This window comes from Bufo bufo, chromosome 8 (genome assembly GCF_905171765.1).
Source record: "Bufo bufo chromosome 8, aBufBuf1.1, whole genome shotgun sequence".
Classification (NCBI taxonomy): domain Eukaryota; kingdom Metazoa; phylum Chordata; class Amphibia; order Anura; family Bufonidae; genus Bufo; species Bufo bufo.
This window is the reverse complement of record NC_053396.1, coordinates 150,365,159-150,437,247: the sequence shown is the minus strand read 5'-3', so window position 1 is coordinate 150,437,247 and position 72,089 is coordinate 150,365,159.

Here is a 72,089-nt window from a genome sequence, read left to right as displayed (position 1 = left end):
TATATGAAAGGTCACATGCTTGTTTTTCTAAATCCTTCTCCGTGGAACAAAATCAACCTCAATCGCAAAAACTGACTGTATGGTATATTATAGATGAGATTTCGAGGATGATGTGAATTAGCATGCAATAATGCATTAGTGGATGTTTCCTTTCTGAATAGGTCCGTGGTCACTCTCCCTTCATTAACAACCAGAATTCTGACATCAAGGAAATCCAAACTTGATTTGTCGATCCTATAAGTCAATTTGATATTCAAATTATTCCTGTTCAATAATTCCATCAATTGCGCAAATCCAGCCTCTGAGCTGTGCCACACGATGAAAATGTAATCTGTGTAGCAGGCCCACATCTGGATCCTGCCAATATAGAGGATTGAATCACTAAGGAAGACTTCCCTCTTTCACAGCCCCAGGAACAGATTTGCAAAGGACGGCGCATAGGCCGCCCCCATAACTGTCCCCTGGAGCTGCAGGTAGAAGGCATCCCAGAACAGAAAATAATTGTGGGTGAATACAAGCTCAAGTAATTCTAAAATAAACTCACCCATTGTTTCCTCGATGTCTGACATCATCAGAAAGAATCTCACTGCCTCAATCCCATCTTTGTGTCGAATGATCGTATATAATGATTCCACGTCGCAGGTAGCTATCCACATGTCCGGTTCAAGATGTAAACCATTCAACGAGCGTAGACTATCCGTCATATCCTTAAAAAAAGAAGGCAATTGTTCCATCAGCGGTTTCGATATAAAATCAATCAGCTTGCACGCTGGTTCACATAAATTGCCCACACCAGAAACGATTGGACGCCTTGGCGGGCATGTTGCGTGTTTATGGATTTTTGGAAGCATGTACAGGCTTGCCAACCTTGGGTAATCAAGAATGAGACACTTTGCCTCCTTTTCCATGATGATCCCCTTTTCCCAAACTCTTAACACTAGTAATGGATGAACATTGGCTGGGACGATTCACGAACGCGATTGCGCGAATGCGATCAAATGTTCGCGAACCGCAAGTTCGCGGCAGGTCCCATTCATTTTAATGGCAGGCGAACCTGAAAAACTTTCAGGTCATATTTGCAGCCACCAAATACTTAGTAGAAGTGTACAAATAGTCCCACAACATGGACAGGACGATCAATGACAAAAATTCCAAAAAAAATATGTATCTTAATCAGCTGACAATTTTATGCATCTTAAAGGGAAATTCTCTGAAATGTGCCCTGCTGGAGCCTAGAAGAAGTTTATTTTAGGCCACAGGAGTACAGGCCTTAAAAATTATGCATTAACTTAACAAAAAATAATTTCTTCTTACGAGGTACATTATGCGGCCACTGAATAACAATTTTACTGTAGCCCACTTTTTTTTTTTTTTTTTTCACTTTTTTGGGGGGGCAACTGGTAAATCACACCAGTAGAAATTTTTTTTTTTTTAATGTTGTTTGTCCCTATCTGTAGCTGAGGTAACGCAGCAAAACCGCAAACCAATGCTGCACTACCCAAATGCACAATATAGAAAGTATAAAATTGGTATATAACACCCCTGCTTCAATACATTTTTTGGGGGGCAACTGGTATATCACACCAGTATTAATTCTTTGTTCCAATGTCGTTTGTCCCTATCTGTAGTTGAGGTAACGCAGCAAAACCACAAAACAATGCTGCACTACCCAAATGCACTATATAGAAAGTATATTATTGGTGTAACACACCCCTGCTTCAATCATTTTTTGGGGGGGGCAACTGGTAAATCACACCAGTAGAAATTATTTGTTGCAATGTCGTTTGTCCCTATCTGTAGCTGAGGTAACGCAGCAAAACCGCAAACCAATGCTGCACTACCTAAATGCAGTATATAGAAAGTATATAATTTGTATATAACACCCCTGCTAAAATCATTTTTTTTTGGGGGGGCAACTGGTATATCACACCAGTAGAAATTATTTGTTCCAATAGCGTTTTGCACTCTGTGTGGCTGCAGGATCGCAGCAGAACCGCACACAACTGCTGCACAATACAATTGCACTATAATGTACTTTCTATGTCAGAAAGTATATTATAAGTATATCAAACCCCTCAGTAAGTCACACCTATCGATAGCACACCTATACCAGTCCTTAAAAGGACTTTTGTGGCCCTATTAGCTAGCGTTTGGTGTCCCTAACAGTCTGTCCCTGCTCCACACAGCAACCTCTCCCTACACTTGCAAAACACTGAATGTAAAATGGCGCCCAGATCAGGTTTATTTATAAGGTAGGGGGTACGTCCATGTGCTGAAACATCTCAATTGGCTGTCCTCTACCACCTGATGGATGTGTCATGGGTCAAAGTTCTTTACAATGTAAAAGAATATGGCACAGGCGGACATCGCCACATGTTCGCCCAGTCAGCGAAGCGCGAATGAGCAAAGTTTGCCGCAAAACGACGGCCAGGCGAACCGCAAGGCCATCTTTACTTGTAAGTTTTATTCCATGGTTTCTTTACACAATTGCCTGTTTCACCTTGATGTCTTACTGAGAAAAATATAAATGCATTTGCCCTTGGCTATCAACCAATTGAAAAAAAAAAAAACTCATTGAAAACAGGATGGAAAAAATATGTAATGTAAGAAAAAAAAAAGTTGTACATCCGTTAGAATTATCAAGGCTAATTAGTTAGGAAACTGGAATGAGTTGTGTCGATAACAGATTGCAATGCAGAGCTAGAATTTTATCTGACTCAGAATAAAAAGTTGTTAAATATTACATTTCTGAATATTTCATCAGATTATTTAATTATGAAAAATGTCTCACACACTTGACTTGTAGCAGGAAAATTATTTACATATTACTTTGAGTTTCTTGAACTTCAGGTCTTAACTGTGGACGTGACTCTACAGTTAGCAGCTGTGGTTTTAATTGGATAGAACAGTGTATGCAAACTTTGATATTGTGGATTTTAGCTGTATAAGTCAGTACTATGGCACTCAGACAAATCTATGGGCACATATTGTGCCTATCAAGTGTATTTGGAGACATAATCAGAACCTTCTATTCAGTGATGGCCAGTTCGCAGTGTTCGCCCGCGAATACATGCGGGCTGCCATCTTAACTCACAAGTCCGGCGATGCACAGGTAAGCCCTTACCTGTGCCTGCGCCGCGAGCCGGTCTGAAACAAATGCGGTCACCGGGAGCAGGCAGTTCTGAGAACAGCCGCCGGGGGCCTTCATCGGGCTGTTCTCAGAACTGCCTGCTCCCGGTGACCGCATTTGTTTCAGACCGGCTTGCAGCGCAGGCACAGGTAAGGGCTTAACTGTGCATCGCCGGACTTGTGAGTTAAGATGGCAGCCCGCATGTGTTCATTGGCGAACACTGCGAACTGGCCATCACTGCTTCTATTGCAGGTATCACACATGTATTCAAACCTAAAGATATTGTTTTTAGGGGAGAGCATGGTACCGTACAGAACATTGCATGAGGTACTTATGTTAGGGTCAGCAACCTTCGGCACTTCAGCTGTTGTTAAACTACAATGCCTAGCACCGCTCTGTTTAATTCTATGAGAATTTCATGATCAGCCGAGCGAATGTACATTTTTGGAATTATAGTTGTCCAAATGGTGGAGTGCTGGAGGTTGCTGACCACTGGTCTATGTCATACTGATAAATTGTTCTTTGCACTTTCTTAGTAAGTAATTCCACAGATTGTAGGTTGGTCTGTCCTTATGTAGGATCTTTTTGTCCAGTGAGGGGCATACTGTATATGGCTCCCTACTGAAGGATGGTGGAAGGAATTGGGAGTACAAAATTATATCTTAGAAGCAGTGGTTTTGCTTAACTTATTTGGGGCAACAGCCTTGGTTGTTACCGTCTACCTAGAGGCAACACCTTTGCTGGTCTTAAAGTCTATACTGGTGGTAATAGGCTTACTTTCCTCCCAGTCCCAGTTCATATAAGGTATTGCAGTTGGAAAATATCGCAAAAAATTCCATAAACAATTTCCAATACAAACAGAAATCCAAGTTTCTGTTGACATTGAATGATTCACCAAGACCACAAAATTGTAAATCTATCCACTACACTGACCTCCTGATGAAGCCTTTTCCTGGCGAAACGCACGTCGAGGTGCAGCTCTGGTCAGACACCTGGTGCTCCCACATATTATGGGTAACTTATGCATTCCTTAGTCCATGCTCTGTGCTTTTATTTGGCTGTAACTTCTTGCACATGCCATTGTTGCTCTGTTATAATTTTATCATCTATTGTGACCTAGTTTTCTGCTCTACCATATAGGTAGGCCACGGCCGCCACTCGTTGTGGTGGGCAACCATGATATGTGTGATTAGGTTATTCCTTTTACATCTGTGGTATGCATTCATCTACATGTGACTTTGGGTAATTTTACATCTCACCCACTATAGTGTGGTTTAGCACCTTGTGTGTCTGGCACGTTCCCCTGTCAGTACGGTATATGTGAGGGTGGGGGTTCTACGGCTCACCCCCCCCATTGCCTTGTGCCTTATGTCATTGTATGTTTACTTTATGTCTTAATAAAACTACATATATTTTATATGAGTGTTTTCCTCATTTCTTATGGAGTTATTGGTTTGATTTTTTTGTTTATAATCTATCCACTACAACCTGGAACACAATGGTGTAAGGTGGTAAGGGACTGCGAGACCCTATGTGAACTCGGACTTAATTACTATGGTGGTTTAGAAACATGCAGTATGACACTGTGAAAGAAATTAAGTGGTTAATGAACATGAATTGTGCTAAATTGTCAAGTATTCTCCATTTTCAAGTGTTATGCTTAAATGTCCTGGGCTAATATAACATCTATGAAGAGCATAAATTTTAATTTCAATTAAAAAATATAGTCTGTTTTTCTTTGGATCTGTTTTGTAACATTTATAATTAATTTCATGGAAAAGGTGCAGTGCCAAGCGCAACCAATCATGTGCCACCATACCTCTATAAACAGTGAAGGAGACAATTATTATGTTTATTGTTGGGTCCCCAGGACCCTAAGGATAAATAAGGATAAGCATTCAATGTTTGACTTTTGAAAAACCTCTCTTTAAAGACATTTGAAGTGGCCTTTATTTGAACAATTTCACACTAAGAATAGCAAACATTAACACTAAGAATAGCAGCCATTAACATGACTTAAATAACTAAAATTGATTCTGATGATTTTCATTAAAAGCTTCCATGCTTCTATTTGCAGAGAACATTACATCCAGAATCGCAGTTTTCCATTTGACATCTAATTGCAGGATAAATGGGATACTTTGAAATGAGGAGAAATGGCTGCAATTCTGCACAATTCAATAACCACATTCCCCCTAATAATGGGATGATGAGACTGTGAGAATGTAATGACATCTGTCAGGACCCCTAAAGTGAGGAGTTCAATCAGTGGAGCTGCTGAGATTGTGTAGTACATTGATGAGGCTGAATGATACATTACAATGGTAACAGCTAATCGCTGTTCTCTAGAGGTTGCAACAACATAAGGAAATCTATGTTTCCTCTGGTCATAGTCTTAAAATTACATCACATATATCACAAAATGTCAGTGGAAAACACCTAGGATTAGTTCAATAATTACGGTAACTAGAGGTCTAGTGATATTATTTTATACAGTGCATCAACATTATGGTATCTGTATCATGAGTCAATGTAAGTAGGTTTGTTTATATCACTTAACCCTTTCATGACCAGGGATATTTTGCTTCATGACCGGAGCAAAAATGTATCTTTTAGAATGCTGCATTCTAAGGTTATGTTCATATGGCAAATAAACATTGCATATTCTGTAGTGTAAAATTGGCATTTTATGATACATCTATACATCCATACGCAAATGCTTGATTTGTGTGTTATATGGCATAATCTTTTCTCAGACACTGCGCCTAAAAGAAAAAAAATGTCCTCCCGTACTCTACATTCTAAGCAGCCAATTGTGTTACTATGATTACAAGCACTATAGCAGTTTTCTATCTGCGGACCAGTGTCCTTGAGCAAATTAAATTATTCTTATGGGCTTTCCAAGAATACAGATTCTGTGCATACCCATTTTTAATCATAATCTTTAAGTGTGTTACTGTGTTTTCATGCACAGTACATTGCATCAATAAGGATATTGACTAGTGATGAACAAAGTATTTGAAAATTCGATACGGCTTTGACAAATTTGACAAAAAAATGTTTCTTCATCACGTACATTTCTTTGTAAGTAGTGGGTGCAATGACAGGGAGCAGTGATTGCGCAGCTCTCCGTAATTTTGCCCCCTCAGATGCTGTGTGTTCATAGTTGATTGCGTCATCTTGTTGTGCCTTTTCATAGGTATATGCATTGATATCCAATTACTCTAGTCAAGATGAATGTTCATTGCCTTTAAGAGCCATGCTCGATTATATTTACAATTTGTACGTCTTGAGTAGGCCAAAGTAAGGTCGCACAAAGGTTTCTGTGTAAAAAGGTTTCTACTCTTCAGTGTTATTCTTCTCATTAATGTACCAGTCTGAGAAGAGGCCGCTCCTTGTCTACTTATAAATTTATGACGGGAGATAAAGATAAGCTCTATGCAGTTGGTGATAATTACCTATACAATTAGGAATTTATTAATGAAGCAAAATATATAATATGTATGTATTCATTTAATGAACCTTAGTTAGTCCTTAGCATAGGACAATCAGTAGAACATATAATATACAGGGTGGGCCATTTATATGGATACACCTTAATAAAATGGGAATGGTTGGTGATATGAACTTCCTGTTTGTGGCACATTAGTATATGTAAGGGGGGAAACTTTTCAAGATGGGTGGTGACCATGGCGGCCATTTTAAAGTTGGCCATTTTGAATCCAACTTTTGTTTTTTCAATAGGAAAAGGGTCACGTGACACATCAAACTTATTGGGAATTTCACAAGAAAAACAATGGTGTGCTTGGTTTTAACGTAACTTTATTCTTTCATGAGTTATTTACAAGTTTCTGACCACAAAATGTGTTCAATGTGCTGCCCATTGTGTTGGATTGTCAATGCAACCCTCTTCTCCCACTCTTCACACACTGATAGCAACACCGCAGGAGAAATGCTAGCACAGGCTTCCAGTATCCGTAGTTTCAGGTGCTGCACATCTTGTATCTTCACAGCATAGAGCATTGCCTTCAGATGACCCCAAAGATAAAAGTCTAAGGGGGTCAGATCGGGAGACCTTGGGGGCCATTCAACTGGCCCACGACGACCAATCCACTTTCCAGGAAACTGTTCATCTAGGAATGCTCGGACCTGACATGCATAATGTGGTGGTGCACCATCTTGCTGGAAAAAACTCAGGGAACGTGCCAGCTTCAGTGCATAAAGAGGGAAACACATCATCATGTAGCAATTTCGCATATCCAGTGGCCTTGAGGTTTCCATTGATGAAGAATGGCCCCACTATCTTTGTATCTTCACTATCTGTGAAGATACAAGATGTGCAGCACCTGGAACTACGGATACTGGAAGAATTTCTGCTGCGGTGTTGCTATCAGTGTGTGAAGAGTGGGAGAAGAGGGTTGCATTGACAATCCAACACAATGGGCAGCACATTGAACACATTTTATAAGTGGTCCGAAACTTGTAAATAACTCATATAAGAATAAAGATACGTTAAAACCAAGCACACCATTGTTTTTCTTGTGAAATTCCCAATAAGTTTGATGTGTTACATGACCCTCTTCCTATTGAAAAAACAAAAGTTGGATTCAAAATGGCCAACTTCAAAATGGCCGCCATGGTCACCACCCATCTTGAAAAGTTTCCCCCCTCACATATACTAATGTGCGACAAACAGGAAGTTAATATCACCAACCATTACCATTTTATTAAGGTGTATGCATATGAATGGCCCACCCTGTACATGTTTATCATTAACGTCATCTCACGTCAAAAGAACGTATTTATCTGAGGAAATAGTCGGACTCAGATGTGAATTGTATCGATTAGTTTGTCTACAATTCACCAGGTCATGATTTTAAGAATTTATGACAAATTTTATAAATTTTCTTTTTTTATGGTTAATTTTTTTTATGACCATAATTAATCATTCTTAATTGAATTATTACTCCCCGACAATCTGATATTAATTTTACAGTGTATTTTATTTTTAATTAATAAAATCATACTTACTCTCCATTTGATCATGAAGAGCTGGCCGCCACCATCTTGATTGTAGATCCAGCGAAATTCTTGTGCGGCCTGCGATGATATGATCATGTCAGCCAGCCGTCATACGTCACCACGCACAGTATTTTGCATTGGATCTTCAATCAAGATGGCGGCTGGCTTTTCGGGCTTAACAGATGAAGTAATTACGATTATATTTTTTAGCACCTTATCGATTCGTTACCACGAAGCATGAGAAAATTTGGCTTCATGGCGAATTGACTTTTCTCAGAAATTTGGATCGAATTCCACTACATGAACTTCGATTCTCTCAACCCTAATATAGACCCTAGCGGAGAGTGGTTGAACACAGTTTACACTGTATTGGCTGTCCTTAGTGGATATCAATTTTAGAAACCCATCATATTGTATGTTAGGTAAATAAGTTATTTATGATGTTCCTTAACCGCCTCCGGACCGCCTAACGCAGGGATGCGTCCTGGAGGCGGTCGATTTATTCCTCCTGGACGCACCCGTGCGTCATTTCGCGAGACGCGAGATTTCATGTGAACGCGCGCACACAGGCGCACGCGTTCAAAGGTTCGGAAGGTAAGCGAGTAAATCTGCAGCCTGCCAGCGGCGATCGTTCGCTGGCAGACTGTAGATGCGATTTTTTTAACCCCTAACATGTATATTAGACACTGTTTTGATAACAGTGTCTAATATACCTGCTACCTGGTCCTCTGGTGGTCCCTTTTGCTTGGATCGACCACCATATAGACTCCCTGATCACCCCCCTGTCATTGATCACCCCCCTGTAAGGCTCCAATCAGACGTCCATATGTTTTTTACGGATCCACGGATACATGGATCGGATACGCAAAACACATACGGACGTCTGAATGGAGCCTTACAGAGGGGTGATCAATGACAGGGGGGTGATCACCCCATATAGACTCCCTTATCACCCCCCTGTCATTGATCACCCCCCTGTAAGGCTCCATTCAGAGGTCCATATGTTTTTTACGGATCCACGGATACATGGATCAGATCCGCAAAACACATACGGACGTCTGAATGGAGCCTTACAGAGGGGTGATCAATGGCAGAAGGGTGATCAGGGAGTCTATATGGGGTGATCACCCCCCTGTAAGGCTCCATTCAGACGTCCGTATGTGTTTTACGGATCCACACATCCATGGATCGGATCCGCAAAACACATACGGACGTCTGAATGGAGCCTTACAGGGGGGTGATCAATGACAGGGGGGTGATCACCCCATATAGACTCCCTGATCACCCCCTGTCATTGATCACCCTCCTGTCATTGATCACCCCCCTGTAAGGCTCCATTCAGACGTCCGTATGTGTTTTGCGGATCCGATACATGGATCAGTGGATCCGCAAAACACATACGGACGTCTGAATGGAGCCTTATAGGGGGGTGATCAATGACAGGGGGGTGATCAATGACAGGGGGGTGATCACCCCATATAGACTCCCTGATCATCCCCCTGTCATTGATCACCCCCCTGTAAGGCTCCATTCAGACGTCCGTATGTGTTTTGCGGATCCACGCATCCATGGATCGGATCCGCAAAACACATACGGACGTCTGAATGGAGCCTTACAGGGGGGTGATCAATGACAGGGGGGTGATCACCCCATATAGACTCCCTGATCACCCCCTGTCATTGATCACCCCCCTGTAAGGCTCTATTCAGACGTCCGTATCTGTTTTGCGGATCCACGCATCCATGATTCGGATCCGAAAAACACATACGGACGTCTGAATGGAGCCTTACAGGGTGGTGATCAATGACAGGGTGGTGATCACCCCATATAGACTCCCTGATCACCCCCCTGTCATTGATCACCCACCTGTAAGGCTCCATTCAGACATTTTTTTGGCACAAGTTAGCGGAAATTGATTTATTTATTTTTATTTTTTTGTTAGTTTTTTCTTACAAAGTCTCATATTCCACTAACCTGTGTCAAAAAATAAAATCTCACATGAACTCACCATACCTCTCACGGAATCCAAATGCGTAAAAAATATCTTTGACATTTATATTCCAGACTTCTTCTCACGCTTTAGGGCCCCTAAAATGCCAGGGCAGTATAAATACCCCACATGTGACCCCATTTCGGAAAGAAGACACCCCAAGGTATTCAGTGAGGGGCATATTGAGTCCATGAAAGATAGAATTTTTTGTCCCAAGTTAGCGGAAAGGGAGACATTGTGAGAAAAAATAAAAAAAATTAAAATTTCCGCTAACTTGTGCCCAAAAATTTTTTTGGGGATGAACTCGCCATGCCCCTCATTGAATATCTTGGGGTGTTTTCTTTCCAAAATGGGGTCACATGTGGGGTATTTATACTGCCCTGGAATTTTAGGGGCCCTAAAGCGTGACAAGAAGTCCTGGATCCAAATGTCTAAAAATGCCCTCCTAAAAGGAATTTGGGCCCCTTTGCGCATCTAGGCTGCAAATAAGTGTCACACATGTGGTATCGCCCTACTCAGGAGAAGTTGGGCAATGTGTTTTGGGGTGTCATTTTACATATACCCATGCTGGGTGAGATAAATTTCTTTGTCAAATGTCAACTTTGCATAAAAAAATGGGAAAAGTTGTCTTTTGACGAGATATTTCTCTCACCCAGCATGGGTATGTGTAAAATGACACCCCAAAACACATTGCCCTACTTCTTCTGAGTACGGCGATATCAGATGTGTGACACTTTTTTGCAGCCTAGGTGGGCAAAGGGGCCCACATTCCAAAGAGCACCTTTAGGATTTCACAGGGCATTTTTTACAGATTTGGATTTCAAACTACTTCTCACGCATTAGGGCTCCTAAAATGCCAGGGCAGTATAACTACCCCACAAGTGACCCCATTTTGGAAAGAAGACACCCCAAGGTATTCCGTGAGGGCCATATTGAGTCCATGAAAGATTGAAATTTTTGTCCCAAGTTAGCGGAAAGGGAGACTTTGTGAGAAAAAAAAAAAAAAATCAATTTCCGCTAACTTGTGCCAAAAAAAAAAAAAATGATATGAACTCGCCATGCCCCTCATTGAATACGTTGGGGTGTCTTCTTTCCGAAATGGGGTCACATGTGGGGTATTTATACTGTCCTGGCATTTTAGGGGCCCTAAACCGTGAGAAGAAGTCTGGGATCCAAATGTCTAAAAATGCCCTCCTAAAAGGAATTTGGGCCCCTTTGCGCATCTAGGCTGCAAATAAGTGTCACACATGTGGTATCGCCGTACTCAGGAGAAGTTGGACAATGTGTTTTGGAGTGTCATTTTACATATACCCATGCTGGGTGAGATAAATATCTTGGTCAAATGCCAACTTTGTATAAAAAAATGGGAAAAGTTGTCTTTTGCAGATATTTATCTCACCCAGCATGGGTATATGTAAAAAGACACCCTAAAACACATTGCCCAACTTCTCCTGATACCAGATGTGTGACACTTTTTTGCAGCCTAGGTGGGCAAAGGGGCCCACATTCCAAAGAGCACCTTTCGGATTTCACCGGCCATTTTTTACAGATTTTGATTTCAAACTACTTCTCACGCATTAGGGCCCCTAAAATGCCAGGGCTGTATAACTACCCCACAAGTGACCCCATTTTGGAAAGAAGACACCCCAAGGTATTCCGTGAGTTGCATGGCGAGTTACTAGAATTTTTTATTTTTTGTCACAAGTTAGCGGAAAATGATGATTTTTTTTTTCTTACAAAGTCTCATATTCCACTAACTTGTGACAAAAAATAAAAACTTCCATGAACTCACTATGCCCATCACGAAATACCTTGGGGTGCCTTTTTCCAAAATGGGGTCACTTGTGGGGTAGTTATACTGCCCTGGAATTTTAGGGGCCCAAATGCGTGCAAAGTAGTTTGAAATCAAAATCTGTAAAAAATGGCCGGTGAAATACGAAAGGTGCTCTTTGGAATGTGGGCCCCTTTGCCCACCTAGGCTGCAAAAAAGTGTCACACATGTGGTATCGCCGTACTCAGGAGAAGTTGGGGAATGTGTTTTGGGGTGTCATTTTACATATACCCATGCTGGGTGAGAGAAATATCTTGGCAAAGGACAACTTTTCCCATTTTTTTATACAAAGTTGACATTTGACCAAGATATTTATCTCACCCACCATTTTAGAAAGAAGACACCCCAAGGTATTTCATGATGGGCATAGTGAGTTCATGGAAGTTTTTATTTTTTGTCACAAGTTAGTGGAATGGGAGACTTTGTAAGGGAAAAAAAATATATAAAAAAATTCATCATTTTCCGCTAACTTGTGACAAAAAATAAAAAGTTCTATGAACTCACTATGCCCATCAGCGAATACCTTAGGGTGTCTACTTTCCGAATTGGGGTCATTTGTGGGTTTTTCTACTGTCTGGGCATTGTATAACCCCAGGAAACATGACAGGTGCTCAAAAAGTCAGAGCTGCTTCAAAAAGCAGAAATTCACATTTTTGTACCATAGTTTGTAAACGCTATAACTTTTACCCAAACCATTTTCTTTTTACCCAAACATTTTTTTTTTTATCAAAGACATGTAGAACAATAAATTTAGAGAAAAATTTATATATGGATGTCGTTTTTTTGAAAAATTTTACAACTGAAAGTGAAAAATGACATTTTTTTGCAAAAAAAAATCAGTAAATTTCGATTAATAACAAAAAAAGTTAAAATGTCAGCAGCAATGAAATACCACCAAATGAAAGCTCTATTAGTGAGAAGAAAAGGAGGTAAAATTCATTTAGGTGGTAAGTTGCATGACCGAGCAATAAACGGTGAAAGTAGTGTAGTGTAGAAGTGTAAAAAGTGGCCTGGTCATTAAGGGTGTTTAAGCTAGGGTGGCTGAAGTGGTTAAGAAGAACACATTTGGCAGTTGTTTTTATGTATTTTATCATATTTTCCACTATCGAGCATCAGAGTTAAAGCTGCTAAACAGTTTTATACCTCTGGGATTTCTGCTCTTAAAATATGTTATTTCATTGAACTGTAGTATTTGATTTATTGTCCAACTAAATCTGTGTAATAAATCTCTTATATCTTAATAGACGTGGAAATCCTTAGATTTTATTCTTTTTCTCATTTTTTTTTTGCATTTATTCCTTTCTGATACCTTCAATGCTTTAATGTAATATTCCATAATTTTTATTTTATAATAATTTTATTAATTTTTAGAAATACGTATATACAAAAAGATGAAAAAAGACCCACAAAAGCCATCCCATAAACCCACAAAGAGGAAGACCAACTCTAAGAGACAACAACAAAAAACATTAAAAATACAGACACCATAATTAAACAAAATGTAATAAAACTGCATTGAGATGAGAAATACATTTAAAAATATATGACAGTTATTTCTTAATCTTTTCTTAATCCAAATATCTAATTTTTTATTAAATTTATCTAATTTACTACTTATAATAGTTAGTAGTGAGCTAATCAAAGTATCCAAAGTGGACTTCAATCTGAATTTCAGGGAAAATTAGATTTGCTGTGTAGTTGCATTTCCTTGTACTTTGAATCAATTTCCTCTGAAATAGGGACAAAAACTCACTGAAAAAAGTGGCCTAAACGGGTGAAAATGCTCCAAACCCAGACATTGTAGCATGTCTTTAACCGAGTGAGCAATTCCTCCGCATGCGGTCCGCAGACAACGGCAATCCCCAGCAAAAAATGCGTACAATAGAGTATGCCGGCGCGGACCGCATGCACCACAAGAACATCTTACACAAAATTATACATTGTGCAGATGAAAAAATATACATACACAATTCACTGCAAAAAATGCACCAAAATGATACGCAACTGGCAATACTAGCTAATTCATCAGGCCGATGTTAAAAGCTGAGAACTTTGCCAATATCTTCCAGTCAGGAACATATCGGAGCCCCTCATGCACCACGTCACGGTGTCTCAGCACGCATGGGGTCCTACCACTAACCTGCCCGTGGTGTGTGAACAGGGTCTGAACCGTGCAATTAACTCACAGCCAGGCTCTCACATGCCTCCATAGTGGTATCACAAATGCATTGTGAGGTAAAATAAAGCTGTCAGCCGCACCCACAACAGACCATGTGACACAGAAGCTACCAGGTGCAAAAGAACGTTACCACCACAATAAAGTGGCGCATTCCATACACATAAGGACAAAAACTCACAGAAAAAAGTGGCCTAAACGGGTGAAAATGCTCCAAACCCAGACACTGTGGTGTGTCTATAACTGGGGGACCAATTCCTCCGCATGAGGGGCTCCGATATGTTTCTGACTGCAAGTCCTCTGAAATAGTGGTTAAAAAAAAACCTTCTCACCTCATCCATTTGAGTGCAAATAGACCGTGGTGGCAATCTAGATTAAAAGCTTGTGTGCTGTGACGTATGACATCACTACGCCTGCCAGCGTGATGACATCATCACATGCCACATAAAATTTAGCATGGGATCTTCAATCAAGATCGTCACGATGGCCTCTTCGCGCTCAAATGGATACGGTTAGTATTTTTTTTTTCACAGATTAACCCCTGAAAGCCCTAATATTCTTTTATCTCAGATGCCATGATCTGGGGGATCTGCGACATCTGGGGGTTTAATGATGGGGGACGGCACAATCACTGTTCCCCGTCATTACACCTGCTGCTCACAAAAATGCACTTTGTCACAAAAGCAAATTTCTTTATGAAATTCGGCGAAGCAGCCATATCGAAGTTTTCTAAACTTCGCTCATCTCTACTAATAGCCAATCTCTTTTCATATTATATGGTTTTCTTTAACCACTTAGGATTCCCATTCTTTCAAGACTGCCAATTTATTCAATATCCATTTAACTAGAACCATTTCTCTAGCCAAACGAGTAATTGTCTTACAATATGACATATTTCTAGGTTTCCTAATGTACATGTCTGGGGAAAGGGAGGGGGTCATTAAAACATTCATCTTTAAAAGCTCATTAACACTATTGATTAAACTCCACAAATATAAATGTAACTTGGGACACTTCCAATACATATGGATCCAATCTGCTCTTCCTTGATTACAGTTAGGGTATCTATCATCCTGCCTATATCCAATTTTGTACATAAATGCAGGTGTCCTATTGAATCTAAACACAATAAAATACTGTGAAATCCTATAAGATATATTTATCAATACCTACGGAATCTGTGCCAGAATATTTTCTCAATATTCTAAAGAAATAGAAACCCCAACATCCTCCTCCCATTGTATCATATATAAAAACAATTTGCACAAGTGGTGTTGAAAAAGTCACAAGAACACAGTCCATGTTATGTAAAGGGCATCTGTCAGCAGTTTTGTCCCTATGACACTGGCTGACCTGTTACATGTGCGCTTGGCAGATGAAGACATCTGTGTTGGTCCCATGTTCATATGTGCCCACATTGCTGAGAGAAATTATGTTTTAATATATGGAAATTAGCCTTTAGGCACAATGGGTGACGTTACACTTAGAGTCTCTGCTCTCTCTATAACTGCTGCTCCACGTTCATTGACAGGACTAGGTGTGATGATGTTTTCACTGCCTGGTCCTGTCAATTAGAGTGAAGAAGGCATGGCAGTTGCAGAGAGAGCAGAGCCTCTAGTTGTAACAGCAATGCCACCGTTGCTCCTAGAGGATCATTTCCATATATTAAAACATCATTTTTCTTAGCAATGCTTCAATCAAAAAACGTATTTTTATCAATCTGCTTCAAAGATAGTTCCAGTTCACTCCCCGACCCCTTCCCCGTCATCATAGTAGAGCAGATCTTTATTGTTTAATATCCATGTTCATCTCAGGTGCAAAAATCTTGCGCACCCATATTGTTTTCCAAATCATTAGAGGACACCGTTTATTTTCCGTCCTGCAACTGATTAGTCAATCTAATACCTTTTTTAATCCATCCTCTATATCCTCTATTTTTTTTACCCAATTTGTATATGGGATATCATAGAAACTTTTAAATACATATAGGGAATCAACAAGGTAAAAGAGGAGAGAATATTTAAAAGAAGAAAAACTGTCACAAGAGGACATAGTTTTAAATTAGAGGGGCAAAGGTTTAACCCCTTAAGGACCGGGCTCATTTTCACCTTAAGGACCAGGCTCATTTTCACCTTAAGGACCAGGCCATTTTTTGCAAATCTGACCAGTGTCACTTTAAGTGCTCATAACTTTAAAACGCTTTGACTTACCCAGGCCGTTCTGAGATTGTTTTTTCGTCACATATTGTACTTCATGACACTGCTAAAATTGGGTCAAAAAAGTTAATTTTTTTGCATAAAAAAATACAATTTTTACCGTAAATTTTGAAAAATTAGCAAATTTCAAATTTTCAGTTTCTCTACCTCTGTAATACATAGTAATACCCCCAAAAATTGTGATGACTTTACATTCCCCATATGTCTACTTCATGCTTGAATTGTTTTGGGAATGATATTTTATTTTTTGGGGATGTTATAAGGCTTAGAAGTTTAGAAGCAAATCTTGAAATTTTTCAGAAATTTACAAAAACTCAATTTTTAGCGACCAGTTCAGGTCTGAAGTCACTTTGCGAGGCTTACATAATAGAAACCACCCAAAAATGACCCCATCTAAGAAACTACACCCCTCAAGGTATTCAAAACTGATTTTGCATACATTGTTAACCCTTTAGGTGTTGCACAAGAGTTATTGGCAAATGGGGAGGAAATTTGAGAATTTCATATTTTTGTCAAATTTTTCATTTTAACCCATTTTTTCCACTAACAAACCAAGGGTTAACAGCCAAACAAGACTGTATCTTTATTGCCCTGACTCTGCCGTTTACAGAAACACCCAATATGTGGCCGTAAACTACTGTACGGCCACACAGCGGGGCGTAGAGTGAAAGGTGCACCATATGGTTTTTGGAAGGCTGATTTTTATGGACTGGTTTTTTGACACCATGTCCCATTTGAAGCCCCCTGATGCACCCCAAGAGGAGAAACTCCCTAAAAGTGACCCCATCTAAGAAACTACACCCCTCAAGGTATTCAAAACTGATTTTACATACGTCGTTAACCCTTTAGGTGTTGCACAAGAGTTATTGGCAAATGGGGATGAAATTTGAGAATTTCATTTTTTTGCCTAATTTTCAATTTTAACCCATTTTTTCCACTAACAAAGCAAGGGTTAACAGCCAAACAAGATTGTATCTTTATTGCCCTGACTCTGCCGTTTACAGAAACACCCCATATGTGGCCGTAAACTACTGTACGGCCACACAGCGGGGCGTAGAGTGAAAGGTGCACCATATGGTTTTTGGAAGGCTGATTTTTATGGACTGGTTTTTTGACACCATGTCCCATTTGAAGCCCCCTGATGCACCCCAAGAGGAGAAACTCCCTAAAAGTGACCCCATCTAAGAAACTACACCCCTCAAGGTATTCAAAACTGATTTTACATACGTCGTTAACCCTTTAGGTGTTGCACAAGAGTTATTGGCAAATGGGGATGAAATTTGAGAATTTCATTTTTTTGCCTAATTTTCAATTTTAACCCATTTTTTCCACTAACAAAGCAAGGGTTAACAGCCAAACAAGATTGTATCTTTATTGCCCTGACTCTGCCGTTTACAGAAACACCCCATATGTGGCCGTAAACTACTGTACGGGCACACAGTAGGGCGTAGAGTGAAAGGTGCGCGGTTTGGTTTTTGGAAGCCAGATTTTGCTGGACTGGTTTTTTGACACCATGTCCCATTTGAAGCCCCCCTGATGCACCCCTAGAGTAGAAACTCCATAAAAGTGACCCCATCTAAGAAACTACACCCCTCAAGCTATTCAAAACTGATTTTACAAACTTTGTTAACCCTTTAGGTGTTGCACAAGATTTAATGGAAAATAGAGACACAATTTCAAAATTTCACATTTTTGGCAGATTTTCCATTTTAATATTTTTTTTCCAGTTACAAAGCAAGGGTTAACAGCCAAACAAAACTCAATATTTATGGCCCTAATTCTGTAGTTTACAGAAACACCCCATATGTGGTCGTAAACCGCTGTACGGGCACACGGCAGGGCGCAGAAGGAAAGGAATTCCATACGGTTTTTGGAAGGCAGGTTTTGCTGGACTGTTTTTTTTGACACCATGTCCCATTTGAAGCCCCCCTGATGCACCCCTAGAGTAGAAACTCCAAAAAAGTGACCCCATTTTAGAAACTACGGGATAGGGTGGCAGTTTTGTTGGTACTAGTTTAGGGTACATATTATTTTTGGTTGCTCTATATTACACTTTTTGTGCAGCAAGGTAACAAGAAATAGCTTTTTTGGCACGTTTTTTTTTTTTGTTATTTACAACATTCATCTGACAGGTTAGAATATGTGGTATTTTTATAGAGCAGGTTGTCGCGGACGCGGCGATACCTAATATGTATACATTTTTTTTTATTTATGTAAGTTTTATACAATAACTTCATTTTTAAAACCCAAAAAATGTTTTAGTGTCTCCATATTCTAAGAGCCATAGTTTTTTCAGTTTTTGGGCGATTATCTTGAGTAGGGTCTCATTTTTTGCGGGATGAGATGACGGTTTGATTGGCACTATTTTGGGGTGCATATGATTTTTTGATCGCTTGCTATTACACTTTTTGTGACGTAAGATGGCAAAAAATGGCTTTTTTTACACTGTTTTTATTTTTATTTTTTTACGGTGGTCATCTGAGGGGTTAGGTCATGTGATATTTTATAGAGCCGGTCGATACGGACGCGGCGATACCTAATATGTATACTTTTTTTTTATTTATGTAAGTTTTACAGAATGAGTTCATTTTTGAAAAAAAAAAAATCATGTTTTAGTGTCTCCATAGTCTAAGAGCCATAGTTTTTTCAGCTTTTGGGCGATTATCTTGAGTAGGGTCTCATTTTTTGCGGGATGAGATGACGGTTTGATTGGTACTATTTTGGCGTACATGCGACTTTTTTGATCACTTTTATTACTTTTTTTGGGAAGTAAGGTGGGCAAAATTTCAATTTTCTCATAGTTTTTATTTTTTTATTTTTATGGCGTTCACCGTGCGGGGAAAGTAACATGACCATTTTATAGATCAGGTCGTTACGGACGCGGCGATACCTAATATGTGTAGTTTATTTTATTTTTTTAATTTTTATTCAGTGATAAATGTTTTTTTTTTTTATCTTAACTTTTTTCACTTTTTTTTACATTTTTGTGACCCAGACCCACTTGGTTCTGGAAGATCCAGTGGGTCTGGTGTCTGTATAATACAGTACAGAACAATATATATTGTTCTGTACTGTATTTTACTTACACTGAACAGATCTGTGCTTTTAGCACAGATCTGTTCAGCACCATGGACAGCAGGACGCCTGAGCAGGCGTCCTGTTGCCATGGGAACCCTCCCCGTCTGCTCAGAACTTCGCAGACGGGGAAGGGTAAGGACGGGGCTGAGGGGGGCTCTCTCCCTCTCCATCGGGGGGCTGCAAAGCCACAGCAGCCCCCCGATGGAGAGGGAGGGAGCTCCCTGACCGATGACAGTTAACTTTTTCCATACAGCGGTCCGTACGGACCGCGGTATGGAAAGGGTTAAACGGCTGACATCTTCACAGATGTCAGCCGTTTATACCAGGGTGCCAGCAATGTGCTGGCACCCTGGTATACCCACTAGAAGCCAACGATCGTTCATGGGGAGGCGGGCGGGGGATCGCGATCCCGCCTGCCGCACCGCCCGCCTCCCGCAACGCCCCCACCGCCTGCGACACCCCCCCCCGCACCACCCTCCGGCATAAAATCGTGCAGGGGTGCAGGGGGGGGGTGAAAAATAATGATTTTAGCCACTCTAAAGTTTCTGATCCCCGCGGTCAGGGACCGCGGCGATCAGAAACTGCAAAAAGCGCAGCAAACCGCAGGTCTGAATTGACCTGCGGTTTTCTGCGATCGCCGATACGGGGGGTCAAATGACCCCCCCCTGCATTGTTACGGGATGCCGGCTGAATGATTTCAGCCGAAATCCCGTTCCGATTAACCCCTGCGGCGCCGGAGTTCCGATTTTAAGTCAGGACGTACCGGTACGTCCTCGGTCCTTAAGGACTCGGGAAATAGGGCGTACCGGTACGTCCTAGGTCCTTAAGGACTCGGGAAATAGGGCGTACCGGTACGTCCTAGGTCCTTAAGGGGTTAAAAGTAATATCAGGAAGTATTACTTTACAGAGAGAGTAGTGGATGCATGGAATAGCCTTCCTGCAGAAGTGGTAGCTGCAAATACAGTGAAGGAGTTTAAGCATGAAGGAGTTTAAACATGCATGGGCTCGGCATAAGGCTGTCCTTCATATAAGATAGGGCCAGGGGCTATTCATAGTATTCAGTATATTGGGCAGACTAGATGGGCCAAATGGTTCTTATCTGCCGACACATTCTATTTTTCTGTGTATGCAAATTATCCCATATTAGCATCTTAGTTATACAATATCTACATTTTTGGTAAGTACCCAATATCTGTGATTATAAAAAAAAATACTTGTTTTGTAGCTTTTTTAAATCATATCTCCATCATTTCCGTCATATCCAGACCTGCATCTTCCTAAGTTGCACTATTCAAAAGTATCCTTTGAATTCCAGAATAATCAACTGCTATTATAGCTGCACTTTAAGACGCCCCCAAAAAATGTAACATTCCCCATAGGACACCTGTCCCTATCCCCAGAGGACGCTGTATGTACCCCAAATTTTTCCATATTAACTCTATTTAACCTATTTAACCTATCCATTTTCCTAAATATATTATCAGGAATCACCACTGGTCTATTTCTAAACATGTATAATGTCCACGGCAACCAAAACATCCTCATTAAAGAAATCTTCACGGCCACTGTCAACCCTAAGGGCTCTTTCACACTTGCGTTGTCCGGATCCGGCATGTACTCCACTTGCCTGAATTACACTCCGGATCCGGAAAATCGCAAGTGTACTGAAAGCATTTGAAGACGGAACCGTCTTCAAAATGCTTTCAGTGTTACTATGGCACCCAGGACGCTATTAAAGTCCTGGTTGCCATAGTAGGAGCGGGGGAGCGGTATACTTACAGTCCGTGCGGCTCCCGGGGCGCTCCAGAATGACGTCAGGGCGCCCCATGCGCATGGATGACGTGTCCAATGCGATCACATGATCCCCATGCGTTTGGGGCGCCCTGACGTGACTCTGGAGCGCCCCGGGAGCCGCACGGACGGTAAGTATGCTGCTCCCCGCTACACTTTACCATGGCTGCCAGGACTTTAGCGTCCCGGCAGCCATGGTAACCATTCAGAAAAAGCTAAATGTCGGCTCCGGCAATGCGCCGAAACGACGTTTAGCTTAAGGCCGGATCTGGATCAATGCCTTTCAATGGGCATTAATTCCGGATCCGGCATTGCGGCAAGTGTTCCGGATTTTTGGCCGGAGCAAAAAGCGCAGCATGCTGCAGTATTTTCTCCGGCCAAAAAACGTTCCGTTCCGGAACTGAAGACATCCTGATGCATCCTGAACGGATTTCTCTCCATTCAGAATGCATTAGGATAAAACTGATCAGGATTCTTCCGGCATAGAGCCCCGACGACGGAACTCTATGCCGGAAGAAAAGAACGCAGGTGTGAAAGAGCCCTTATCTAAACCATATTTTGCCTTATCTCGACAACTATGATTCAGAGAGAATGATTTATACTGTATATACCCAGATACTTAAATGTTTCCTCTTGTTCTAATAACTTAAGAGATGTTATAATCTCACAAACTACTGTAGGATTCATATCTACCAGACACATTAAAATGGATTTATTAAAGTTTATCAACATACCAGAAAATCCTTTGAACTTCTTTAGTGTACTTGAAATCTCTTTTAAATAGACATCTACATTTCTCATAAAGATTAGAATACATGGACATTTTTTCTTCTAAAGTACCATATTTAACCCCTTCCCAACTGGGTCTTTAAAGATGGTGCCCGCTCCTGACCTTGTGTGCAGCAGCCCCTCTGTTTGTGAATGACAGGAGGCTGCTGCATAGTATTTCCTATGGAGCCCATGCCTGTAATAGGGCTCCATAGGAAACTAGAAATTTTCTCATAGACTCTAATGCTAATGCACTGGGGTCTATGAGAATAGCAATCTAATGATTGCTTGTTATAGTTCCCTATGGGAACTATAAAAAAGTGTAAATAAAAGAAAATAAAGTTTTAAAAAAAATATATAAAAAAATTTAAAAATTCAAATCACCCCCCTTTTCCCAAAATAAAAATAAAAGAACGAAAAAAATAAAAAATACATACAGTATCATGGGTATCGCCATGTGTGAAAATGCCAATAGTATAAAAATATAAAAATATCTTCCCCATGTGCCAAACAGCAAAACGGAAAAAAATGTCAAAATGGCTGATTTGCCGTTTTTGGTTGCTTCACTTTCTACAATTTTAAAAAAAAGTGATTAAAAAGTCATACACACCCCAGAATGGTATCAATGAAAAGTTAAGATTACCCCGCAAAAAATGAGCCCCTATACAGCTCCATACACATAATTACAAAAAGTTATAGGGGTCAAAATATGGCAACTAAAAAATAAAACAGATTTTTTTCCAACTTTATTATTATTTTATCACTATCAAAGAAAAACTATACATATAAGGTATCGCCGGATTTGTACTGACCTGTAGAATGAAAGTTACTGGTCAGTTGGATCGCACTTCGAATGTCGTGAATAAAAAACCCGTAAAACTGTGGCCGAATTACTTTTTGTTTCTGCAATTTCACCTCATTTGGAATTTTTTTCCTGCTTCCCACTACATCATATGCAATATTAAATGGTGGAGTCGGAAAGTACAACTTGTCCAGCAAAAAAAAAAAAAAGCCCTCATAAGGCTATGTGAACAGAAAAATAAATAAAAAAGTTATGGGTCTGGGAAGGCAGGGAGTGCGAAACAAAAACTCAAAAACAAACAAATAAAATCTCTGGGGTAGAAAAGGTTAAAGCCATATACCGTATTCTAGCATTCCCTCTTATTTTATAGGCTAATACGTCAACTACCAGTGAGAACAACCACAGAGAAACAGGACAGCCATGCCAAGCTCCTCTAGTGAGGGAAAAAATCCATTCTATCCTTTCAAATGCTTTGGTTGCATCAACCGATAAGACAGCTCTTTCTCCACCCCCATCCCCTGCTTCAACCATATTAGCCCAAAGTTCCCATATATTATCCATTGTTGTTCTTCTGTGCATGAATCCCAAATTAAATCAATAGCACTCATACGAAAAATAAAGTGGACAACCCTTTTAAAGACATACTTGGAAAACATAACATACAGCGCTACAGAACTTACAGAAGAATACAGCCCCACATATGTACCTCTTCCATACAGTGATGTTTCCTCTGATGTGGATATTCTCTATCCTCATCTTCTCTTTCTTCCAGACTGCCATGGTGACTATTTTCAGCTGTGTCTCGTCTCTGCAGAGTTTAACAAACAGACATCTTACTCTCCTACTTTTCCATCATCCACTTCACCTTTTCAACACCTCATTCTGCCCCCCCAATTGCCAATACTATACTGTACAAACGGTCACCCTGAAAATATTGGTACCCCACAGATAGTGTGCCAGTACAAAAAAAATACCCCCTTACCTTTCAGATCAGACCCCATATCAAACCACAGATGAGACCCCCCTATCTCAGACCAGACCCCCTTTAGACCTCTGTCAGACCCCATATCAGACCCCCATTAGACCTCCAGACCCCCATTAGACCTCAGACCAGACCTCCAGACCCCCATTTGACCTCCAAACTCCCATATATGACCCCTATTAGACCTCTAGACCCCCGATCAGACCCCCATTAGACTTCCAGACCCACAATAAGACCCCCATTAGACCTCCAGACTCCCAATCGGACCCCTATTAGACCTCCAGACCCTCAATCAGACCCCCATTAGACTTCCAGACCCCCATTAGACTTCTCTAGACCTCCAGTCAGACCCCTCAAACCCCTAATCAGACCCCCAATTAGAACCTTTAGACTCCCAATCAGACCCTTTAGACCCACAATAAGATCCTTCAGACCCCCAATTAGACCCTTTAGGCTCCTAATCAGACCCTTCAGACCCCTAATCAGACTCTTCAGACCCTTAATCAGACCCCCAATCAGACCCTTTAGACCCCCAATCAGATCCTGACTTAGGGGCCCGGTCACAATTGAGACCGCTGCAACCCCTATAGTTACGCCTATAGTTCCTTTGTTCCTGTTCTTCTCTTCATGTCTTTATTTAAATTAAGGATATATAGAAAGATCCGGCAGCACTACTATGCCCAAAAAAAACCAATTGGGAAAACCATAAACAGTACCTTACTTGCGGTAATGGTGGTGCAAGCAGAGAAAGACCGAGGACGGTCGAAACGTCGCATCTACCTGCTGTTTTTTCTATGGAATAAATCAACCATTTGCTTTAACTGACGAGTGCTGCGGATTTGTGTATATATTTATTTAAATTAAGACATTTTAAAATAGTTTTATGGTATATTAAAAATTCATTATTTTATGTGCAATAGAACTAAGAAAGAACATTAATGTAACTCAGTGAGACATCTCACATGTTCTGTGAGTCCTTCAATTTACTACTAAACATTATTAAACATTATTAAAAATTCACATAAAAAAAACACCATATAGGTAGCAAAAATGATTCTATAAAAATATTTGTGTCATGCCACAAAAAAAACAGTAGTAACATACTGTGACTTTAACCCCTTAGCCCCACAGAGGTTATTAGCTGTATATTACAGCAGACATGTTTGCAATTGCCAGATTGGGTCCTCTGCCTCTATCCCCTCATTGACTCCCCAGCTAAATCATTGTCAGATTTTTGATGGATTGTCATGATAACCAGATGGCTAAAGACACATAGATGTGTAATAGGTGTATATTTATTAGATCCTGTTGTACATCACAAGCATAATACAAATCTAAGAAAATGTTAGCATGATGTCCTAGCATGAATGGATAAAAATGATACAAAATGGGGGTAATAAAATGTTTGAAAATAGAAAGATGAACCAAAGGGGGGAAAACATAAAAAAAAACACCTTTTAAAGTTGCAAAAATTTCATCCCCTGCCTTAAAAAGGATAAACATTTAGCAGAAGATTAAAAAGTTATGTATCTCAGAATGCAAGGACACAAAAACAAAACTTGTCTTTTGTATTAACTCAATCGTAAAGAATGCTAGAAGAAAGTTGAAATGTCATTTATATTGCACAGTAAGTGCTTTTTTTCATTTCTTCCCAGAAAAATAATAAATGCTAAAAAAAACTGAAAACTCATCAAGTAAAACATTAAGAAATGATAACTCTCAATTTGCAGTTTTGTTACATCATCCAAGTCCCAAAATAGCTTTGTTCTTAAAGGGTTATACATTAAAAAATATAGGTGACAGAATAGATTCTACACTACTAAGTATGTAAGCAATTACTGTCTTATACACATGACCTTGAAACAATGCACTGATTCCCATAATCCCTAAATGAAGTGAGAATAATGTAATGGCCCACACTTACTAATGTGAGTGCACCTAGATATTGTCATAAATTGGACCACATGTTCGAGCACTTTGGTTCAATTTTTCATATCTAGTTTTAGTGTGCTGTGTTCTGACTAATGGAGCGCCAAGTGATGGACCTATCATGTTCTGATCCAGGGACTCGTTGATCTATTTAAACCCCTGCTGGCAATACACCCTTTCCAGTTATAGGTTTTCTCTTGCTGTACTCTATTTGCTATTTTGCGGTTAGGATTGACTTAGGCTTGACTTGGACCTCTCTCTCTGCATGTGATTTGGTACCATAATGACCTCCGACTTTGACCTTTTCCTGTACGACCTTTCTATGTGTGTTGGTCTGTTCTGGATTCCAGTTGAGTGAACAGGTCCCTGCAGTTTTTACCGAGGGTGCTTGGTTTGACTCCCTGCACTTACCAGCATAGGGATGGTTGACCAGTTGTGGACTTGCCACTTAGGGCTTGCTCTGCAAGTAAAAAAAATCATGGAAAATAATGCACTATGCAAACACATGGAGTAAGCCCTCACTGTGATATAATAAAATCTGAGACTCTTAGACAATATATTTAGATCAAAACACATCTGTGCTCACCTACCCATGCCAAGGTGATCTCAGTCAGGCAGGTCCTATTCTAAAGCTACCTATGTCATATGGGCATTTACATTAAGGACAGCAGACCCTGCACATATAGTGTGCTGCTCCTAGTTACCTCTGTGTGCATCAAACAACCAATGAGAGCAGGGGCACACACAGCTATCTGTACAGCCTAATCAACGTTGCCTGTGGGATAGGCGGAGCAAAAGTGCACAAAAATGCTACTCCCAGAATAAAAGCACATTCACACCTCAAGGTGCCACTCCCTCAAGACTAATCAAAAAAATCACAGAAAAACATATAGAACATCCTGCACGATATGATAATGAATAAGCAGTGGTACATATAGCTGTGCATGCTCCTCCTCTTATGGGTTGCTTGATGTACACAGAGGTAATTAGGAGCAGCACACTATATGTGCAGGGTCTGCTCTCCTGAATGTAGATGCCCGACGGCATAGGTAGGTTTAGAGTAGGACCTGCCTGACTGAGACCACCGTGGCGCGGGTGGGTGGGCACAGATGTGTTTTGATCGAAATATATTGGCTGAAAGTCTCAAATTTTATTAATTCACAGTGAGGCCTTAGTCCATATGTTTTGTTTGCATAGTGCATTATTTTCCGTGATTTTATAAATGTAAATTTTTTTCTGTGATTTCTTGCTCTGCAAGTCGGCAGGGACCGTGGGTTTGGTGCAGGTTAGGGCTCACTGTGTGTTTTTTTTCCCTGCCTACTGTGCTGACAGGATGTGGCTTAATATGCAACATTTTGTGTTGAAATTGTGGCATTGAGTTCTGTTGCAAACTAATGCAACCAAAAGTTGCAATAAAGTTAGATAAAATAGTCTAGTTACGGACCAATGTATCATGCAGTATGATCCTCTGTGATTAATCTGGTGCATGTCTAGACTGTCTAGCATTATGCCATTTATAGGATTAGTAATTCTGTGAAAGTAATCTTCACAATTAGTTCAGTCAGACACATTGTACTGTATTTGTGTCAATAATGTTTTTACAGTGTCCCCTTGTCAAATATTATCCTACAAATATTATCCAAAAAATTCTGGTGCTCATGCCTTATAGCATATTAATTAAAGGAGCACTTCTGGAAGAAAGGGGTATATTTTTAAACTCAATATTCATGGAAATTAATTATTTTAAGAATTAGGTATGTTTCATTTGGGCACTGAAAATGCCACTGACAATTAAATACAGAATATTGTCTTTCTGTAGCTGTCAACACAAATGATAAGACCGCCTATTTATCGATTATCTATTGTCGGTATATAGCTTCTATAAAGGGAAGCAGTTATCTGCAGGTTAGTGCTCATTATAAAGATAAGTGTAGAATTAGGAAAATAATATTAAAGCTGTATTATTCTCTTGATAAGCCTAGATTAAGATACCCATAGAAGAGGATTTCATTGATTAGTTTGATGTGTGATGCTCTAATTGTGTTACTACAAGGGGTCTTTCTTTGGTCTCAGTGATGGCTGGACTAAGAGTACTTTCACACTTGCGTTGTTTGATTCCGGCAGGCAGTTCCGTTGCCTGAACTGCCAGCCTGATCAGGCAAACTGTATGCAAACACATGTAATTTTTTTTCTAATTGATCGGGCATTTTTCGGACGTAGGCTACTTTCACACTAGCGTTCGGGGCTCCGCTTGTGAGCTCCGTTTGAAGGGGCTCACAAGAGGCCCCGAACGCATCCGTACTGCCCTAATGCATTCTGAGTGGATGCGGATCCGTTCAGAATACATCAGTCTGGCAGCGTTCAGCCTCCACTCCGCTCAGCAGGCGGACACCCGAACGCAGCTTGCAGCGTTCGGGTGTCCGCCTGGCCGTGCGGAGGCAAACGGATCCGTCCAGACTTACAATGTAAGTCAATGGGGACAGATCCGTTTGAAGTTGACACAATATGGCTCAATCTTGAAACGGATCCGTCCCCCATTGACTTTCAATGTAAAGTCTGGACGGATCCGTCTGAACTACTTTCACACTTAGAATTTTTTCTAAGCTATAATGCAGACGGATCCGTTCTGAACGGATCCAAACGTCCGCATTATAGGAGCGGATCCGTCTGTGCAGACAGCAGACAGATCCGCTCTGAACGCTAGTGTGAAAGTAGCCTTATCAGGATCCTGATCAATCTGAAAAATACCTGATCAGTCAGAAAAATGCATTGCAATACCGGATCCGTTTTTCCGGTGTCATCTGTCAAAACGGATCCAGTATTTATTTTTTTCACATTTTTAAAGGTCTGCGCATGTGCAGACCGGAATAGCGTATCCGTCAATGCAGCAATTTGAATGCCGGATCCAGCACTAATACTTTCCTATGGAAAAAAATGCATTCAGGCAAGTGTTCCGTTTTTTGGGCCGGAGATAAAACCGTCCTGAAAAGTCAAAAAGACTGAACTGAAGACATCCTGATGCATCCTGAACGGATTGTTCTCCATTCAAAATGCATTAGGATAAAACTGATCAGTTATTTTCCGGTATAGAGCCCCTAGGATGGAACTCAATACCGGAAAAGAAAAACGCAAGTGTGAAAGTACCCTAAATATGTTAAGAAAGACTGTTTGCAGTGCTACATAGAATATTCACACATATTTTATTAATATGATTAAAACCATTGATAAAAATGTCCCTTTACGTGTTTTACACACTTGCTCCACCATACTAAACATGGATTAGTCAAAAACTGGAGTGTCTCTGTGTGAATTGGTGCAAAATTGAGGAGAAAAATTAGCAGATAGGTGATATAAACTTAGACTAGAAAGTCTAAAGGTACATCATCAATCAACATCTTATTTTGATAAATCTGGTGCACCTGTCTAGTCTAAGGGACAATTTACATTGGCAGATTATGAGGACAGTTTTGAAGCATATGTATTATGAACGCAAATTTATAGGAAACAAAATCATAGCTTCTTAACAGCATATCAGCCTGTACTAACAAGGATGTGCTGCCTAAAAACAATGAAACTATATAGGGGTGAACTATTGATTATTCATCACCGCACAGATGGAATGATTGATGCATGTAAATACAGAAGAACAAGCACTGAATTATTGGGAATGAATAGTTTGTCTTGAGCATTACTCCGTGTATCGACCCATGGTAATGAGCCCTAAGTTTGCAATGTATTTATAAATATGTATACAATATTACAAATTCAATTAACAGCATAAAGCATAAAAACAGAAACCAATTAAGCACAATATATGTGTTAGGCCGGAACTTTCAAAAGATATAGTAAGTCCAAGTCATGTAAAAAGTCATGATGAAAGTTTCTTTAGTTCCTCTAAATTACTCGTTACACACCCCGTCTCTTTCCCAAGCTGTTCACATTTAAGATTTTGAAGATCCTCCTATGTGCTCAAATGACTCTGTTATGCCCTCCTCTGGGCCCTGTAGTTCCATGTCGCTGGCATCCTATGTGAACCTTCTCTTGTGATCTGAAACTTAAAGTAAGAAAACATATAAATTAAATATATATATATATATATATATATATATATATTTAATTTTCTTACAAAAGCACAATTAAACTATCATTCCTGTCACAGCCACTATCTCTGGCTGTGACCTTCCGTCCTTGCTCGTTCGGCGCTCCTCGCTGAAGTTCCGTTCCTGTGTGTTATTTGTGGTTCTGTATGGGTTAACTCCCCTGTGTTCCTATTAGGAGTTAATCCTCTCTGTCTGCTCCATGGGTGTGGCCTCTCTGCTGCACCCATGGAACCTGTATATAAGGCCTCCTGCACACGACCGTTGTGTGCACCCGTGGCCGTTGGCCCGTTGAACGTGTTTTTCTGCGGTCCCATTGACTTTCAATGGGTCCGTAGAAAACTCGGCTACTGCACCGTTTTGTCACCTGCGCCCGTGACCCGTCTTTCCTGTCCGTCAAAAAATATAACCTGTCCTATTTTTTTCACGGCTAATGGTTCGCGGCCCCATTCAAGTCAATGGGGCCGTGAAAAACGCGGTTGCACACCCGTTTGACATCCGCGGCCGCGCCGGTTTTATTTCATCTTCTGGCATGGCCAAATTGTCTGGCAAAACTTGTGGCAATAAATTGAAAAAAAAAGAAAAAATCAGGAAGTTGAAGGTCACAGGATATGCTAATTTCTAGCCATCTGTGGTAAACAGCTTGTGTGTGGTGAGGGTGCCATTTCATCAAGTTAAAATTTCATCCACCATGCCGCGATGGAATGTAGAAAAACTAATAACCCTGGTCCAGGAGAGGCCCGAGCTATGGGATACCAGGCAAGATGCGTACAGTGACCGCTTAAAAAAGGATGCTTCGTGGGAACAAGTGGCACGGAGCATGCGCCGAAGCGAATGGTCCAAAGCGGATAGCCGAGTCCAGGCCCAATTAGGTAAGTGATAGTAATGTAGTTGTGTTGTCCTTGCCCCCTGTGTGGCCAAAAGATGTAGTTTTAATTTCCCTGAGGTGACAATAGTATTTATTTTGTGGTCCAGCCTCGTTGGGCATAATGGCCTGTACATGGTTTTTCAAACAGACATCTTTTTTTCCCCTTTCTAATTTTTGGAGATCACAAATGTCTATTATGTCATTTCCAAACAGTCAAACAAACCAAAACCCGCTGGGCGAGTTGCCGGGACAAATTCCGGCGGGAGATGACCAACAAAGGCCGGAGTGGTGAGGGAACCTCCCGGAAACGGGCCTACATTTATACGGCCCAGTTGCAGTTTCTGCGGCCAGTAATGGAATTGAGGCCGTAAGTATTTTTAATGTATTCTTCAAAATGTTTACAATTTTCTCACTTACCTTTGAATTTGGACTTGCAAAAGTGGCCAATAAACTAATGGATACAGTTGTGTTCTTGTATTGAAGACCTATACTTTCGGTAGGGCAGCCATGTCCTAACTGACTACATTCAGCTCTTTTCCAACTGAAACTCCCAGCATGCCAGAATAGCTGTAAGCTACCCAGTCCTGCTTGGAGTTGTAGTTGGGCATCAGCTGGTGGGCAACAGTTTGTACATGCCTGGTGTTGGTTGTCTACATTAGTTTTGTGGTGGAGTCAAACCAGGGGCCACCGCTTTTGAGCTGTGTATGATGAGACGACACGTGTAGTGTGCAGATGTCGCCTCCCCTCTCTGTTTTGGACGTGTAGAAACAATTTATTGTCCCTCCTGGAACATAGATGTTTGCAATTGAAACCAGAAAAGAGAATGGAGATGACACTTGCGCACTGCACGCATTTTTTCCTCATACAGTAGATCATCGGGTTTTGCGGCTCCTAGTCACACAGCAATAGTTTTAAAAGCTTTCAGAAATCCACACGTTTTAATGGGAGCCCTGACTAGTGTTTTTTTGATGTAATTGTTGGGGCAACGTGAGATTTGGACCATTGAGACCTATTATCTAACTTTTTGATGTTTAAGAAATGGTTACCCTATAGGTATTTCCAATGTTAGTTATATACCTTAAATGTTAGTGCACCAAACCCAACATGGATTACTTACATTGGTCATATAAAATGTCCAAAACCAGCTCCTATGAAAAAGGATAATAATGAAGTTCAAACTACGCTTGACCAGCAGGATTCAAACTACTACTCTCACCCTGGTCAAGTGTGGCCTGGTACATGTTGTTTCTCTGTAGATGATGTTATACTACGTACAAATTACATCTTGTAACTTTGGATGGTGGTAGCGGGCCACATACAGACGACCTGGACTGAATTTCAGCACTGGTTTTGGTCCTTGAATGAGGAATCCTCTTCTGAGGCTGGACAGCTCCAAACAGCAAACACTGTTTTGCCATTACAGTAACATTCGGCCTTTCCAAGACTTATCCCATCGATAGATTTTAAATGCAATCCAAATGTGATTTCACAATTTCACATAGAAGCTGGTATTCTTTGTGTAAAAGCAAATCTCTGATGTATGCTGTCACTTCGTATATATATTTTATTCACACGGCTGTTTTACAACAATATACTCGATGTATTTTTTAAAATGTTTCAATCAAATTAGCTAATGGTTTATTGTTTTTATTTCAAATACAGTACTGTGGACAGTCTGGATCCGTCCCCAGATTCTGACACGTCGGGGAGTGAAACCCCTGCGGTTTTCTCCCCCCAAGAAAGTCCTGCTCCAACGCCGGCTGAGGACCCAGAGGACTCAACACTGGCCGAGGCCCCCCTACCACTGGCCAGTCCACCCCGGATTGTACAGCCCCAGCCAAGACGTCGCCGACAAGTCCCTCCCTCTACCTCTGGGCAAGAGAGTAGTGAACTTATTAATGCCCGGCTCATCGAGTTTCTTGCCCAGGGGAGGAGTGATGGTGTGGAGGAAAAAATAATACGGGGCTTAGGGCCGCTAATGAAGCACGTCACTCCTTTGGAGCATCATGAGTGCCTTGCTTCATTAGCGGTCGTAATCAAAATGTTTGCTCTCCCCAGCCATGGGGACATTCTGGCAAAGATTAATGCCATGAAAGTGGAAATTGAAAATGCGGGACAGCAGCAAAGGGCAGGAGTCTTTGAGGTAGCGCCACAAACATTTCAAGGGCCTTCTTATCACCAGCAACCCCAGTATGGATCACACCAGGGCCCAATGCAACAAGTGGGTCAGCCCCTTTACCCGGGCAGTTTCTCATCTGTGGCACCTCCACAGGCCCATGTAAGGCCACGGTCCTCCTTTACACCGGGTTCCTTCACTCAGGACCTTCTTAATTTGTAATCTTGTTTTTCGTTTTTGTATTGAGCACTTTATCTGGTTTTACCTTAATGTTTGTCCCATTGTTTACCTTTGGATTACGGTAATAACAATATTCCACATAAATGTTGTTTAGGCCAAAAAGTAGGCGACTGTTTTTTATTTCGCACACTCCACCGAACATTTCCATGACAAATTTCTAATTGTAAAAAAAAACACACACACTTTAACTGACAAAGCCACACTTTATTTAGATGATCAACATGTTTATTTTGGGATACTGTCATGATGAGGTATTAGAAATTTTTTTGGAACGTTCAAAAAAAAAAAAAGATGATTAAGTCAAATTACATTTGGACCAAATCTTCATTTATATTACTTTATATGCCAATTTCAATTTTTGTTGTCCAAAAAATCTCAGCCCGGAAGCCCACGTCAAGGGTCCTCATTATCTTGCGAGTCCCTGCACTCAACTACCACAATAAATTTTTAGTATTCTATCTAGAAAATAAAAAAAAAACTAAAGAGCCCAGAAGATTTCAAAAACTGCCACGAATAGCGTCCCTCTGCCATGGCACGGACCCCTCTGAGCTGTAAAAGTAGTCTGCATAGAGTTCCCGAACTGCAATGCCTGCAGTCCCAGGTCGTCTATGCAGGGTCCTTTCCAAACCCAAATCTGAAGACGTAGGAAGCTCTTCCATGTCAACAGAAGAGGAAGCCTCGTGAATGCTGGTGAAGTTGTGTAGAACAACACATGCTTTAATCACCAGGGTAGCATTCTCCGGAGCCATCTGTATGGATGACAAAAACACCCTCCACTTGCTAGAGAGTATCCCGAAAGTGCACTCAACATACCGACGGGCACGAGTCAACCGGTAGTTGAATATACGCCTCCTGACATCCAAACCACGCTTTGGAAAGGGCCGCATAACATGTGGAGTCAATGCAAACCCTTCATCCGCCACGATGACAAATGGAGCCGGCGGACCTGCATATCCGGGCAGTCTTCTGGACTCCGGCAGGGCAAGCTGGTTGGCACGAAGCCGCTCACCCATTCTAGAAGCACTAAAGATGCGAGCATCCGCAGTGCTTCCATAGGCCCCGATATCAACCATTATAAACCGGTAGTTACTGTCAGCAACTGCCATCAGCACTACCGAAAAATACTGTTTATAATTGAAGAAACGGCTCCCTGAGTGTGGCGGTTTCTTTACACGGATGTGCTTGCCATCCATTGCCCCGATGCAGTTTGGAAACTGCGCAGAATTTTGGAAGCCCTCAGCGATCCGAACCCAATCGTCCACCTTGGGCTGCGGCATCACCGTCTCTCGGAGTTGCTGCCAGATGACATGGCAAGTGTGTCGTACAATACTCGAGATCGTCAAGGTTCCTAAAAGAAACTCAAAATGGAGGGATGCAAAAGAGTTCCCAGTTGCAAGGAATCTGTAGAGAAAAAAAAAAATACAAACAGTCAACTGAAAATCTAACGGAAGAACAGATTCAAAATTCAAGTATAATGTGGTATACACTCCATGCTTGAAAGCACCCTATGTCTAAGGGTGTGGCACCTATGGGACGGGTGCCAGAGGCGGCACTCAAGGCCCACTCTGTGGGCACCCACACCCATTGAAAAGACTATGGTTTACAAATATACATCCATGAGTTTCCCAAGCATTCATCAGCACAGGGCACACTGTGAAATCTACTGGCAGCACTGGATTGAAGCCAGAAATTCGCGCAAAATGCTAAAATGCAATTACAACAAACTATATTCTAGTACAGTATTCATGCTAAATTGCTGTGTTGACATTTTGTAAAAAATGCTACGGATCTGGCTACAACATTGCCAACTCTGTCTGATAACGTCTCCACAACACTGCCCTATGTCCTTGGTTGATTAAACTGGCCCAAAAAAAAGGTGTATCTGACCTAAACACTACCAGCTATTGGGGTGTGGGCAGTACTAACACAACTAGGTTACATCATCTGTGTTTAGCCCCTTTAAAATGCTGAGAGTGTTGTGCACGTTCGAAATATTGACAACATTAGGCATGATGAGGACGTTTGATGGAAATCGCAGGGGTTGGCACCAGCACAATCCTACGAAATAGGGTACAGACCGGTATACAGCCTTCTAACAGGGTGGTGCACGCAGATAGAGATCCTGACAGAGGGCCCAAATTTTTTCCAAACCAACAATAATCCCCTGCACTCGCCAGTAATCCCAGAAAAATGAAAAATTAGTCACTCAGACAGGCAGGTTACAGACTGCAGTAACATGGCTGACTGACTGAATCCAACAACTTTAGAAACAAACTACTGGCGAGTGCAGGGGATTCATGGATTGTCTGGAGGCCGGTAACTGAACTGAAGTTTGAAACTTGCACAAAAGCAAGTTAAAAATAAACAATACTGGGATGTTAGGTGCCAGGGATTAAGGGGATAAAAAAACAACACCAACCGAATGAATTAAAAACCAAAAAAGGGTAAAGAAACGTTACTTCGGGAAACATTAGCACATGTCTAACAGCAGCCATTTTAGAGCACATGTTCCTCTTGACAAAAGCACTGCACATTACTGTTTAAACTATAAAAGTACTATCCTGCTTACCTCAACGTGACGATGAGCCTTTCCTCAGGAGAAATGTTGCGCCTCATATTGGTGTCCATGAAGGTAAGGACAGTACGTAGAGATGACAGCAAGCGGTCAAATGTAGGCACTGTCATCTGACAGAAGGAATAGAACTTCGCAGGATGCAGGCGCAGATCTTCGTAGAGGGAATGAAAGTGTCCTTTCCGGTACCGTTGGGAAACTAACGGATGGACCCAAAATCGTCGCCTTCTACTCGGTTCCTCAGTCAACAAAGGACTGCGCGGACCACCTTGCCCGGAAACAAGCCAATGCAGTAAGAACTCTTCCTCTGAATCAGACATGGTGAAACAGCAAAGAGAAGCAGCCAAATGAATCTCTGTACTCTGTGAAGACTACAGAAAATGGCCACAAATGCATACTCAGGTGACCCTCATTTATACCAGTATCCTGGGTGGAGTTATTAAAATTACATTTTTTTCACCATGCAAAGGAATTCTGGCGGGCTGCAAAAAAAACAGGAACATGGACACACGGAAGCACAACGGAAGCAAAAACGGTCACGGATCACGGAACAACGGAACCACGTTTTGCGGGACGTTAAAAAATACTGTCGTGTGCAGGAGGCCTAAGGCTGAGGTTTCCTCAGTTCTGGGTCAGCTCTCCTGGTGTGTGTTGTCTTGACCTGCTCCTGTTTGTACTCACTCTCCCATGCTGCTGACCCATGGGATCCGTGTCTGTCTGTCTGTGCTCTGTGGGTTTCCCTACTTGTTCATTCCCGTCCTCTTTCCTGTCTTTCTGTTATCTGTTCTGCCAGTTATGTTTTAGTTACTTTGTGTGTTTTCATATGTCTGTGTTCAGCAAGCCTTTGCAGCAGAGTGCTATGCGCAAGGCCACGCAGTATACCACTGGTGGAGCAAGTCCTTCTCTGCTCATTGCCACTCCTGCTCCCTTGCGGGAACTCCTGCTTGTGTTATTAGTTGCCCTGTTTTGTATTTGCCTGTCTGTTAAGTTTGCCTATGTGCCGTTGGTACCTTCTGGTACCTGTTGTCCATTCGTTCCTGCTGTCACTGTCTAGTTCACGCTCCAGAGTGGACCCTGGCAACTTCCTGCGGCAAAGTCTAACCCTACCATCTAGGGCTCTAGTGAATACCAGGAGTTGCTTAGTCACGCCCCTCTGGAGTATTACTAGACAGTGGCGCAGTGGGGGTTTTCTCCCACTGTGCTGATGGTACATAGAGCTCTTGTTTTGTCTGTGCTGCCTTCCCTGATTTTTGTCTGTGCAATAAACTCTTGTGTGTCTGTACCTGATTTCCGTTTGTTTATTGCTTGACGACACGGTGGTCTCTCCTGGGACCTCCAACTCGTGACAATTCCATGCAGGATGTCAGTCAACTAGACCCTGGATTTTACCTTTTTAGGGGGTTCCTTTGGGTCATAAACCACAATACCATTTTATTCTATAACATGTAGCAGTACTCCTTTCCATTATTGATGTATGATCTGCTCACATCCACAGTCAACACAATTTATTTGACCTATTTTATGATGCATATTCACATGGCATTCATTTGTTTCCTCTATTTTCTTAGTCTGTTGATGAATCTCAGTTTCTGCTAAGAAATATGGATGGCAGGTCAGAATTCAGCATAAACTTTATTCTTAAATCCTTCTTTCCATGATTCAATGAAATCAGACTAATATCAATGGCCTTATGACTTGATTAATATTTTCTTCATGTGTATTAAAAGATTATTCTAGTAAAAATAAATGCTATTGTTTGGATTATGAAAGGTTATATCATTGTTCTATATACTTTCTGCATTAATGCATCATAGTTTTCAAGCTTCTGTCTAGAGTGGTGATTCCAAATTGTTATCCACAGGGAAGCCACTAAACATGTTTCCTTCTCATGAGCAACCTCTAATGCTATTCCTGCCTCCAAGAACCTTGGTGTAAAGATGGGTAAAGTATTCTATAATTCTTCTCCAGTGCAATCATTTGGCTCATATGGGTTAAACCCTGATCCGGGGTATTGAAACCCCGAACTCTTTGGAATGCACTGAAAGAGTCATTCAAAGAGAACATTAATTCACCTTTAGCTTTTTCGAAGACAGAACTCTGATACATGTAACTGTAACAGTCCTGCAATTCTGTGCTGATAGCAGTGCAGACAAAGGGAAGAGTCTCTCTTTATCCTGTCCCTGTCAACTGTAGCAACACAATTTTGACTGGGAAACCATGACAGTCATGAGCCTAATAGAGGTCTCAGTGCTGGCCAGTGGAGCGTCTGTTGAGGAATACCTGAGGATTGACCTAACAGATACCTGCTCTTTTCACTTGCACAGGCAGTAATGTATGATAGCATAGTACATTATTTTAAAAAAAGTGAAAAGTAAAATTCCACTAAGAGCCAAAAATAATCCAAAATAAAAGAAACGGTTTAAAAAGAAATCATAGGTTAATGAAAGTTAAAAAAGCATGAGTCATAAAAGCATATGGAGCATATACTTATATAAATGCCAGAACTTGTCTTAACAATAAATGTAACAATTTTAATGGTTAATGTTGTAAGAAAAAAATCACAATAGAATATTTGCTTTTTTAAGGACTCCTTAAATGCTAAAACGTCATATTTATTAAATGTTAAAACAAGTAATCAAGTAGATTATGCAGCCTTAACATATACAATTGTGGCAGGATAGAATACAGGACAAAAAAATGGTCTCATGGTCCTTAAAGGGGTATTCCATCTTTTAGATACTGATTACACCACCCAACAACAAAAAACAACTTTTCGCCTGCTGCTGGGCAAAAACCATTTGTCCTATACTAAATCGAGTGCGCGGATTACAAATCCAAAGTCAGAATTGTTGTAACACATCACAAAATTTTTCTATGGATAAGTATTCCTAAATTAATTAAGCACTTGGAAAGCATTGAATAATTTTGATCAGAACAAGTTTTACTTTAACAATTACCTGATCTACATCAAAGTTTGCTTAGTAAACAGTGTATGAAAATGTAATGGTACAACAAAATTTCAAAAAGTCTCATTTTTCAGTTTAAAAGTCTTACTTGAGCAAGGCCCAGCACTGTTAAAAGTGCTTAAGTCCCCCATCATTTTTGGATTCCAGCTGTCTTGATACCTGTTCCCCATTGTAGAAATATCTTTATGGAACCACTCTCCATGTTCGCCACTTACGTGTCTCAAATTGGGTGGGAAAAAGTCAAGATGGGAATGTAAGAAATGCACTTTCAATGACATTCGGCAGCCAAGTTGTTCATATGCTGTAAGCATGTTGTCTACTAATTCAGCATAGTTTGCAGCTCGTCTGTTCCCAAGGAAGTTCTTCACTACTAGCACAAATGCATCCCAAGCTGCAGGTTCCAGAGGGTTGAGTTTTGTTCTGAATGTGTCATCATGCATTAGTTTGTTGATTTCGGGGCCAATAAAAATTCTGGCATTTATTTTAGCAAGTTTTCAGTGTGCTAAACTTCTCCTTCAAATACTGGAAACCATTTCCATCACAATCAAGTGCAATTACAAAATTTTTAATTAAACCAAGTTTAATGTGAAGTAGTGGAAGATAAACTTGAAGTGGATCGACCAGTGATTTGTGTTGAACATTGTACTGACCAACTGTGTGCTCGACTCTGAGAGCCCACTGTCTGATTTTGTAATGATTGTTGTCACCACGACTGTTCCATAGGCACAAGAAACACATATGCTTTGTGTACCCTAACTGTAGGCCAAGCAGCAGTGCTACCACTTTCAGGTCAGCACAAATTTTTCTGAGTATTTGATCATTTTCAAAATTAACTGCATAGAAGCATGGGTCTCTTTCATTCCAACCGCATGAGCCAATGGAACAGATGGTTTTTCGTTACCATTGTGCAGCAAGACAGCTTTCAAACTTGTTTTGCTAGAGTCTATGAATAGCCTCCATTCATCGGGAACATGAGTACCATCTAACTCCATCATAAGACCATTTACATCAGTACAGAAACAGACATTGCTTTCCATTGCATAGTATGCAGCTAACTTGGTGTGTCGATGACGAAAGTGTTAAGTTGTGATGCCTCTTGTAGCAAATTCCTGAAGTCTAGAAGCTAGCAGTTCTGACTTTTCTTTAGATGATATTACAAGAAAATTTAGACTGGCATATTCTTATTCATAGTCATAGGTGCATATCCATAAAGCAGACATTGATAATCTGGACTTGGATAAGTCCAAGAGTGGCGGCTATATTAGTGAAAGGGACCTGTCTGCGGAAGCCACCTTGACGCTTGGTAGATGGGCCCGACACAAGTTTGTTAAAAATGTGCGCTAAGAGCTTCCATTGATCCATTTATAGTAGGTATAATACCACTTGAATTTAGAATGATCCCTATTTCTCAGCTTTACTGCTTATATTTGTGTGCAGCCATTATTTTTTTTTATTTTCTTTAGATAATGATAGATCTCTTACCAGGTCATCTAAATCTGATTGGCTAAGCAAGTGCGACTGACCCTCCAGTTGTTCTGGATCAGGAAATACATTGTGACAATCAACATCTTCTTATTCATGAGGATCAGAACCATCTGTTTCAATTGCCGTTCCTGCTGTGGGAGGGGCAGGCACTGGATTGTCTACATCATGTGGTACTGGTTTAAGAGCAGACTCACAGTCAGGATACACAATTGTTTCTCTTTGAATATCTGGCAATTTTAGTCATGCAAAAGTAACAGTCTGAATGGTGATTTTTCTGCTCACGCCAAACCATAGGCACTGCAAAAGTCATTCTTTCCTTTTACCATTCAACCACTGTGTTAACCCAGAGTAACACACAGTGCCACAAACATGAGGTGCCCAGCTTTTTTCTTGATCTCCAATTTTACAGTCAAAGTAATACTTGTATGCAAGACACACTCGATTTGTCAGATTCTTGCGCTGATCATAAGTAGTGTATTTGCCACATGTGTTGCAGAAATTGTCTGGTTGGTTAACACATTTGCGTTTATCCATCTTAAGTTTCAAAACTGATAGCACTATAACAGATCACTTTATCGAAATCTGTCCAGCTTGCCTTATATACTTACTGCTGACATCAGCCTGAGTGCTTGTAATAGAAAGACCAGCACTCCGTAATTTCAATGTTGAAAGAAAATCTCTTTATTCGTCACCCATATGTGATGCGCGTTTCGACACCAGTCTGTGTCTTTGTCAAATAACAGGTGATAGTAGCTCAATCCCACATATACAATACACCATTTAAATACAATTCAAAAAACCCGCCTCCTGGTCACGCAAGTGGTCACGTGACCGGGACCGGACTAATCCGCCCCCAGACACATGACCAGTCACGCGACTGCAACATCATATTGCTACGTAACCAGCCCAAACAAGGTTAAATCTATCCAAAGACAGAGTACGGCAAAGTATGTATCTAGGTTTATATGTTACTAGGCATTTGAGTAATCAGTAATCAATTACAAAACCAAAGATAAACATTTTTATAGTACACCATTCAAATACACTTAAACTAAACCGCCTCCTAATTATGCAAGTGGCCACGTGACTTGGATCGGAACCATCCGACACCAGTCACATGGCCAGTCACGCGATCATGACATCATATTGCTACGCAACCCGTCCAAACAAAGTTAAACCTATCCGAAGACAGAGTACGGCAGAGTATGTATCTAGATTTATAAATTGTTGGACATCTGAGTAATCCGTGATCAATTACAAAACCAAAAACAAACATTTTTACAAAATACATGCTTAATTATCATACGTTCCACATATTAATTCAGATAAAACTGCTCAATGAGTATTCCTTATTTAGGCCTTTGGGGGCAAGTGTCTCAAGCCGATGGAGCCAATATGCTTCACGTTGGTGGAGCATCTGGATCCGATTTCCTCCACGTCGAGGTAGGGTCACTTTCTCTATAATTTGAAAACGCAGTTGTGAGATGCAGTGATTTTTTTCTTTAAAATGCTGAGGAATAGGTAACAAAGTGTTTTCCTTCCTGATCGTAGATTTGTGTTTCCCTACTCGATCTTTTATACGCATTGTTGTCTCTCCAACATAACACAACCCACAGGGACATTTTAGTAAATCTGTCTATTGATAGGTTTAACTTTGTTTGGACGGGTTGCGTAGCAATATGATGTCATGATCGCGTGACTGGCCATGTGACTGGTGTTGTTGATGATTGAACATAGCATCATGGCAATGCGCATCTGTTTAATTGCCCAGTTTATCATTCCTCTAATGGCATCATTCAGTGGGGTTACACAAAATTGCATGCCATCTCAAGCTATATATATATATATATATGAGTTAAGTCCATGACATAGTGACCAAACATGCTGTGAACCTAGTATAAGTTTATGTGCTCATCTACATGGTCATATACAAATTCCTATTGTACATAGCCATAATTTTGCTGCCATAGAACTGCATGAGCCCTCAATTTCACCTTCATGTGCCTCTATTCCAGTACAAATCCAACAGAAAAAAAATTGAGGTGCACTACCTCAAACTCCGTGAGACCACCTTGTGTGGTCTCATCCTTATTATAGTTAACTTGCCAAAAAAATAAACTCTATTTCCAGTATACATTTCCTTAAAGGGGTATTCTCATCTTATTGATCCTATTTTAATAAATTATATACCCCCCAGTGAGCTTTTTTAAAAATATATATTTCATTAAAAAAAAAACAGTTTTCTTTAAATTCTTCTTATTAAAATTCATTGTTGATCTGCGCTGCCCATGGATATGGCCACCGCTCGCCGGACCACATCCATGGGCCACGCTTGCGCAGAAGAACTCCGGCATCCAGCGAGAATGAGCACGGCTCCGGGCGGCCGCGCATGCGCAGATCTATATCCCTTTGTGCCGCATCTGAAACAGAGCCGCGCATGTGCGGCTCCATTCCAAACGCGGCACAAATAATTATAGATCAGCGGAGGAGGGGAGCTGTCCGGTCTTTGAGAGTTCAGCAGCGCAGCCCGGATCTCCTCAGTGAATCGTGAGGAGATTGGGGCTGCGCTGCTGTGTATAACTGTCCCCCCCCTTCTTTCGATTTGAGGATGGCCGAGCGGAACCCACCATCAGGCGCTGCTGTCAGCCACGATGGTTACCATGGAAACCGGACGCCTTCACAGGCATCCGGCTTCCCATGGTATATCTAAGCCTGACCAGGCTAAGTGTCAGTGATGTAGGGATCGCACCCCCCCCCAAACAAAAAAAAATCATTGGTGGCAGCAGCAGTTCCGATCGGAGTCCCAGCAGTGTAATGCTGGGGCTCCGATTGGTTACCATGGCAGCCAGGACGCTACTGAAGTCCTGGCTGCCATGGTGCGCCCTCCCCCCCCATCATTGGTGGCAGCGGCAGTTCCGATCGGAGTCCCAGCAGTGTAATGCTGGGGCTCCGATCGGTTACCATGGCAGACAGGGCGCTACTGAAGTCCTGGCTGCCATGGTCATTTACTCTACAGCAATATACTTACCTGCGCTGTAGCCGCCCGCGCTCCTTCTTGTAACTTGTCACTGGTCTGTGCGACGCATTGCTATAAGCATAAGCAATGCGCCGCACAGACCAGTGAGTTACAAGAAGGAGCGTCGAGTGGCCACAGCGCAGGTAAGTATCTGGAGGCACTATGGGGGCTGGATTGAGGCACTATGGGGGCTGGATTGAGGCACTATGGGGGCTGGTTTGAGGTACTATGGGGGCTGGATTGAGGCACTATGGGGGCTGGTTTGAGGCACTATGGGGGCTGGTTTGAGGCACTATGGGGGCTGGTTTGAGGCACTATGGGGGCTGGATTGAGGCACTATGGGGGCTGGATTGAGGCACTATGGGGGCTGGATTGAGGCACTATGGGGGCTGGATTGAGGCACTATGGGGCTGGATTGAGGCACTATGGGGGCTGGATTGATGCACTATGGGGGCTGTTTGAGGCACTATGGGGGCTGTTTGAGGCACTATGGGGGCTGTTTGAGGCACTATGGGGGCTGTTTGAGGCACTATGGGGGCTGGATTGAGGCACTATGGGGATTGGTTTGAGGCAGTATGGGGGCTGGATTGAGGCACTATGGGGTCTGGATTGAGGCACTATGGGGGCTGTTTGAGGCACTATGGGGGCTGTTTGAAGCACTATGGGGGCTGTTTGAGGCACTATGGGGGCTGGTTTTAGGCACTATGGGGGCTGGTTTGAGGCACTATGGGGACTGGTTTGAGGCACTATGGGGGCTGGTTTGAGGGACTATGGGGGCTGGTTTGAGGAACTATGGGGGCTGGATTGAGGCACTATGGGGGCTGGATTGAGGCACTATGTGGGCTGGATTGAGGCACTATGGGGGCTGGATTGAGGCACTATGGGGGCTGTTTGAGGCACTATGGGGGCTGTTTGAGGCACTATGGGGGCTGGATTGAGGCACTATGGGGGCTGGTTTGAGGCACTATGGGGGCTGGTTTGAGGCACTATGGGGGCTGGTTTGAGGCAGTAAGGGGTCTGGATTGAGGCACTATGGGAGCTGGATTGAGGCACTATGGGAGCTGGATTGAGGCACTATGGGGGCTGTTTGAGGCACTATGGGGGCTGGTTTGAGGCACTATGGGGACTGGTTTGAGGCACTATGGGGGCTGGTTTGAGGGACTATGGGGGCTGGATTGAGTCACTATTGGGGCTGGATTGAGGCACTATGGGGGCTGGATTGAGGCACTATGGGGGCTGGATTGAAGCACTATGGGGACTGGTTTGAGGCACTATGGGGGCTGGTTTGAGGGACTATGAGGGCTGGATTGAGGCACTATGGGGGCTGGATTGAGGCACTATGGGGGCTGTTTGAGGCACTATGGGGGCTGTTTGAGGCACTATGGGGGCTGGATTGAGGCACTATTGGGGCTGTTTGAGGCACTATGGGGGCTGTTTGAGGCACTATGGGGGCTGGTTTGAGGCACTATGGGGGCTGCTTGAGGCACTATGGGGGCTGCTTGAGGCACTATGGGGGCTGTTTGAGGCACTATGGGGGCTGTTTGAGGCACTATGGGGGGTGGCTGATGGATATAGCAGAGCTGAATACGCTGCTGTTCAGACACAGTTCTAATCTGGAAGTGAATAGACAGATGTAGCAGTGCTGTATATGTGGCGGGTCAGTATCAATGCTGGTGGAAGAGAGAAACTGATATAGCAGAGCTGAATACACTGCTGTTCAGACACAGTTCTAATTGGGAAGGGAATAGACAGATGTAGCAGAGCTGTATATTTGGCGGTTTAGAATCAATGCTGGTGGAAGAGAGAATTAGATGTAGCAGAGCTGAATAAGCTGCTGTTCAGCCACAGTACTAATGGGGAAGGGAATAGACATATGTAGCAGAGCTGTATATGTGGTGGGTCAGCATCAATGATGATGGAAGAGAGAAACAGATGTAGCAGAGCTGTATATGAGACTGTTCAGCCACAGTGCTGGTTGAAGAGATAAACAGACACATGTAGCTGAGCTGTATATGCATCTATACAGACACATAGTGTAAGGTTTATACACAACTGGAGTACAGCTTTAATGGAAAAATATCTGCATCAGTGCTGGTGGGTGGGGGATGGTCATGTTTTATGGGAGACAAAAGCACAGATTATACGTTTACTAGCTGATAAGCTTTTGAGCTAATGTATAATATGGAATTTTTTGATAAACAAAATGGGTTTGTAAGAGATCGGACAGAGATTTTGTGTGTAAGGGTCTATTCACACGTCCGCAAATGGGTCCGCATCCGTTCTGCAATTTTGCGGAACGGGTGCGTACCCATTCATTCTCTATGGGGACGGAATGGATGAGGACAGCACACAGTGTACTATCCCCATCCGCATTTGCGGAGAGCGGCCCCGATCTTCCAGTCCGCAGCACCGCAAAAGATAGAACATGTCCTATTCTTGTCCGCAGCTGCGGACAAGAATAGGCATTTCTATAGGGGGTGCCGGCCGGGTGTGTTGCGGATCCGCAATTTGCGGGTCCGCAACACACCACGAACGTGTGAATGGACCCTAAAACTGTACAAAACAGCCACGTGTTACTGTACACTGAGCTCACTTATCACAGCTCTCTGAGTGAGGATTCCACAGCAAGGGGGAGGGGACTCACACACACTGCCGGCTGCCAGACTGATGAGTCATACTATCCACATGAACAAGCACACAGGACTCAGCTCTCAGTGTGATGTCATAAGGAGGTGTGGCCGGAGAATACCCCTTTAATGCTTGATAGACCATGAATGCTGCCTTTTAACTTCATGGCCCATGAACTGCCCAGAATTTTATCTCCTGACATTTTCTGTGAAGAGATCAATGACCAGTGATTGCCAGCTATGTCTGTAAGGCTACTTTCACACTTGCGGCAAGACGGATCCGACATGCTGTTCACCATGTCGGATCCGTCCTGCGGCTATTTTGCCGTGCCGCCGGACCGCCGCTCCATTCCCATTGACTATAATGGGGACGGGGGCGGAGCTCCGGCGCAGCATGGTGGTGCACGGCAAAAGCCGCCGGACTAAAAAGCCTGACATGCAGTAATTTTAGTCCGTCGGCCTTTCGCCGTGCACCGCCGTGCTGCGCCGGAGCTCCGCCCCCGTCCCCATTATAGTCAATGGGGACGGAGCGGCGGTCCGGCGGCACGGCAAAATAGCCGCAGGACGGATCCGACATGGTGAACAGCATGTCGGATCCGTCCTGCCGCAAGTGTGAAAGTAGCCTAAGAAGAATTACATAAACTACTGCTGGAGTGCAGCACTCAAAGCAATATCTGAAGAATAAGACAGCCTTTAGTATTTAAAGCATATTTTATTCATATTTAAATTTGTGAACTAGGATGCTGTAGCTTACTATTATACATTATAATTAGAGATGAGTGAATTGATTCTACACGTCACAAAGTGCATTCCTTTGTAATCAGCGGGCGCCGCCCCCCCCTTATTGAACCACTCAGATGCCACATTCAAAGCTGATTAAAATTAAGGTATTTCGGGGCTAATACGATAAAAAAGAAACAACAACAAAAAAACCTTATCCATTTGATTGCAGAGAGGCTGTCGCAGCTATCTTGATTATACATATGAGTATGTTGTTGTTTTTTTTTACCTCCATTTCAGGAAAAATAGATTTGTTACCACGAAGCGCGAGGGAATTTAGCTTTGCAGCGAATCAAATGTTTCTGGAAATTCGGATTGAAGTCCACTTCAGATATTTTGATTCGCTCAACACTAATTTAAAAGGGTTATCCAATCCTATTAAAAGCCCCCCAATATGCCGGGCCTCCCACACTGAATATACTTACCTGGGTCCCTGCGCCGCTCCTGGTCCTCGCACTGCTGCTTCTCCCCGTGCTTGGATGGCAGCCAATGGCAGGCGAGGACGGGGACGAGCCTCCCTAGCATAGCGAGTGACACTAGGGAGGCTTGTCCCCATCCCCGTCTGCCATTGGCTGCTCCCCCCGACACCAGATGTTTTCATCCGAGCACGGGGAGAAGCAGCAGCGGTGGTGCAGGGACCAGGAGCGGGGCAGTGAGCGGGGACCTAGGTAATTATATTCAATGTGAGGGGTTTGGCATATTGGGGGAAAATTTCTAGGATTGGATAACCCCTTTAAACCCTTTGTTTCTCTGTTGAGTTTTTTTTCCCTGCAAACTGCCATTCATAGCACAGATTTAGAAGTAACATGTACACTACCTATAATTGAGCATTTAACCCCTTAGTAGCCATTCAGTAGCAACTACTTCATCTTTGTGGATAGACTGAGGAGTCTTCCTCTGCCGCCCAGTCTGTGAACTCCAATGCTACTACAAGGTGTCAATGGTGTGCTATGACACCCAGGTGCTAAATGTTTGTGTATTGTTTTCACTCGGCAGCTGAAGTACAGTAATGTAGAAACCTGTATATCCTATGCCAGGCTCTAGCATAATTGATTAGATTTCACAAATAATTCGGTGAGGTGCATTAATATCAGATCCGTCAACTTAATATGGTAAGAACAACATATTAAAGTTACATTTTAATGCTACTAATAATCACAATGGCATTAAAATATTGTGTAGTTTTGCTGGTAGAAACACTGAAATAACATTTTGGTCACATAGGGCCACATTTATCATTAAAATATGCCCTCGTCATGCCCCCATTTTGTGAATGTGGTGAGGTCAGTGGAGAAATGGCACTTGCGTAATTTTTTTTGCCAAGTGACACTGATTCGAGTTCACAGAATTGGTTTGCCTTGTTAATACTACTATTAATACACGCCACACTATCCTCTGTGGCACTGCTTGCTAGGTACTGATTTGGTAGTTGACCCCAATGCGGCCACCCCTTAGTGGTGTCATTAGGTCTAGTATAGTAATGGGTGGGTCTTTAGAAGAGGGTTATCCCTATGTGTGCATGCTGGTGGGAACTGTGCAAGCGAGTGGGCGAACATATCAATGACATACGGAATAAAAGGGACACCCCTCTGGCAAAAAACATTGAATTAATGAATGGTGGTGATCCATCATCAGTAAAATTAATGGGAATTGAGACTATTCTCAAGCCAATTAGACAGGGTGATTGGGACAAGAGAATTTTGCAATGTGAGACATGGTAGATTTATCAGTTAAAGACATCCTACCTCCTAGGTCTAAACAAACAATTTATTTTTGGGTGCTATATTTAGTCCCCCACCATCTGCATCTTGCTGATCCCTCCATCTTTACCTCCCTGATATACTCATGAGCTGGTAGTAACAAACACTAATCACAATTTTCAGTAGTGTCACCAGAAACCTTTGACTTTACAATTATGTATGCCAATGGTACATAAACTGGTACCATGGGATTTTTTTTTTCTGTTGGCAATGATGCCCGATACTTTATTTATTTATCAAGATAATTATACTAATGCGGTCCACATATAACTAATAAAATGATAATAAGAACAAAAGCTGCAAAAATGACACTCTATTGCCTTGTACCTATCAGTCATGCTGTAAAAAATCCCCCATCCCTGGGTGTCATCAGCATATTTGCTGTTATTACAGGGCTGCTGCAGCTGATACACTCATTTTCAGCATGTTGCTGGAAGAACTCATTAATATACTCAAACATGGGACTGTAACTCCCAGGGGCATGGCCAGCATATACACACAGGGATAATCCTCTTCTAAAGACCTGCCCCGTACTACACTAGATCTGATGACGCCACTAAGGGGCGGCCACTGTTCTGTCCCCACATGAAGGCGATTGAAGGTGTAACTGATAATGACTTTGTGACTGGCCTACCTTCGTATCCAAGCAGTGGAGCAGACCGGACCGGCAGATGCTCAGGTTAGATGGATCCAGACGTAGACACGAGGATGCAATCAAACGTGGGTTTATTTGATCCAGAGCAGTGACATACAGTGATGCAATACAGGAATACAGTAGATGCTGTGATGTAGATGTCTTTCCTGAGGCTAACTGCTGAGGCAACTGCTGAGGCAACTGCTGAGGCAACTGCTGGTCAAAAACTGATGCCTTCACAAGCCGAGGTGTGTGTCTCCAGTCACAAAGGATGCAGCACTGAAAAAGGCTACAGGAAGTGACCAGGCCCAAGGCTGCTAAAACCACGCCCAGAGAAAACTTTATAGACAACGAACGAAGCGTGCAGCATACAAATTCCGGCCAGCAGATGGCAGCAGAGAACAATAGATTTAAACAACATAGGTAAAAACAAGAAATAATACAGTGCAGAAATTCAATATGAAAGGAACAGCACACTCCCCGTCTGAAATTCACTTTGGGGATTTCACTATGACGAATGTCCATAAAATATAAACAACCTGTAAAAGAAAAACATGTTAGAATGCAAAAAAGATTAGTCCTGTTTTCCAACTTGGAATGGAGAAGATCTGCGAAGCTTGATACAGTCCTGTTCACCCTGCAGGGACGTTCTCGATGGGCAATATTAAAATGAGTTCGTTGATTGGTCTTGAGAACGTTTTGAGCTCGCCTTTCCTGAAGATCTTCAACTCCACCTTCCGGACCTTGCCATCCTTGCTAGGGAAAACCTTTGAAATTAGTCCGATAGGCCAGTCAATCCTTTCGGTTTGTTGCTCTTTCACGGAGGGAAGTGGGGTATCCCAATCCTTGACTGTTTCAGAAAACTGTCTCAGTAAAGATTTACCTTGTATGGTGATGGGCGCTACAAATCCCAGCGGATCAAATAGGCTGTTTACCACTGATAGGACGCCTCGTTTTGTGAATGGCTTGTCTGCACAACTTATCTGAAAACCGAAGGAGTCAGCCGAGAGATCCCATCTGAGGCCCAAGCTCCTCTGCACAGGTGGACTGTCCAGTCCCAAGTTAATGTCCTTGAATCCTGGTGCATGATCGCCTGATTCGAAGGCCCTCATAACGGCCAGGCTGTTTGAAGCAATTTTGTGTAGTCTAAGTTTAGCTTGGTACAACATACTTTGAGTCCTTTTGAGCAGATCGATAGCCGCTTCTTCAGTGGGTAGTGATTTGAGTCCATCGTCTACGTAGAAGTCCTTTTCTACAAAGTCTCTGGCGTCTTTACCGTACTCGGATTCTCCCTCTAAGGCAGTTCGCCGAAGGCCGTAAGTTGCCACGGCAGGTGAAGGGCTGTTTCCAAATACGTGTACCCTCATACGATATTCTGCCATCTCTGCGTTGGTGTCGTTATTCTTGTACCACAGAAACCTGAGGAAATTCCGGTGGTCCTCTCTGACTACGAAACAGTGGAACATCTGTTCAATGTCAGCGGTGATGGCAACGAGCTCTTTTCTGAACCTCATCAGCACTCCAACTAGGTTATTCGTCAGATTAGGACCTGTGAGAAGGACATCATTAAGAGATACACCTTGATGTTTGGCACTTGAGTCGAAAACAACCCTAATTTGATTAGGTTTCCGTGGGTGATACACTCCAAATGAAGGCAAGTACCAGCACTCGTCGTTCTTCCCTAAGGATGGAGCTGGTTCTGCATGGTTGTTGCGGAATATTTTGTCGATAAAGGCAACGATGTGTTCTCTCATCTCAGGCTTACTGTTCATGGTACGCTGAAGAGAGTTAAATCTAGACAGAGCTTGTTCCCTATTGTTCGGGAGTCTCACCCTGGTAGCTCGGAAGGGTAATGGAGAAACCCAGTGATTGGTTTCGTCTTTAAGGAACTCATTGTCCATTATCTTGATAAATTCTCTGTCCTCTACTGACAAAGCTACTTTATCATCGTCCTTGCTTGTGTGAAAGACTAATCTTCCCAAGTTGTCAGCAAAGGGAGGAATGTCGTCAGGTGGTTGTATGAGGTCTGGAGGCTTCTCTTTCACCTCATAGTGATGAGGGCAAGGCTTAATGCAAGTTGTGCGTCCATCTCCACGCACGTACGTTTTGAATGAGCGGATTTTTGGTTGATCCAAGCATACATTTCCTATGACTACCCATCCCAAGTCCAGTCTCTGGGCGTATGGTGCATAGTCGGGACCATTACACTGTTGACGCACCTTGTGTACCCTTAGATTGTCTCTGCCAAGCAGGAGTAGAATCTCGGCGTTGTTGTCCATAGGTGGGATAACGTTGGCTAGGTGCCTTAGGTGTGGATGGTGAAATGCAGCTTCCGGGGTAGGAATTTCATCCCTATGGTTGGGTATTTGATCGCATTCGATCAGCGTCGGTAGAGGTATTTCTGTATTTCCACTGACGGAACAAGCGATGAATCCTTGTGCCCTCCTGCCGCTAGTCTCTATGCGACCCGAGCAGGTGTTTAAGATGTAGGGTTCTGACGGTCCCTTTATTCCAAAGGCTTCAAAGAATTTAGGTCCTGCTAGGGAGCGGTTGCTTTGGTCGTCAATGATGGCATACATTTTTACTGCCTTTTCTGGTAGCCCCTCCGGGTAGACCTTGATTAGGCATATGCGGGCACAACATTTCTCACTCTGGCCCTCCCCACATACGTCCAAGCATGAGCAGGAAACAGCAGTGGCTGTGTTAGCGTGGTTCTGGGGCTCCCCGCCATGACTTGGAGCAGGACTGGTGGTGACGGCGGCAGGTGAATCCCTTGTGAGTGGAGTTGGGTGCATAGCTGAGGCATGTCTATCACTATGACACTCCTCACACTTGATAATGGATTTGCAGTCCTTAGCCATGTGCTCCAATGAAGCGCAGCACTTGAAACATACCCCAAGCTCGGTCAGGACTTTCCTGCGCTCCTGTATTGTTTTGGATCTAAATCCTCTGCATTTGTTCAGTGAGTGTGGTTTTTTATGAATGGGACATTCACGATTGAAGGCCTTGTCTCCTGTTGAGGTAGTGTACTGTCTACCAGTGGGTACTGCAGATGATGGTAGGTTAGTCTTTCTAACATTCACGCTGCTCTTAAAGTCTCTGTGTTTATGTACAATACTTTCATACCTTGATGATGGTGTCACTGAGGCTGTAGTATCGAACTCCAGGAAGTCGAGGCTGGGGTCATTCCTCATCTGGGACTGTTCGTCGATGAATCTGCAGAAATGAATAAATGGGGGAAAAGTGACGTCATGCACTCTTTTGTACCTTGAGACTGATGCCGCCCACTTCTCTTGCAGGCTGTATGGTAACTTCACGACAATTGGGTTCACCCCATGGGCTGTATCCAGGTAGCACAGCCCGGACAGACGAGGGTCTCTTTTGGCGAGCTCCAGTTCCATGAGCAAATCACTTAAATCCTGAAGCTTATGGACATCCTTGAGACTGATCTTGGGGACGTTCTGCAGTCTCCTGAATAGTGCCTTCTCTATTGCTTCTGCGCTGCCAAAGGTGCGTTCGAGTCTCTGCCAGGCTGCAGCGAGACCTGCCTCTGCTTGTCCCACATAGACAGTTCTAAGGCTCTTGATGCGATTTGTGGAGCCTGGGCCCAGCCATTTGATCAAGAGGTCGAGCTCCTGCTCTGCAGTTAGGTTGAGGTTGGCGATGACGGCTTTGAAGGTTGCCTTCCAGGCTCTGTAGCTCTCCGCACGGTCATCAAATTTTGAGAGACTGGTGTTAATTAGCTCTCTGCTCACCATAAACCTGGCAAACTCAGACATATCTGATTTCTCACTGCTTGTTGCCATGACAACTTGTGATGCCCCTGGGGCGTATAGGCTGCGTGGCGTGAAAGGGTGAGATGCTTCCGGGTAGAATGATGTTGCTGCAGGGTTGAGCTGTGGTCTAGCCTCTGTAGATTCTGATGACTGCTGCTTGAGCTGTGGAGGTAGGCCAGGAAACACCTGGTAGCCATCTTGCTGTAATAACTGCCCTTGAGAGAGCGCGTCTGGGCAACTGTTATTGGATTGCTCGGGTGCTGTGGGTGTCACTGGCCCTGCAGGTAGAGCTGACTTGGAGGTTTCAGTGTTGTTGGCTTGGACAGTACTGCACACTGGGGGTGGTGCAGATAACTGTTTCAGTATGTAGTCGCTGGTGCGATCAGCTGGATCGTCTATCTCCTCTGGTGGTAAGCAGACTGAATCAAGGCCTTGGCTCAATGCTTGCTCAAGTAGTCTTACTTTTGCTAATGCAATTTCCTCTTCCCTCTCTGATTCAAGGATCTTTATTCGAGCCTCTGCTTCTGCCCTCTTGGCTTCTGCCTCCGCTTCAGCCCTCTTGGCCGCCGCCTCTGCTTCTGCCCTCTTGGCTTCTGCCTCCGCTTCAGCCCTCTTGGCCGCCGTCTGTGCCTCTGCCCTCGCAAGGACTTCTTTTTCGGTGAAGGAACGCCTCACTTTGGATTGCTCTGCATTTATGCGGGCCTCTAGTAATCTTTCGCTCAGGGTGGAGCTTCTAGAGCATGATGATCTGTAGGACCGCGAGGAATGTTTGGATGAATGCGATCTGTGTGATCTAGTTTCTTGCAAATGAGAGATACGGAGTTCCACTTTATCTTTAGCATCCAGCACCATGGCGTCTCTTTGTCTGTCTATTGATTCTGCCTTGCACAATTCTGACGGGGCTTCTTCAATATTAGAGTCTTTTAGAAAGGTTATATACCTTGTGGACAGTCTCTTGTATCTTTCATGGGCTGCGTTCAGCCGCCCGACGGCAACTAGTAAGCTGGTGGCATCGCCTGAGGAGGACTTAAGTCCTGATATGAGGGAGGAAACTCGTTCCCATAGCTCTTCCAGGTTGTCACATAGCTCGTCTTTCCTGGTGTGATAGTTTTCCGTGACCTTTATAGTTGGTTTGAGAGAGCGCCTTGGTCGCGTGACTTGGTCTGCTGGAAGTGTGGGTTCTACCTCCAGCTCTTCATAATGATCAGTATCAGGTTGCATTTGCTTTGTTTCATCGCTGGGGAACTGTACAAGGTCCTTTTCGGACATTTTGATTTAAGGTGCGCTGTCTCTTTAAGAAATCAAACTTTTGAATTGGGGGCTGAAAATTGCAGTGCGGCTCAGATGAGGCACCCCGATGAGTTTCCCAAGGTGTTTTGAGTGAATTGCGGGGTTTTGGTATAAGGGAGGCCCCGCGTGCGTGAACAGTTCTTATATCATGCGAGCAAGGGTTAATATAGGATGTAGAAAGTGGCTTGGCAAGTAGTGGAGGACTTCCAGGCGAGAGTATATCTACTGCGGACACGCCGTGCTTCCCCTTAGGCTTATGGGACATGCACTGTTGCTGGGCAGATTTGCTGGGAGTGGGCCTGTTGCAGGGGAGGTTCCTGAGTGTGGCGCTGGGCTCTGAGGGAACCTGTAGCCGGGCATTGGACATTCAGACGGATATTGACTGAGGTACAAGGCTTTAAGGCAGTTTTTGACTGTTCTGTCCCCACATGAAGGCGATTGAAGGTGTAACTGATAATGACTTTGTGACTGGCCTACCTTCGTATCCAAGCAGTGGAGCAGACCGGACCGGCAGATGCTCAGGTTAGATGGATCCAGACGTAGACACGAGGATGCAATCAAACGTGGGTTTATTTGATCCAGAGCAGTGACATACAGTGATGCAATACAGGAATACAGTAGATGCTGTGATGTAGATGTCTTTCCTGAGGCTAACTGCTGAGGCAACTGCTGAGGCAACTGCTGAGGCAACTGCTGGTCAAAAACTGATGCCTTCACAAGCCGAGGTGTGTGTCTCCAGTCACAAAGGATGCAGCACTGAAAAAGGCTACAGGAAGTGACCAGGCCCAAGGCTGCTAAAACCACGCCCAGAGAAAACTTTATAGACAACGAACGAAGCGTGCAGCATACAAATTCCGGCCAGCAGATGGCAGCAGAGAACAATAGATTTAAACAACATAGGTAAAAACAAGAAATAATACAGTGCAGAAATTCAATATGAAAGGAACAGCACAGCCACATTGGGATCACTGACTGAATCAGTGCCTAGCAAGCAACACCAAAGAGGATGGTGTGGTGCTCCTGCAGGTGGTGTGGCCTGGCCCCACCTTATTAAAAATTCCACATGGGAAGTCGGAGCTGCGGGTACCATACATGCTTCAGTTCTTACGCCATATGTGCCATACGTGCTACAGACAAACCAATGTGCTGGAAGGTGCTTTTTCATGACAGCCTAAAAAGGCACCATACTGAGGCTGTAACTGTACCATCCATTGTCCCCTGATGATTTGGGCCAATCACCCAATGAAACAAATCGGAATGTGTCTGGAAACTTGTGACTCTACCTATTTGTGGTGTCCCTGGTGATCCCCTATCAGAGTTGGGAATCTTGACACCAGGGCACGATAAGGAGTCTAAGTAAGTATTACTGGGCATATAGAGCAGCTCAGGTCAAGCAGAGACACATCAGGAAAAGTGACCTTGCTCTGTGAGGGACCTCCTGACCATCTTTCTGCTCCTGTCTACCAAGCACTTCACAGCAGCCATAAGATCGTTCCTTTTTTTTTTAAATGCAGTGGCATCACACTTTGCACCATGTTTTGGTAAAATTTGCATCACTTTTGGGCTGTTAATTTAAGATTGCTCATTAAAAGTTAAGTATTAATAAGGCAACCCAATTCTGTGAACTCTATTATATGACCAGTTGCCCAACCTTATAATACCGTTGTTGACTGCGAGATACTGTGGTTGTGTTACACCAAGTGCCATTGAACAAGTCGCAAACGTGCAGTTTTATAACAGAAGTACACTTAAATCTATGCTAGACAGGAGGTAGCGTAGATTTCAGTATAGACGTATGGACTGCCAGATGCTGCACCTAATTTATGATGGGGCGCACACCTCATCATAAATCAGACACATCATCTATCAGCGCTCCTGGTTATCATAATCCAGTGTACACCGCCGGGCTATAATAAATCTCCCCCATAGTTCGCTGTATTCTTGAGGAAGTATCTCTCATTTCTACTTTCCATGCCCATGAGGCAGTGATATAGCGCTGTGCATGTACATATATACAGCTGGGGGAGTTATTTATTTTTTAAGCATTCTGTTCATGAGTATATTGGACTCATTAACTATTAATAGTACAGACCTGTAGCTGTAATATGCTACCCTTTAATTATTCCTTTTTTATGCTACACATTCACAGTAATTAATAGAATGTCAATAATAGTGTAAACTAGACGCATAATAGGTATAAAAGTCTCTTTTCCATTATTGCCTTGCTTTTAATATGGCAATGTATATTAATAGTATCCCCTAATAACCAGTTTAATACTAGTTCTAAGTAGGGCCCTATTTGGTAAGAAATATTAAGACACCCTTTTGCTGCTTATAAAATACAATATCTGTAGAAACGTCTGAAACTTGCTAAGGTATTAAAATTTTTATAAGAAACATTTCATAATTTTCCAAAACATCCTCCTTCAGTTCTTTCCTTTCTGGGGCTTTATGAGCAACCATGTGGCTTTACAAATTGTTCTACCTTTTTTTTTTTTTTTTGCAAAGTAGGTATGAAAAAGATAAGTTATTCCTTTGTGTTAATTTAATTGTCTTGTACCTTAGAATTAACGGCATTCAAGCGCCGTACCTGTAGTAGCACAGCAGTATTTCATCAAAACAATAGTATAGAAAATAGCAGTTGAATGTGCCCATTCCTTTATTTAACATATTTGACTGCACTCAATCCCTATTAACCTTTACATGGTGACAGTGCCTCCAAAATTTCCATTGTGAACTCATAGAAATTCTGAAGTTGTCCTATTTCTGTAGTCATCCAACCCAAATTACAGTACATTAATTCTGTGCTTTTCACAAAAGCAAATGTTCTATCCCCTTTTCAGTGTATTCAATCATAAAACAAGATGCAGGGTTTAATAACATTCTCTAACAACACTGTGTCTTTGCCGACTTCATTACTGAACCACGTACTCGGAGAGCGATGTATAAAACATTATGACTTAATATGTTTTGTAATAGTCTTTACAGTGCTTAACATACAACGTAACAGCACTAATAGTTTATATTAACAACTGACTGTTAACATTGGTGCTTATAAAAATTAAAATATGCAAATAGTGTACTGAATGCCGTTTAGCTGCTCAAACATAAGCTTTTTTTAAATTTATTTATTTATCTTGTGGTAATGTGAACAGTGCTGGAAGGTGTGTTGTCCCACTTCAGGTACCTCAGATGGGTGAGACAGATAAAATCCAGAGAGTGGCAGTAGTCTCAGCAAAGCATAGTTTGCACAGTGCACACCTGATTTTGTCCACAACTTGGTTGTGCAGGGCAGGGATGGCTTGCCTGGAAAAGTAGTGGCGGCTGGGAATCACGTGCTGTAGGACAGTAACCGCCATAAAGTTTTTAAAGTCTCCTTCTCCACCATTCTTGGACGAGTAAGCACGGGCAGGGACATTATGTCTCCCTAACTGCACAGTGGGTAAACGCAGTGGCATCTGGGCCTGAGGCGGATAGCAGTTTGGCGCATGTCCTTCCGCCACCTAGGATTGCAGGGCGTTTCTCATTGCCTCCTACTCCGCTTCCTCATCTACCACCTCCTCATCTGGTCAGTGTAACACCTTTACCACCAACATGCTGCACATGCTGGAGAGACTGTGCGATCAGCAGCAGGCGATAGGGGAGTTTCATCTGCAGCACACACAGGTGAGTCGCTCTGTGAAACAGCACCGCTTCACCACCAACGAGTGGGCCTCCATGTGGGACGTGTGTGCCGTGTTGCGCTTTTTCGAGTACTCCAACAACATGACCAGTGCCGATAACGCCATTCTCAGCTTTACTATCCCACTTCTATGTCTCCTTGAAAAAACACTTCAGGCGATAATGGAAGAGAATGTGGCACAGGAGGAAGAGGGATCATTTCCATGGTTATCAGGCCCGTTATTCACAAGTGGCTCGGAGGGTGGGTTCCTGCACCAACAGAGGCCAGGTACACAACTGTCCAGCCAGGACACAGTTCTGGAGGATGAGAAGGATGATGAGGAGGAGTAACCGTGTTCACAGCAGGGTGGCACCAAAATCAACTCATGGGCATCACTGGTGTGTGGCTGGGAGGATACAGAGGACACAGACATACACCTCCCATAGACGACAGCTTGTCGTTGCCTCTGGGCAGCCTGGCACACATGAGCGACTACATGCTGTAGTGTTGCACAACGATAGCCGAGTTGCCCACATTCTAACCAGTGCGGATTACTGCGTGGCCACCCTGCTGGATCCCCGCTACAAGGACAATGTGCCATCCTTAATTCCGTCACTGGAGCGTGATCTTAAGATGCGCGAGTACAAGCGCATGCTGGTAGACGCGCTGCTGATGGCATTCCCACCTGACACCGGGGGCAGGTGTCAGGACAGTGGAAGCACAAGGCAAAGGCAGAGGAGGAGGAAGAAATCGCCAATGCAGCTGGGGCACCGCCAGCACCTCAGAAGGGAGGCTTAACATGGCCAAAATGCGGAAAAGCTTTGTCAGCACGCCACAACAATCAGCACCATCAGCTGATACGGAACGTCTTAGCAGGAGGCAGCATTTCATCAACATGGTGGAACCGTACGTGTACACACGCTTACACATACTGACTGATGGGTCTGCCCCATTCAACTTCTGGGTCTCCAAATTGGGTACATGGCCTGAGATTGCCCTTTATGCCTTGGAGGTGCTGGCCTGCCCTTCGGCCAGTGTATTGTCCGAACGTGTGTTTAGCACGACAGTGGGCGTCATCACAGACAAGCGCAGCCACCTGTTCACAGCCAACATGGACAAGCTCAAGTTTATTAAAATGAAACAGGCAAGGATCCCATAGGACTTGTCCGTACCTTGTGCTGAATAGACAAGTATACCGGCCGCACCCAGCCATTGTTATACTCCAGCACACTTTCTCTTTGTATTCACTTTTCCATTTCCCAATATTTTGGGGCCTTCCCAAATTTATAAAAAAATAAATTAAATAAATTAAATAAAAAAACTGTCTTGGCTATCTCCTCCTCCTCCATCGCCGCTTCCACCTACACAGCCACATCTACCGCCTCCTCAACCTCCTACTACACTTTGACCTTTGCCTCCTAGTTCAAGATTATTAATTTTAATTTTTTTCTATTCTTTTTTATTTTAAGTCATTTCCCTATCCGCATTTGTTTGCAGGGCAATTGTTCTGCTCTTACCCCCATTTTGCTTCCTTTTGCAGCCCTCTAGCCCTGACTAGGACTATTTTACAGCCATTTTAGTGCACCAAAGTACGGGTTTCCATTGACTTCAATGGGGTTCGGGTTCGAGTTCAAGTTTGGGTCAAGTTCGGGTCCCGAACCCGAACTTTGACCCGAAGGTCGGCTGAACCCGGTGAACCCGAACATCCACGGGTCCGCTCATCCCTAATAAAGGCCTATTTTACAGTAAGTTAATTAAACCAATCAATATGTACTGTACATGTAGTATACGAGCTAGCCCAAGGACCAGGAAGAAACAAAACAAGAGCAATCCAGCATAGTATGCACAGAAAAGAGGGGATATTACAAATAAATAACAAAAGGCTGCATATAATGGACAAGGAAAGGAGAATATTTTCTTTCGGACTACGTTGTTATCTCAGTGGCCTGGCACCTTGCTATCATCGAGAAAACAATAAATTCTATGATGCATAAAAGTATTTTATAGGAGACTATAAGGGCAGTGTCCGTGACCTCAAGGTTAAGAGACATTGGGTGACACAAAAAAACAATAACCTAAAGCACACAAGGAAATTAACTAATAACTGGTATTATAACTGAATATTTACACAGTGTGCTTAATAAGACATGACAGATGCAATGGTTTGTGTGTCATTTTATTTGTAATCAATGCAAAAACAGGTAGTTTCAAAGGGATCACTTACTTTTTCTTGCCACTGCTGTAAAGGGGGAATATTAATCACCAATATTTATGCAAATATCGATAATTAACATTCATAAATGGGAGGAGCCATCTAGTGATAACTCCGCCCATTTATGCCTTTATATAATAACAACACAATACCTTTGCTATGCTCTACACTGATCACTTATGCTAACTGCATGCGCCTTACTAACTTGCTACCGCTAACAAGTACACGCTACACAAAAGGGTACAAATATAACAGTATTTATTACACCAAGCAATACACTAACAATACACTACGCACGCAGTACACTACAATACACTACGCACGCAGTACACTACAATACAGCACTAAATATACAATCCTAAACTACACTACACAACACAATCCCAAATTCCACCCCACACACTATCTATATAATACAATAATACATTTGCATACACACAAATATCAGCAACCCACCCGCCTGACTAATCACTGTCCCTAAGGGGTACAAGGAGTTAAACACAATGGTGGCTCTGCAGGGGTTATTACCTGCAGGCCAAGGGACACAGGGTTATGAGTTATCAGGACAGTGGTAGCAGGGATCAGGCATTGAAGAGGTTAATGGTCAGGACTCTGCAGGGACAGGGCAATGCAGAGGTTAATGTTCTGCAGGGATTTATTCACCCACTATATGTCACAGTCTAATATTTGCTTATAATTATATATATCTATATCAATGGAATAGATATATATATTTATAGCAGCACACAACAATATAAGTAACAATACTAACTACACTAACACATTCCCATATTCCACCCATAAACTAACTAGACAATTCACACATACAAGTATATAACAATCCCACCCATCTGTCCTGTACACTGTCCCTACGGGGTATGACAAAGGGTTATAAGGATTTGTTTGCAGAGCAGAAGCATGCTCTACAAAGGAACCAAGGCAGGGAAACAGGGGTTATTCAGGGTTCAGGGGTCTATGGGGGGTGAACCAGGGGAGAGCAGGCACACAGGGAACCAGGGGTAACCAGGGGAGACCAGGGGTGTACAGCAGGGATCAGGGACACAGCAGGGAGTGGGGGTAATCAGGGGTACTAATAGGGCCCCAGGATGAGGGGTACAACAGGGGAATACAATAAGGCAAGGGTTTGGGGGATCAGGGTGTAACACGGCAAGGGTAAATCAGGGCACATCAAGGACACAAATATAGGGGTTACAGGACCAGGGGTGATACTTAGGCCTTATCCAGGAGGTCATCATGGAGCTCCTCTCTCCTATCCGTCTCTGAATCTAGTCTGGTTGCAAGAGAGCGCACCTCTGGCCGGTTCGGGGTTTTATATCCCAAAAGCAACCCCCTCCTCCTTCCTCAGGCATGTGACATCATAGTGTGCCTTAGTCCCCCCCTCCTAGTCCCAAGAATGCTGGGAGTAATGGGCATGGCCATGGGGCAGAGGTGTGGAAAAACAGGTTCTCTGATTAGAAGGTCCCCTCACAAATGGTGCCAAAGCGTCTGATTGCTTTGGGCCTGAACAAAAGGGGACTAGATGCTAATCAGCTGTTATCCTACAGGCTAAACAACTCTGTTGATAACAGTTGGAATTGCATATATGCATATATAAATCCACAGATGCTTGGGGGCTCATCTATAAACACATACTGTCATGCTGACATAAGTGTATATACATAGACACGTGTGCAAATACATACACACATATCTATATATACACACACCCTCGCATATATCTGGGGCATACAGGGGACATATATAAGGGGGCACATATATATACTAATATAAGGGGGATTATAAGGGGGCACAGCTTCCAGGGACCACATATTTCCCACAGGGGCCACCATGAGCCCCTGGGGATCACCATGGGCATCACCCCATGATGCGGTGGTTAATGTATGCATATATATACCATACATGCCCGCACGTGTTTGCAGGCATGCATGGATATATATGCACACGTCTCAACCGTTCCTCAACAACTGCATTAAGAAAAGTTTAGTTTAATGTGCTTTTTTCCCTCAAACCATTATGAGTTGAGATAAAATTTTATAATTTTGTTGAAATTTGAATGCAATTTATAGACCTATCAAACAGTAACTACTATACCATGGTTTGTTAGGACAATTACAATATGCACAATTGCAAAAAAGTTCACAAATCATGTTTCTTTTGGAAAGGTAATTGAAAATTGCTGGGTGAAATTTAACTTGTCACGCATCTGTCAACCAACATTATGATGCATCATTCCCATCAAGATTCAGGACTTTCCTCTTCATAAATTGTATGACATTCTGATGACAACAATCAAGTTTTATTTTTCCCTTCTGATCCTCTGATATCTTTGTGGCACTGGCAATCAAGGTACATTATTATGGTGTCTGAAAGTTTTATGCCACTTATGAGGAATAACGATTTAGCTTTAACAGATGTCTCACATTTAAGTTGGATTGAAATGTTTCTTTAAAGCATATGACAACTACACAATACAAGCCATATGTAATAAGAAAGGGATGGGTCGAAAATGAACAGCTTATTATTATTTTCTCAGGGGCATGAATGCAGTATATGCATGTCTAAGAGAAGATGATACATCCTATCTCCAATCATCCCACCTGCAGTCAAAATCAGACTGATGCAGTTTTTTAAAGCCTCCCTGTGACTTTTGTAGATTGTGTTGTACATTATGTTATGGCTTTTCTAGATACAGTATATGCTATAACATTTATTTGTAGAGATGCCTCTCTAAACAGATTTTCTGGGCTTGCATATCTGGATGCAAAATTTTATATCTGAAAGTTTTATAGACCCTACTGCTCCTGGTCCTGCACTGCCTACCGCTGAAGAGTGCTTTACCTAATAAATCTCTGCAGTCAAATGTTGTTTTTTTGTTAAGTTTCCAGATTACATTGAAAGCTTGCAACTTAAAAGGGTTGTACAGGCTTTTTCTATTGATGACCTATCCTCAGGATAAGTCATTAATATCAGATCGGTGGGGATCGGACACCCGGCACCCCCGGCGATCAGATGTAGGAGGAGACGGTGCGCGCAGTGTGCACGTGCCATCTCCCTTCTCTCTTCCTTTCTGCTGCTGCTGTCCCATCTGCTGCGCATGCCGTTTCCTGAAACAGCTGATCAGAAGGGGGCTGCTGGGTGTCGGATCTCTGCCGATATGATATTGATGACGTATAAGGGTTGCCCATTTCTCATTTTAGAGAGATGCAGGTAATTTTTTTCCCCACAAACATCAACTCATTTACTGCAATAGGGTTGACCTATAAAACCAGACACAACCAATGGACAGGTGGGGTGTAGAGCTATTCTGGTTATTTATGGCATATTTGAAGGCTATATAATAAATGTGTGGGACTAGGTTGCGGCTGCTGTGAATGTAAAGGCATCTGCAAATGCACACTTCTCTCTATTCACTTCTATGGGAAGTTCTCAAAAATAGCAGCATGAGGGGGACCCACTTCTATTGGACATTTATGCAATTGTTAAAGACAGACTCCACTGGTCTGGTTCCCTCCCTTTTCATTTTGTGTTAATTTATATTCTGTTTTCCTGTGTGGCGTATTCGTGGTGCTATCCGGCACAGTGTAAATAATAAAATATGCTTATTATCTAACACAATACAATAACACACTAGCAAATGTACAATACAGTACAACCGTTTGTAAATCCAATAATACAATTACAATATTAATGTTATACTAATAATACCCAACCTAATGCACTGCCAAATCCACATAACAAACTATAAATACACAAACGCACACACTAAATACATGGTTCCTACCTTTCTTCCGATCCATAGTGCTAAATAGGTTACAGGGGTGCCTTGGGGACAAGCCACAGCACAATATAGAAGTAAAGGATTTCATGCTGCACATAAAAGGAGTTAAAGAATAGAGGGAGTGTTGCAGTGATGAATTGGTTAATCTATACAGTACAAGGCGGTGAAGAGGGATGCAGTAATTGGGACAGTTAGGGGTTAAGAAGGGAGACAGTGGAAGGACAGAAGTGCTCTGGGAATGCAGGGAAGGGGGTTACAGAGGCAGGAGGCAGAGGAGGAGGAAAAGCCAGTGGTGGTGCTCTATCCCTAAGGAGAGTTAGTTCCCCCCTTGCTCGGACACAGGCCTCCTACCCAGTTAAGCCAGTACTCTCTGCTCTGCACTGATGAGGGGCAATCACCCCGAAACAGCTGTCTGCAGATGAGGTGCTGGCTTATTTAATATCCAAGTCATGTTTCAAGGCTTATTTTAAGAGCTGAATATTGACTTATAGGATAGCTGCCTTACATCTAGTGGCATTAGAGGCAAAGCTTGTTAAGAGCTCATTTGCATTTTTTCCCTCCCAGAATTCCAGGGAAGGAGCATGTATGGCCTATAAGTCTCCTCACACTGATTAAGGTGCTCTCTCCCTAAGGAGAGTTAGTTCCCCCCTTGCTTGTGTGTGTGTCGGAATGCAGGTATCATTTTGACCATCTGGAATCAAGGAAGTTCCCAGATTGTAAAGAGATAGTTGACCTTCCCCGTGGCTTGAGGATACAGTAGAACAGAAGGAGATCCCCAGTTTCTGTACAGTCAAGGAAGTTCTCAGGTTGTAAAAGATAGTTGGTTTAAGGCCACAGAAGAACAGAGGGGGATCTAACCAGCAGTTTCTTGTCCAGTGTATTAGGAAAATAGGAAGGTCTTCCAGCACAAGTAGGCCCACAGATACACACACACCCTGTGAATATGCCATAAATGTCCAGATGGGTATACTCCTTTAAAGGGTATTTCCAACCAAATTCATGTATCATCCATATCACCTATTTACATACAATTGCTGGTCAATTCAAACTTTTTTTTTTTACTGCAGTCATAATGGTCAGGGGGAAGAGAGCACTTGGACCCCAGTTCTAGTGCTCTTGAGAGTACTAACTGTGAGGCTTAGAGCAATACAACATTAAACACCCAACCTGCGGCTAGGAAAAAATTGTGACTGGTGGAAACACTCTCTTCAATCTTAATTTTCACAAACACAAGGTTATAAAAACTATTTTGTTCAACTTTGCAATTAATGATATTGATTTTTGCACATTGTTAATATATTATCATCCCAAGCAACAATGCTGTTTTGTAAATGGAGTCTCTTAAGTAAGATGATAAATCATAAGGAGAAATTAAATGTAATACAGCCACTTCTGTATCAAAACAAGAATCTTGGCAGTCAAATTAAAATATGCATTGCTGCCATATTACTGCACATTATTCATGCTTGGATTAACTCTTTATCACTTATTGATAGCGCTGCTCATTTCTGCTTTTAACATTGATGTCTACAGAGAGAGGAGTGGGAAGGAGGGGCAGTAGGTTGCTAGATGAGAGACACACAAACTAAAGTTTCTTAGGCCGAGTATACATCTGCGTTGTGAACTCTGGCCACCGTATCTGGCGTACTTTTTAGCCGGCCAGAATAATCGGGTTTACCGCTGGATCCCATTGTAGCGAATGGGGATTCGGCAATGCACAGTGGTATCCGGCTGTTCCTGAAATGGTGAACTCTGACAGTCTGTTCCTCTGCCGGAGTTCACAATGGTAGAACCCAGTTTTAGCTCTGTTACACTTTGCACTTTTAAATCTACTATATCTAGTAAGATAAGGCTCTAAATCTGTTCAGCAGAAAGTAATAAATCACTTATTAGCTGACAACAGCCTCCTCATCCCTTCTCCACTTTTGCTTGTGAGTCTGGAGATAGAGACTGGAGCTAATAAAGATAATAGGCTGAGTGAAGGGAAAGAGAACAAAAACAGCATGAGAAGCCCAGGAGTAAGCATAAATCTTTAGAGGTAATCTGTCACCAGTGACCACCCTATCAAACTGTTTGCATAGACACATAGTTGTCACCTAATTAATTTACAGTTTTTCTTTTGATTTTCCAAGTCTCCATTCCAAAGTAACAATATTTTGTCTTAATATTCAAATGAGTCTTATTTTGCAGCAAGAGCATCACCATTACTTTTGTTACACCCAATAACCACTCCTATCTGTGACCTATGTTTCCATGTAAATGGTTTGATAGGTACTATAGGTCACTGGTGACAAATTTACTTTAATAACATATATTACAAAGTTTCTTATATTCAATTATGCTATTCATTTCTGAAAACCTATTTATAATGGGGGGTACTTTTTAAGGAGATAATGTCTGTATAAACAGTCCTAGGGGAAAATACATTCATTATATGGTAGCTATTGAAGCCTGCCTTTTTTTTTTTTTTTTTATAAAACTCATTCAGAATCCAAGAGGTTTGCTAGATGTTGAACCCCCATCAATCTGAACCCCCCATCAATAATCATTGATATAATCACCAATACCTGGAGCCCAGAAAACCCCTTTAGGATAGAGCTGTATAGCAACATATGGTTGTAAATGAGTTGCAGTAAAATGTATGCATTATGATGTCTTCACACAAACTGTGGTAATGGGATATTTTTTTTTCAGAACAAATGGCCTAAAAATTGACCATCATTTTGTAGAATTTTTGAGTTTTTGAAATGCTTTTGCCTATAAAACTAAAAAATTGAGTAATAGTGCTTTTGCATGCCTACCATTGTTTTTTTACAGAACAGAATGTGCTCCCTCTCCTTTTCCATAATGTCATATCCTCTGTAGAGAGATTAGGTAGAGAAAAAAGAGGTTGAGTGGATCTACCAGGGTAAAGTGCCCTGGAGCAAAGGCGCCAGGAGGGTGGAGAAGGTTATAGTGGTGGTAGAGTAAAATTTAATGGCACCACAATCTAGGTACCATTCAATAGAAATTGAGGGAAGGCAGCACAAGTGTCGAGGGAAATATAAAAAAAAAAAAAATTCATTCCCAATAGGAAAAAACAGATAGTGGGTGAACTCAGTCTGGTGGTACCATGGAGGATGGATCCAACCGTAACCTGGTTTGAAAGAGAACACTATTAGAGGCGCCACTCCCAAAGGATGTAAAGAAAGTGAGTCAAGTGATCACACCCCCGTCTCAGGAGGGTAGTCGTTATATAAAATGTTCTTAAGAAGAGGTATTCTAGAGGTTTCTGATGGAGGTGTTCAAGATGTGAATACTCACTTCACAGGGGGGGGGGATAGTCACAGGATGAAGCTCAAGACACCTGTGACTAACTGCCCCCATGGCCAGGATCGCATATCAGCTGATACCAATTGATGGCAGCCGACAACAAAGGCTTCTGATCAATGAAGTTTATTACAGTAAAAGCTGGCCCAGGATCCGTTTTTAGTTACACTGAAAGTCGAGGAGATAACAGCTTGGGCAATAGTAACAATCCTATTAAACTTTGCTTTACTGACTGGGGATCCAAATTGCCATTATACAGCTCTGTAATTCCAGCAAAACGTTCTTATTAGGGTGAAAGTGCTGTTTGATACAGGCATTAACATGGTTTATTACAAGGAAATATTTCTATGTCTTATTTGCCCTTGTGCGGTGCACTTATCTGTAGTAAAAGCTTTTGTGGGGTCTAGTGTTGATTGAGCACCAAAGTGCTAATGTAGGACACTTTGCGATGCTCAGGTGTTCTACCGAGCACCTGAGCACAATGGGAGAACCCCAGGCACCCCCTGCTTTGAAGACGGGAGGATGTCTGGACTCTAGTTCGGCTTAGGAGTTCCTGTTCTGACTCCATATATAGCTATATCCATATATGGAGTCAGTGCTTGGTGACATCCCAGTGTATTTAAATCTAATTTTTGAAAAGTTTCTGCCAGGATTTGAACTCCCAAAATTGCACATTAGAGGCAAGGACCTTATCCACTCAGCTATAAAGCTGAAAGCTAAACTGTGACAGAAAAACCTCATAGAAGTTTATGATGTAGTGAACTAGTGAACATTCCTATTCAAAAGAAGGCTTATTTTATATTTTTGTGAAGGTTAACATGTAGCACTATAGTGTAGTGGTTAATGTCCTTGTCTCTAATGTATAAGGTTGGGAGTTCAAATCCTGTCAGAAACAGTTCAGAAATGTTTCTATAGATACAAGTTTTTAGCCATAATATATTTACATATATTATTATATATTTGGAATATATAATATAGTATAATATATGTAAATATATTATGGCTAAAAACATCAGTAGTAGTATCCCACATATCATACATTCATATATATCAGAAGTATATAAATATATATATATATATATATATATATATTTTTTTTTTATAATTACACATTTATTTTGTGCCATACATTTTTTACAATTACTAAAAAAAATATAAAATATATAAAAGTAATCTCTATTTCTGAAATGTTTCTGCCAGGATTCAAACTCCCAACCTTGTATATAACAGGCAAGGCCCTTATCCACTCAGCTATAAAGCTGAATGCTCGACTGTGTCAGAAAAACCTCATAGTAGTTTCTGATGTAGTGAGTAATACTACTATGAGTAGGGATGAGCGAACCCGAACTGCATTTTAGTAAAAGTCAGGGTTCGGGTTCGGTGTTTGTCGTTTTCTTGGCGCTTTTTGAAAGGCTGCAAAGCAGCCAATCAACAAGCGTCATACTACTTGCCCCACGAGGCCATCACATCCATGCCTACTATTGGCATGGCTGTGATTGGCCAGTGCAGCATGTGACCCAGCCTCTATTTAAGCTGGAGTCACGTAGCGCCGCACGTCACTCTGCTGTGCTTAGTGTAGGGAGAGGTTGCAGCTGCGACGTTAGGGCGAGATTAGGCAGTGATTAAACCCTCCAAAACACTTAAGTCAGTGATCGATCTACAGCTGTGGATCATTGAACTGCTGCTATTCAATTGCTCACTGTTTTTAGGCTGCCCAGAGCGTTTTTCAGTCACTTTTTTCTGGGGTGATCGGCGGCCATTTTGTGGCTTGTGGTGCGCCAGCCCAAGCTGCCACCAAGTCCATTTAATCATCAATAGTGTGTTTATTTTTTTGCTATATCCTACATCAGGGGCAAGCTGTCACCAATTCCATTTAACCATCAATAGTGTGGTTATTTTTTTGCTATATCCTACATCAGGGGCAAGCTGCCACCAAGTCCATTTAACCATCAATAATGTGGTTATTTTTTGGCTATATCCTACATCAGGGGCAAGCTGCCACCAAGTCCATTTAACCATCAATAGTGTGGTTATTGTTTTGCTATACCCTACATCAGGGGCAAGCTGCCACCAAGTCAATTTAACCATCAATAGTGTGGTCATTTTTTGGCTATATCTTACATCAGGGGCAAGCTGCCACCAAGTCCATTTAACCATCAATAGTGTGATTATTTTTTTGCTATATCCTACATCAGGGGCAAGCTGCCACCAAGTCCATTTAACCATCAATAGTGTGGTTATTTTTTTGCTATATCCTACATCAGGGGCAAGCTGTCACCAAGTCCATTTAACCATCAATAGTGTGGTTATTTTTTGACTATATCCTACATCAGGGGCAAGCTGCCACCAAGTCCATTTAACCATCAATAGTGTGGTTATTTTTTGGCTATATCCTACATCAGGGGCTTGGCTGTGCTTGCTATTTTATTGAGGGGTGAAATACAATTGCCAAAATAGCAGTACCCTAAATCTGGTGTTTCAGCTGTGGCCAGCCAATTGTAATACTGTCTGCTGTCTGGCAAAGGATATATTTTTGTTCTGGGTTGAAATACAATTCCCAACTTAGCAATTTCCTAAATAAGTGGTTTCTGGTGTATCATGCCTACTTTAAATCTATCCCTAAAAGGGTATATTAGATTCAAGTTGTTAATAGGGTAATTCTCAATAACTTCACACACACGCTACTGTGCATATCCAAGTCTAATTCTGTCCGTAAACGTATACCTGTCACCCAGCGCCTAAATAATAGGCCTCAAATTTATATTCAGCTAAATCTGTGGTTATTGCTGCAGCTGGTCAAGTTATTTTGTTTCCGTCAAAGCACAGTTTTTGTTCTGGGTTGAAATACAATTCCCAACTTAACAATTTCCTAAATTAGTGGTTTCTGCTGTATCAGACCTACTTTAAATCTATCCCTAAAAGGGTATATTAGATTCAAGGTGCTGATAGGGTCATTCTCAATAACTTCACACACACGCTACTGTGCATATCCAAGTCTAATTCTGTCTGTAAACGTATAACTGTCACCAGACACCTAAATAATAGGCCTCAAATTTATATTCAGCTAAATCTGTGGTTATTGCTGTAGCTGGTCAAGTTATATTGTGTCCGTAAAAGCACCGTTTTTGTTCTGGGTTGAAATACAATTCCCAACTTAGCAATTTCCTAAATTAGTGGTTTCTGCTGTATCAGGCCTACTTTAAATCTATCCATAAAAGGGTATATTAGATTCAAGGTGCTGATAGGGTCATTCTCAATAACTTCACACACACGATACTGTGCAAATCCAAGTCTAATTCTGTCCGTAAACGTATACCTGTCACCCAGCGCCTAAATAATAGGCCTCAAATTTATATTCAGCTAAATCTGTGGTTATTGCTGTAGCTGGTCAAGTTATTTTGTGTCCGTCAAAGCACAGTTTTTGTTCTGGGTTGAAATACAATTCCCAACTTAGCAATTTCCTAAATTAGTGGTTTCTGCTGTATCAGGCCTACTTTAAATCTATCCCTAAAAGGGTATGTTAGATTCAAGGTGCTAATAGGGTCATTCTCAATAACTTCACACACACGCTACTGTGCATATCCAAGTCTAATTCTGTCGTAAACGTATACCTGTCACCCAGCGCCTAAATAATAGGCCTCAAATTTATATTCAGCTAAATCTGTGGTTATTGCTGTAGCTGGTCAAGTTATTTTGTGTCCGTCAAAGCACAGTTTTTGTTCTGGGTTGAAATACAATACCCAACTTAGCAATTTCCTAAATTAGTGGTTTCTGCTGTATCAGGCCTACTTTAAATCTATCCCTAAAAGGGTATATTAGATTCAAGGTGCTGATAGGGTCATTCTCAATAACTTCACACACACGCTACTGTGCATATCCAAGTCTAATTCTGTCCGTAAACGTATACCTGTCATCAAGCGCGTAAATAATAGGCCTCAAATTTATATTCAGCTAAATCTGTGGTTATTGCTGTAGCTGGTCAAGTTATTTTGTGTCCGTCAAAGCACAGTTTTTGTTCTGGGTTATAATACAATTCCCAACTTAGCAAATTCCTAAATTAGTGGTTTCTGCTGTATCAGGCCTACTTTAAATCTATCCATAAAAGGGTATATTAGATTCAAGGTGCTGATAGGGTCATTCTCAATAACTTCACACACACGCTACTGTGCACATCCAAGTCTAATTCTGTCCGTAAACGTATACCTGTCGCCCAGCGCCTAAATAATAGGCCTCAAATTTATATTCAGCTAAATCTGTGGTTATTGCTGTAGCTGGTCAAGTTATTTTGTGTCCGTCAAAGCACAGTTTTTGTTCTGGGTTGAAATACAATTCCCAGCCTAGCAATTTCCTAAATTAGTGGTTTCTGCTGTATCAGGCCTACTTTAAATCTATCCCTAAAAGGGTATATTAGATTCAAGGTGCTGATAGGGTCATTCTCAATAACTTCACACACACGCTACTGTGCATATCCAAGTCTAATTCTGTCCGTAAACGTATACCTGTCACCCAGCGCCTAAATAATAGGCCTCAAATTTATATTCAGCTAAATCTGTGGTTATTGCTGTAGCTGGTCAAGTTATATTGTGTCCGTCAAAGCACACTTTTTGTTCTGGGTTGAAAAACAATTCCCAACCTAGCATTTTCCTAAATTAGTGGTTTCTGCTGTATCAGGCCTACTTTAAATCTATCCCTAAAAGGGTATATTAGATTCAAGGTGCTGATAGGGTCATTCTCAATAACTTCACACACACGCTACTGTGCATATCCAAGTCTAATTCTGTCCGTAAACGTATACCTGTCACCCAGCGCCTAAATAATAGGCCTCAAATTTATATTCAGCTAAATCTGTCATTATTGCTGTAGCTGGTCAAGTTATATTGTGTCCGTCAAAGCACAGTTTTTGTTCTGGGTTGAAATACAATTCCCAACCTAGCAATTTCCTAAATTAGTGGTTTCTGCTGTATCAGGCCTATTTAAAATCTATCCATAAAAGGGTATATTAGATTCAAGGTGCTGATAGGGTCATTCTTAATAACTTCACACACACGCTACTATGCATATCCAAGTCTAATTCTGTCCGTAAACGTATACCTGTCACCCAGAGCCTAAATAATAGGCCTCAAATTTATATTTAGCTAAATCTGTCATTTTTGCTGTGCCTGTATT